The sequence below is a fragment of the Camelus bactrianus genome, chromosome 35 (assembly GCF_048773025.1).
Source record: "Camelus bactrianus isolate YW-2024 breed Bactrian camel chromosome 35, ASM4877302v1, whole genome shotgun sequence".
In the NCBI taxonomy this organism is placed as follows: Eukaryota; Metazoa; Chordata; class Mammalia; order Artiodactyla; family Camelidae; genus Camelus; species Camelus bactrianus.
In genome coordinates, this window is record NC_133573.1 from 140,800 (window position 1) to 212,888 (window position 72,089).

General features: G+C 37.2%; 1 protein-coding gene and 1 long non-coding RNA gene across 2 annotated transcripts; both read left to right on the forward strand.

The window, feature by feature from the left end:
* Window positions 1-36,272: 36,272 nt before the first annotated feature.
* On the forward strand, window positions 36,273-57,905 carry LOC141575972 (uncharacterized). The gene is made up of 13 exons (XM_074357986.1): window positions 36,273-36,288; window positions 36,631-37,451; window positions 38,933-39,008; window positions 39,290-39,409; window positions 39,515-39,643; window positions 40,891-40,956; window positions 41,754-41,817; window positions 43,158-43,225; window positions 45,182-45,313; window positions 46,675-46,782; window positions 48,647-48,761; window positions 49,148-49,210; window positions 51,428-57,905. Exons 1-3 carry the CDS (start codon window positions 36,273-36,275, stop codon window positions 38,939-38,941), a joined length of 846 nt encoding a protein of 281 aa, XP_074214087.1. The 3' UTR covers window positions 38,942-39,008; window positions 39,290-39,409; window positions 39,515-39,643; window positions 40,891-40,956; window positions 41,754-41,817; window positions 43,158-43,225; window positions 45,182-45,313; window positions 46,675-46,782; window positions 48,647-48,761; window positions 49,148-49,210; window positions 51,428-57,905.
* A 4,229-nt stretch (window positions 57,906-62,134) lies between these two features.
* On the forward strand, window positions 62,135-71,243 carry LOC141576064 (uncharacterized). Its single transcript, XR_012504301.1, has 3 exons — window positions 62,135-62,607; window positions 70,030-70,182; window positions 70,932-71,243. It is a non-coding gene; the product is annotated as an uncharacterized LOC141576064 (long non-coding RNA).
* Window positions 71,244-72,089: the final 846 nt, after the last annotated feature.

Here is a 72,089-nt window from a genome sequence, read left to right on the forward strand (position 1 = left end):
GTGATAGAAGGCTTGACTGTTACATTCATCTGGCCTTTTGTCTTGATCAACTACTTCAACATCTGACAGCTTATCTCTCTTTAGCTCAGCAGGCTCTGGGCAAGACACAGAGATGGTGCACAGCAACAAATGCAGCATGTAGTAATAGAGCCAGAGCTTAGGAAAATACTCTATGAAAATCATCATTTGGGGCCATGCAGCTGTCTTTCAGTTATACTCTTTTTGCGTTTACACATTTTGGAATACTCTAATTCTAAAATTTGAATATTCAAATTAGTTTCTCACCATTGTCCGTTTAAGTCCAGAATAGCCACAATTCCCAGGACACAATGCTTCTCTGACTTTGAGGAGGAGGGTTACCTTGGTCTCTCACTCTTTGCTGTGTAGGATACAGTTGTAAGAATAAAACAGGAATTAACATGTATTAAACAATCCTGTCAAGTCTGTGACAGGAAAATCTTCTTTCTGTGTTATCCTTCCAAGGCTTAATTTCTCCTGTATCTTAAGTCAATTGCTCTCTTTCTGGGTCACACCTGCTACATTGCTTCTGTTTCCTGTGTGTTAAATATTTATGCTAGTGGGTTTTTGACAGCATTCTCTCTTATGATCTTCCCCTCCCCTCTACTCCTCTTCTCTTTCCTTATTTTTTGGGGTTTGTGTTTTACAATTGTACTTTGTTTGTTTGTTTGTTTGTTTATGCATGTATGCTTTCTGATGGAAAGGATAGTTCACCAACTTCTGGCCACTCTGCACTGTTACATAGTGTGAGAACTTAATGACAATACAATGGGGAATTGGAGAATGTGCACACAATCAGAAAAGTGAATCTTGTATCACTCTTGTTGTCATGCTTTATTCCTCTTGACACTATATTTTTTTATTCTGGAATTTGCCATGCATCAGTGTTTCATGTAGATTTATTGGGTGGGAGCGGTGCAGGGAAAAAGACACCATTTGTACCCTTGACTCATACAACATGGTTCCTTGACTCTGTTGAGAAATTCCAGATCCTTTTTTAAAATATAAACATTTTTCCCTAAGGGAAAAACTAGATTTTGAAAGGAATAAAATCAGAAGAATATATGTCCTATGGAAAAACATGATTGGCAGCTTCAGGTTTAAAACAAGAAAGAAAAGAAAATAGTAGAACAAAATGTATGGTTATCCATATTTTTTTCTAAAACTGAGTTTTATACTTGTTTCTATTTATTTACAATCCCCAAGTTTGAAATGGAGAATATAACTAGTCTCTTAAAATATTAATTCTCAAACAGTATTTTAATATTTTAAAGAAGAAAATATTTTGAGTTTATTCCTTTAATAATCTTACAACAATTAATTTTTGAATGTCCTAAAAATAGCTTTAAATGCATCTGAAACTATATACATCAGATATGTTATTAGGATCTGATAGCATAATATCAATAGATGAGAAAGATCATCTGCAACCCTTCTTGTCTTCCTTTATGAGTATGGAAATGAGATACTGTCAAATATCTCTTTTCAATTATCTATTTTCAAATATCCATTGTCAATTGCTCAAAGTTTTGACATTGTCTGGGGTTTTTTTGACTTGTAATAAATCACAATTGTCACAGATCCAAATTTTTTAAAAAGCAACTTCCTTAGAAAAAAGTGTTCCCAAATTTGTATTATAACCAAATAAACTGACTTTTTTATTTTCTTTGATGTAGGGTAGCTCTCAGAGGGTATTATGCCCCTTTGGAGAATTACTGAGGAACAACACTGATAGAAAGTGAATACTATTTGGAAGAAATCTGTGAGAATCAGATTTGTAAGAGGACAATAAAACATGTTTTACTATTGCATTATTCAGTAACCATTTGGTTAAAAGTGACATTGATTCAAACTAGTTTAAGCCATAAAAAATTACTTATCAGTCCATACTTTGAGAAGGATAGATACTGTGATAAGGGAAATAAGAATTATCATGGTTCTTAGTGAACTGAAAAAAAATTAATGAGAGATAGAAAGTGTGATATAAGCAAGGTTTTTATTAGTAAAGTAAAAAGGTACTAAAAGAGAGAACACTCCTGAGAATCGGGAGCAGGCCAACCGAGGGGAAAAATGCTTATTTCAGGTGAGAATGGATTCCAGGCTTCAAATATGTAACTAGCAACCTGTATCATTTTCTGCATCTCATTTCTGACTTCTTTCTGAGACACCCTCTCTTCATCATTATGAATGCTGCTCAGAGTTCCTGTTTAACAAAGAACTTATTTTTCAGGACCTCACATGCAGAGATATCCTCCTTTCCAAATTCCACGTTGAAAACTCTACATATGTCTACTTCTACCACCCAGAAAAAAGAATCAATCAAGATAAATCAAGTTAATCAAGCAATCAGGCAAGCAAGCAATCCCAATTCTGTCTTGCTTAGCTTAAACCACATAATCATCCTTAAACCAATTGCAATCTGTGGAAGATACATTCGAACTGAAATGTTGGTCTCTGTGTTTTGCAGTGACTGCTTCTTGACAAATTATCAAAACTTTTGTTATGAAAATTCATTTTGCTGGTTGGTTCTCTGGGTCAGTGTTTCAGACAGGGAATGGAGGGGAAGCCTTGTCTGCTTCACTTGACATCTGCCAGGGCATCTCAGAGGCAGGGGTCTGAAGTAATCTGAAGTCTCTCTCACTCATATGTCTGCAGGTTGAAGTTAGAGGGAATTGGACAGCTTAGGGACAGAATAGACAGGAATCCTATGGCATCTCTTCCTTACTCCATGTGGTCTCATCACCTGACCTCAGTATGAAGCTTAGGGTAATCAGGCTTTTAATGTGTCAGCTCAAAAGTTCCAGAACAAGAGATCCAGGTGGAAGGAAGTTGCGTTTCCTTTTTCTTTGAGTCACAAGTTATACAATGTAACTTCTGACACATTATATTCATTAGAAATGAGTCAATAAACCAGTCCATATTCCAAAGACTCATATATCTTGTGAGAATTTGAGAACATGTTTGAAACAACCTCAATGTGCCTAATTTTGGGAATGGTAAATGACACATTTTTGTAGAAATTTCCACAAAGTAGAAGAATAGATAACCAAAAAAAGGGGGTGTATGTGTTTGTTACAACCATGTAAGAAATAAATACATAATAATCACAATCAGTTTTAGTTTTAATGGTCCAATATGCTATAGATATTATCTTATTAATTATAATTTGCTGTTACAGTTGTAATAAAGTTAACAATTATTTATATCATCTCTGAATTATCATTAAGCCTTGTTCATTGTTAGATATTTTAATCAATCTTTCTATTTAAGAGTATTAATTTTCCTTTTTCTATCAATTGGTTAAAATAGATCTTTATTTATTTATTTATTTTTAGGCAAAGTAAACAGGTTTAAATTATTCTTGAGTCCTGTTTAATTTAAGTGGATTTTATCTTGAAAAGGAATATCTGATCATGAGCTTTTATTTTCAATATTAAACTATGGATGATGCTGTGAGTTTATTTTTTCTTCTATCATTTTGTGTTTCAAAAGAAAATGTGAGGAATATGAGTTTGTTTATTTGCTATTTTTAGTATGAAGCTAACCTTTATCTTTGACTTTTCTGTTATATATTTTATGGGATGAATTTCCTTCCTCTCTCCTCTGTGTTTACATGTAGGTGTCTTAAGAATTATATTACATGTAACATAGGGAGCATTTCACTGCACATGCAATGATTTTTAAACATTTTTATTTGTCTAGAAAACATATCCACACTACAATTTTGGCTACCACTTCTTCCCTTTTTGTTCTGTTCTATCAGTAATCACCAGTAATCTGCATTTTAGAATCACCAGTTTACAGCTTCTATAGATACTTGCATATTTTTTCTGTTAATTTTCATCTTGTCCTGTGAATTCAGGGAAACCTTTTCAAATTGTTCCCCATGTCACTTAATCAATAACATTCTTCTGAGAATTCAAAACAATTTCCCAAACATTTTCCAAATTATGGAACAGATCATTTTCAGAATTAATACCCTCCTTTAAGTGTTTTGTATTTTGTTCAATATATTTGATTCTGCACTATACTTTCATGGCTCACAAGTTGTTAGTAACTATGTTTTTCTTTTAATATCATTTGAATTGTAATCCCTCCAACATTGTTTATCAAGAGGTGGGTTATGTTAACTTGATCTCTATCCTTCTGACAGTGCCACACCATCTTGAATAATGTAATTTATAGAAAGTTTTGAAATTGGGAAATGTGAGTATTCTACCTTTGTTTTTCTTTTCCATTTTTGTGGTATCCTGGACCCTTGAATTTCCATATAAATTTTACAGTCAGCTTATCAATTTCTGTGAAAAAGTTAGGTAGAATTTCAATAGGGAATTCACTGAATCTAAATCAGTCTGGGAACTCCTGATCCCCCCAAAATATTCTTTGCCAATGTATGAATACAAGATTCCTTTCCACTTATGTAAGTTTATCTTAATTTCTTTAAAAGAGGTTTTACAGTTTTCAGTGTACAAGTCTTATAGTTCTTTTGATAAATAGATTTTAAACATTTTATTCTTTTATATGCAAGATCATAAATGTATGAAATTTTTCCACTGCTATTGTATAGAATTACAACTAATATTTTATACTGATTTGATATCCAACAATCTTGCTAAACTCATTTGTTACTTGTAATTGTGTTTGAGTGTGTGTGAAATACTTTGTAATTTCTGTATCCAATCACATGTCATCTGTAAGTATATGGAAACATTTTTATATTTAGCAAGGCATAACTCTTATGTTTTCCTTTAGTTCATTAAACATGATTTAATTTGATTCTTGGGAGATATTTGTAGAAGTTGATATAAAGTCTTTGTAAAGTGTATCCCACATCTAAGTTTTCTCAGGGACAGTTTCTTTACTCTTTTTTCCCTATTGTGTAGCATAGTTTCGTGATTCTTTGCATGTCTCATAAATTTGTTTGTTTGTTTTTTTTTTTTGAAAACTGAAGATTTAAAGTAATATAATGTGGCAATTGTGGAAATAAGATTTTTGTTCTTATTGCTTTGGTTTTTTTTTTTGGTACATTTCCTGAACAAACCTGTAAAGTCTGTGTTCTATATCACTTGTCACCAGAACTACCTCTTTTATTAGCTTAGCGGTCACCTAATAAGTGCACATATTTTACTTAAATGCGATGTTCCAATAAGTCTCCTGGATATTGCTGAGGGGTTTTATGTGCATGTTAGACACATCTTTAATGCTCCTTCAGTTTACACTATGCTTCATCTCTCACTTTGAAATTTCAATATCAGCCAGAAGTGAGATATTAAGACCTTCTTAGTTCCTCCTGGGCTTAAAAACTGCCCTATACATGACCTTCCACATTCTCAGGAATATATCAGAGCTATTTAAAACCCCCTATGGATGTCCTATTTTCCAATTTTTCCCTTTAAGTCTTTTGGTCATCTTCCCATTTGCTCCAGGTGTTGTTATTGGCTCAAGCAGTTGTGGTACTAAACAATTATGGCTGATGGTTTTTAACACGTGTCCTGGGGTAAAAATTTCCACTCTACATGCTGACTCGTATCAAATAAAAAGCAGCTGTTGAATTTGGGTTTACAGGGGGCTGCCATGCCAAATAATAATAAAAGATATCTGTAGGAATAAGGCTCTATGGGGTAGTCCAAATCTATTCTACCCTATTGGGACACCAACTTCAGGAAGTACTTTATATTTGTTTATATTTAAATAGATACATAAAAGTACTTAAAGAATATTATCCTATTAATGCAATGAACAGAGGGTAGCTATTTTAAGATTGTAAATGATATATAATTTTCTGTAAAAGTTAAATGTACTAGAAAAATTTATATGGATTTTTTTGGTATTAGTTTCAGGTATGCAGCATAGTGATTCAGTATTTTTGCAGATTTTATTCCAGTATGTGTTATTATAAGATATTAGGTGTAATTCTCCATGTTATACAGTAAATCCTTATTGCTCATCTATTTTATATATTGTAATTTGCATTTGCTCATTCCATATTTTCTTCAGATTGACAATAAGACCAGGTCACCCACTATCACTACCCAAACCATCATAACTTCAGTGAAGTTTAAATTATAATTCCTGACAAATTATTTTTAGTAAATACTCAACATACATACACAAGAGCATCTATTTAATAATAGTTCAATCATTTCAAAAAAAAAAAAAAAAAAAAAAGAACCTGGAAGACTTTTCCTACCTGAGAAGATGTCATATTTTAAAGAAACAAAACAATGTAGTATAAACATCACAGTAAACAAATCAGCTTCTTGGAATAAATTGGAAATTTTTAAAATAGAAATAAAACACATATGAATGAATCTATTCTGTGGTAAAAGTATCACAAAAATTGGACAAAGTGCAGCTTGTTTAAAGGAAGGTATTGGAAAAACTGAATCATGGAGAAGATTATAACTTTGGATCTCTACATATCAATATACACAAAGAACTATATGGGAATAGTAAAATTGTAAAGGTAATAGAATAAAACCAAGGAAACTATATTCACCATTGTGTTCAGTAAGGGATTTTAATAAAGCATTTGAAAGCACATATACAAGGCCAAAAATTAAAAATTCTGGTTCAGTATTGGCAAATTTAATATTGTTGTTCAATCAAAGGCACAACTGAAAAATAAGCTGAGATAATAGAGATATGAAGGTATTTGCAAAATTAGTATCTGAAAAATATTTCACATCTACACTATACAAGTTTATATCAACATAATAAAAAACAGTAGAGACCAAATGCGAAGAGGACAAAGCTCACTAATAAGCAAAGGAAAGAGGGGCCTCTGTACATGATATGTCCTTTAGTGTATATTTTCAAGATGTTTATTACAGCATTCTATGTGGAAGCAATTGGAACCATCCTTGTTACTGATTACTAAAAATAACAATGTAAATGTAGGATATGTGTAATACATACGATGCCATAATAGGTAGCAAATGTAGGATATGTGTAATACATATGATGCCATAATAGGTAGCAAAACAAATATGTATAAACTAGAGGCCCTCAGAGCATTTTGATGGATCTTAAAACATGAAGTTGAGCACAAACAAGAAGAAAAATAAAATGTCATTGTATTATCATTTCTCAATCACATTTATGCATGTAAACAATGAAGATATGCAAGAAAAATACATTATACTTAAAAGGATACATATATATTCAACATATGTGTGTAGACACATATATTCAATTATTCATGCCCAAAGCATTAGAATATCTCTGTTGGGGGAACTGGGGATATTGAAAGCATGTAGAAAGTAGAATGTGGAAATATGTACTTAATTCTTGTACTACAAGTCTGCAATAGTGAGAGGAAAAACAAAAATAGAGCTATTCTAACCTAATGGGTGAAACTTAAATCTTAACCTGTGATACACTGGTTTTATACTTTACCTCCTACAATCTCTTTTCACAATCAACCTATTATTTATATAATAAATAAATGTTAAGTTCCTGGATGCTGATGCCCAATATCTTGGATGTGTTTTCCTATAATATCAAGATAATACAGAAACCTAATTCATGGTGTTGTTTTTAAAGATTACATGATTTAATATGTGAAAATATTTAGAACAATGTTTGAGACATATTAAATGCTCAGCAAAATTGCCTTCTTGAAATATTTGATTGTTTATATATATATAAAAAATTTTAAAATAAATAAAAATATGTGTATGCTATAATATGTCAATTTTTAGAATAAATGATATTGCAATGTTATTTCTTCATTATTAAGTGATTAGAAATCTGAATTCAGCATTGTTTCACTTACTTCTAAGGCTTATTGGTAGTCTCAATTTTGAACTTGGTCTTTGAAAAATTTAAGAGTTTTATAGTTAAATATAACTATATACATAATATATTTAATATATGAAATATTTGTAAATAAATGTATATATACTCATTTAAATAAAAAGGTAACTGTTTAGATCACAGAGCAGAAAACTCAAAAGAGCCCTGGATTCTTTTGAATGTTAATTTCCACATTCACACATCCTCAGAAATTTTGTTTATTTCTGTGTATTCTGTGATGTTTTGGGCATTTTTTTCCTCTGTGAGTCACTTTCAACATTAGGACAGCTCATCTGATGAGTAAAATACATATAGGAGTTCCTAAAATCCCTATGCTACTCCAACCAGTCCAATATTCTGTTGTTCTCAAGGAGTTAGACAAAGCTTCTTTCCTTACTGCCTTAGCTAAGTGTTCTCAATGTCACATGACATGGATTAGGTCTTGTGGTCATCTCAGAACTGAATTCTGTGGCTAGGAGAATAGGAGTCCTTCACAGAGCTTAAGATTAATCATTCCCATCGAACTCAAGGAGAGAGTGGAATGGGAATGCCATTTCACAAAAGAAAAACTGAGTGCTCTAGTTAGAATTCTAGGGAGTGAGTCTTAAGTAAAGAACCAACCAATAGAACCTTTAAAATGAATACACAGTAGTTCCATGCATTCCCTCTAGAGTCTTTTTTTTTCTTTTTTTTCTTATTATAAAGGATTATTCAAGATGTGTGTCTCCATTTAATCTGTTTTCCTCATGTTTTTAAAGACTTTCCCAATATATCTAAGTTCTTGGCTTCTCCTTATGACAACATTTCAGATATTGACAAATCCATTGGTTTCATTTGTTCATATTGTTTGTGGAGTATTTAAAGGCTCTGCTGTAAAAGGCAAAAAAAGAAGAAGCAGCACATATATTTTCCTGAAAAAAAAATTGTCCTACAAAGATATTCAATGTTGTATTTCTTTGTTATTCTTTAGCTTTAGATGAACAAAACCAAGTGCGTATAGTTTGATGAAGTCTAACTGAAATTATCATGGTCAAGCTAAAGGATATAGGTTGGTTGCATCATCTAACTACATATTCAGTTTTCCCTACAGTGCAAGCATAAAATCACAGATGCTGACAATCTGAAAAGGCCCATCAACATGATGCTGGAGATGTGCCTAGTGAGGGAGCCAGGAAAATTTCAGAGGATGTACTATGCTTTTCTTTAGAGACATGATATATATTTGAGAATGCTTTCAGAGAATGTGTATAAAGAAAGAAATGAGTGTAGGGCTTTTCTCTCTCACCTATAGGTGTCAGATTGCAGAAAAAACACAAGCAAAAAACCTCACATTTGGGGGATTGAAAGATTGTTTAGATAAAATAAAACATAACAACATAAATAACCATAATAAATTTATCTCTGACCACTGAATGGCAAGGATTATATTTTATCCAAGGAAACTTGGATTTTTTTTCATGATTAGTCTAAGCTGCAAGTGAATATTTTACTTGATGTTGCAACGTGTAACATGAAAATCACTAACTCAGCTTGTTTTGCTCCTTTCACTAAGTATTTAATAAATAAAGAAGGTACAAAAATTAGAGGAGCATTTCTCAGTACTGAAAATTTTGCTGTTTGAAAATAAAAGTTAGAATATATTAAGGTACAGATTTTAAGCCTTAGGCCATAGTTTATAAAATTCAAGTGTTAGATACAAACCTTCTACATCCCAGAAACAACATTGTAAGGCAATAAAGTACATCAGGAAATTTTCTAGAGAATCAAGCACAACAGGCTGATACATATTGTTAGATTTCAAATAACAGAAGACTCCAAAACAACTTGCATTTAACTGTATGTATATTATTTGTATACAAGACATTTAGAGACAGGACATTATGAAACTGTATTTGTTGACATGCAGTGACATCAACAAAGACCCAGTTCTTCTCATCTTTCTTCTCTGCCATTCTCAGAGTGTTTGATTTGTCCAGCCCTCAGATGAGGCTAATGGCTGATGAACAGGAAGGAAGTTGCTGCATACTGATGTAGCCAAGTGGGTAAATTCATCCTGCAGTAAGAATTTCTTTTTCTGAAGACAAAGTCAATGAATTTATCTAGAACAAAGTCCACAAGCTGGGATTAATAGCCCAGTGGCCTGCATTATCAAAAACTCATGAAAATGATCCCATAGTGCATTTCACAGCCAAATAAGCATATGAAAGACTGGGCTAGACTAAGAATTTCAATGAGATTTGTGTCCTGAATGGATGAATTTTTTTACCCCCAGCAGGGATTCCTACAGAATTGAGAATTTTCTTAACAAATCTGAATAAGAATAATAAGCTTTCTCATCTAGTGTGATACTGGAGGCCATGAATGTGGTCATTCTTTGATTCTTATGTGTTCAATTCTGCTTTACAGATTTTTTGGTTGGCAAATTTTTGAAGCTGGCTTTATTTGTTTTTGTCTGGGAGTAATTTTTCAAATGTCAAATCTGTGAGTAAATTTTAATCTATTTTGCTGATAGAAAATTTTACTTATTTTATATGTCTTGATGATTTCATTAGAAATGTTGGAGACTAATCTTGTGGGGGGGGAAACACATCTGATTTCAATATGTTTTAATCTTTACATGATACCATGTGAGCGTTTCTATTTTATGCATATGGACATTAATACATTAAAAATATTTTGCATCATTATGAACATTTTGATCAGCTGTTTTATCTTAAATTACTTTATAGAAAAAAATGAACTGTCATTGATGGCAGTACTATAGGATAGGTAATTATTGCTATTCATATAATTCATTAACAGGAAAAGATAACAAATTAGTTTAATGAGTCTCCCAGACATAAATTTGTTTCAATCTACAAACTCATTTATGGTTTTGTGGTATATCCAAATTAAATTGTCACTCTCTGATATTCTCAGAATTGTTCTTTCTTGTAAAGTAATAAACATAGAACATAGATCAAAACAATTTCTTTACTCAAGTGTTATAGCACTTCCAGGAAATTATTAACACTTCTGGCAAACATTCTACTTATGATTTTAAAAAACAATATCATTTTCCATTCAATATGGTAAACTCAGACATCACTATATGATTATGTGCAGTAGAACCATGAACAGCCACTTATCTAAAGAATCTTATTTAAAATATTTCTAAATTATTTTATCCAAACAATTGCAGCTATCACTACATAAACGTATAAATGTTTAAAATAGTAAACTCTAGAGTAAACTGCGTGGATTGGAATTCTGGCTCAGGCATGTTCTAGATATAATCAAGTAACTTAAAGCTTTTATGCTTTAGTTTCCTTATCTGTAAAACTAAGGATTAAAATAGTAGTTTCCAAATGAGTGATTATGGCAATTGATACTACAATATAAGTAAAATGCTCATTGAAGGCATATTATTTTAATTATTAAATATATTTTCTTATCTTGAATATATGAATATATGTGAAACATAGGATATATATTTGGTCTCTGCCACCAATTTCTGACACAGAGCTTCTAAATCTCTTGTAACTTCCTGGATGATGAGAATATCTTTTGTTCTAATGAGTAAATTCTTGGTGGGCTTTTGGATAGCTTCAGCATCACAGCTGGTCACCAGACCAAGCCATTATCAGAAGTTTGGAACTTTCAGCCTCATCCCCTGTTCTCCAGGGAGGAGAGATAGGCCAAAAATTGAGTTAATAATCAGTGATTTCTACCTGTACCTCAGCACCTCCCTGTGTCTCAGGGCTGACAGCTTTTCCTTTTCTATGTGAAAAGAAGTGTTTCATATGTTCTGTGCATTCTCTGAAAGGCAGAGAAGGGCTTCTTGTTTCCTTTTTTCTGGACCACTACTTATCATCTGCTTCTAAGCAAAGATAACTCATGCTATTTAAACTTGAAAAGATTCAGTTCTACTATCTTTAAGATGTTAATAAGAAAGAGAAAAAAAGAAAAAAGACAAAGATGGAGAGGACAAAAGAGAAATAAGCAAAGAGAAGAAAAGGAAGGAAAGGAAAGGAAAGGAAGGAAGGAAGAATGATATATGGAAAATGATAGGCAACAAAAATAACATTTAACATTGTTTTGTTAGCTAAACTATAGAATATAGGATGCAACAGAAACATCAGAATTCTTTGATATGACCCTTTAACATCAGATGAGAAAACTGAAGAACTGCTGTGCTTGGTATCCTTGAGTTCATTCATCAGTGTTTATTTAGTGCTAATGAAAGTCAGGCTTTGGTCTAGATGCTAGAACACCGCAGTAAATAAAAGAAATTCTGGGGATTTTCTTAGCAGAATTAAGGTTCCTGTTCTGATTTCCCAATTCCTAATTACTCTGCCTACCTCATTTCACCCATGCCCTAATGAAAGTGACCTCACTGATGCCATGAGCCTGGTGTGTATTTTTGGAAGAAGTGGCTACATTTAGCATTTTAACATGCTAAGAATTTCTGGTCCTAAAAGTAATTATTTAAAACACCAAATTATTAATTAGAAAATTATTTCCATAACATGTATTCTACTGAATGTGTGCTGGCCTCACTAAAAAAAGAATAAATGACTTGTGGTTGGTAGATAAAAACAGCAAAGGGATCATTCTTAGAAAGTTACTTTATTCTTTGTTTATGTTTCCAGGCTTTTAGTGTGCCAGTTATTCTGGCAAACAAACAAGCAGCCCTTAAATATTGTTACAACACAGAAAACATGCTTAGGAAAAGATAAAGGCTATATTAGAGAGGATTTAAAAATACTTGGAAATATTGCATGTGCAAAACAGATAGAGGAGTTGCAGAAAATGCTACATTTTTACTTGTCTTGATTGGCATAGGTAGGGGAATGTAAATTGCTTGGGGTCCATCAAAACATGGCAGGTGACTCAAAACGCCCCATGTGACATTGTACAAGCTAGACAATTTGTCACTAGAAACCTCTTTTCATTTTTGGGTGTTTCTTTGTTTGGAATCATATTGTTGAGTTATCACATTTTATAGTGCATTCAGTATGCATTTATGTAAAAAATAAACATTATTCTGCAAAAAATGTTTTCTGAGAAGAGATAAAAAAATGTTTAAGAGCTTTGTAGCAGGAAAGCATAAACTGAACAGTCCTATGTCAGGGAGGTCTACAACCTTCTCCTGGTTTTACCTTCTTTTCTTCTTTATCAAAGTCTCTGCCTTTTCTTTTCATTTTTTACCCCCATGGGGAAATGTCTGTCTCTTTATCAAGGTCAAATTTAAATGTCAGCACATTGTGAGGCTGGTCTCACCTCCAGTTCTGTCTTTCTTTTATCAATCTCTTCCTTTTCTGCCATTCTGAATCCTTCACATTTACTTCCTTTATAGTAGTTTAGAAAGATCAGTCCTGCAGTGTTGATAGGATTAGAGTAATGAGATGAGGAGCCAGGAACACTAGTTAAAAATCTGATTGCATAATCCAAGTAAGAATTGATGCTGACCTGATATAAAATAATGTGGTGGAGATGAACGGAAAACAATAAGACAGGTATTAGGAAATATAAAATAAAAATATGAAATTAAACAAAGTAAAGCACAAAACCAAAAAACAAAATAAAAGCAAAAACAGAAAACCAGATGAAATAAACTAATAAAAAAAAACCCTTGATTCATCAGACTAAAGAAAAACAGTAGAATAATTTGGGTGAATATATAATTTATCATCTGAATCAGGAAAGAGTTTAGGGTGAAAAGGAGCACTATTGATAATTAAATCAAACAAGAAACTTCTAACTAAAGCAGGCTGTGAAAACCTGGGCATCTGGTCACCCTGAGGATAATGGCATCATTGCTGAATTATACATTGAAATGTATTTAAATCCTAATCTTAATTAATCACTACTTTTCTGGGAAAATTTTTGAAAATTAGCTAAATGATTTGATGGTTAGTTTTATCTTGCCAAAATTGGTCTAGATGTACTGAAAATTGTGGGTGAAAAGGACTGAAATCTAAGCATCTAGCTATTTTTCTAAGATTGTATGAAAACAAAGAGGATAAAAGCTCTCCTTCCTCTCCCTTCCTTCCCCACCCATCCTCCAACTCCTGAACACAAATAAGCAAACCAGACCTCCTCTGAAGAAGCCAGGTGCTCACCATGGTCACATTGTCAACCCATAGGAAGATGTTACTCCTTGCTAACCAAACACACTCTTTAATCAAATCATTAATTTCCAAAGCTTCAACACCATGTTTTTACTGATGCTTTCAAAATGCATATCTCCAATCTCAATATCTCTAATGAATGGAAGACAATATATTTAATGGGGTACTCACCTCAAATCTTTGAAAACTAGCATGTATTTTACACTTAAAAGATATCCCAATTCAGATACTAGATTTTCATCAATTACTTGATCTGTATTTGGATTTTATAAAATTTGCAATTCAGAAAGTAGAGTCACAAGCTAAGTTGATCCAAATACAAGGAAAATTTTTCAGTGAGTTGAGTAGCAGCTTTAAGTTTAAGTTTAACTTCAGTAGATTAAATAAAATGTAAAATTTGGTCTCTGCTAAGTACCAGAGGCTACCACACAAAACAATGTAGGAAAAACAGGTGTCTCAAAGTTACAGATTCACAAATTGCATGTTTACCCTACCCTCAAATCTGCTTCTCTCCTAGACTTCCCGACTACAGTACCTGGCACTGTCATTTGCCTGTGGGCTAAGGTCAAAAATCTTGAAGTCAGACTTAACTCTAGGCTATTTCCACCCCTCATATCCAGTGTCCAGGAAATTGTGATACAAATGTAAAAAAAAAAAAAAAAAAAACTGACCACCATTCACCACCTCTGCTGTTAAAGCTCAAATATTTATTGATTCTTCTTCTTTCACTTTTAGTGCCTATATGGTATTTCCCAGGCTAACTAATCCTTTTCATCTGAATGTGCTACTTAGTTGCTCAGAGTTCCTCAAAATGTTTTCATTACTCATAAAAAACATACTGCAATCAAAAGTCTGACATGATCTGGTCATTTCTCGCTCTGTTGACTCATCCGCCATCTGCAGATCATCCAAGGTGTTTTCTTGATTATGCCCTGACCACAGGAAGCACATCCCACAGTAAGGCTTTACCTTTGCAGACCCCTTTGAAGTTCCTTCTCATCTAGTTACTTGGCTAACTCCCTTATCTTCTCATTGAGGCTCTCCTATTATTTTTTTATTTTATTTCATTTTTTTAATTGAAGTATAGTCAGTTACAATGTATCAGTTTCTGGTGTACAGCATCATGTCCCAGTCATGCATATATACATACCTATATTCATTTTCATATTCTTTTCCATTAAAGGTTATTGCAAAATATTGACTATAGTTCCTTGTGCTATATAGAAGAAATTTGTTTTTAATCTATCTTTATATATAATTGTTAACATTTGCAAGTCTCAAACTTCCAAATATATCCCTTCCTAACCCATTTCCCCCAGTAATCATAAGATTGTTTACTATGTCTGAGAATCTGTTTCTGTTTTGTAGATGAGTCCATTAGTGCCCTCTTTTTCTTTTCTTTTATTTTCTTTTTTTTTTTAGATTCCTCATATGAGTAATATCATATGGTATTTTTCTTTCTCTTTCTGGCTTACTTCACTTAGAATGACAACCTCCAGATCCATCCATGTTGCTGCAAATGTTATTATTTTATTCTTTTTTTTTTAATCACTGAGTAGCATTCCATTGTGTAAATATACCACAACTTCTTTATCTAGTCATCTATCAATGGACATTTAGGTTGCTTCCATGTCTTGGCTGTTGTATATATTGCTGCTATGTACATTGGGGTGCATGTATCTATTTCCTTAACTAAAAACTCTCTCATCTTTCACACGTTCATGCTATTTTCTCTTAACAAGTTACACTCTAATTTGTTTTCAGAACTCTTCTTACATGGAGAACTGTCATAGCATAGTGATTAAGAGTACAGATTTTGGAGCCATATTTCCTCAGTTTTACTTCTTAGTAGTTATGTGACCTTGAGCAATTTTACCTACCACTCTGTGCTCTGGTTTCCATAACCCTAAAAATGAGGCTAATAATAGTACCTTGATAGTGATAATGTTACTTTATCTAAGGGGCTAAAAACAGTGCCTGGCACATGGAAAATACCCAATGTTAGGTTATATATTTATTTGTTATTATTTATTTCTCACATTAGAGTGAAAGATACATGAGAAGGGGCAATTTGTCAGTTTATTTACACAATCTTCCTAGATCCTAGAAAAAATGCCTGGCCTATACATGAATAGAAAGACCAGAGTTAAAAAATATACATACAGATGCAAGAAGATATCAACAAATAATTATAATTAAATAAGATAATGCCCAGAAGAAATATTCAAACAGAGGAATTGGGAGAAGAGAGGATTAAAAAGAAAATCTATCTGTACTGTTTTGAATTAAATTAAATTGTTCTTTTAGCTTCACTCTTGTTAGCTCATTTCTGCATCCATCCTTCATTTAATATTTTACATAGGTAAGGCTAACTTGCCTTGGCTTATCAACAGGGCAAATCATGTGACATCCAAGATGCTCCATTTGAAAGCATGCCATGTAATGCAATTAAGAGAGGACCATGTCAGTAAATAGGAACCTGGATTCATTTCTTGACTATACCACCACAAGGGATTGATACTGCTTTGTGTCTCTCATCTTAGTTTTATCATGAATGGAACTGGATTAAGTAGTTACTATTAACCTTCTAGCTTTCTAATTTGTTGCATTTTTGTGGTATGCTCTGACTTTTTCCTGAATGTTTTCTATCTTTGCCCTCTCTCTGTCCTCAATTGGATATCATGGTAAACAGAGCATAATTGCAAAGATAAACATAAGGCACAAAATTATATGCTATACATGTGTACTCACTGATAGTTGAATGTTATGCTATTTGGATTAGCATGGGTAATAATTTCTTATCTTGCCCAACCAAATATGGTAATATGAATTGATGTCAATTGATAGGATAAAGCACATGAAAATGAAGCAGTAAAAGTAAGTGAAATAGAGAAAAGAAGGGTACCAGATAAAATTACAAGTGGACAAAATGAGGGCAAGCAGATTCTATAGCCATCATAATTTATATATTTCCTATGGCTTCAAATTCTTTCTGGTTTTACAAATTAACCAAAACTGCTTCCTAGTGGAATAAGAGAATGGAGAAAATCAACAAATATGTGTAATCCTGAATCTGATTTCCAAGTGGGCATCTGATTCAGTGAGGATGTGTTGTCTTCAAGTTGCAGAAAATCTGAATAATTTTGGCTTCTACTGTAGGCACTTGTGTGCTTTCCTTTAATAGAAATTCTAGAAAAAGAGAATATCAAAAATGGTGTTCCAGTGATGGAATGATGGAATCCTTTTCAAGCATTCTGCTGAGTATTCGGGCTACTCCCCCATTCATCAGATGGTGCTGGGGTTTCAGTATCACATCCTCAGTTAACAACATCTGAAAGCAGCAAGGAAGAAGTGTGTGGAGGAGATCTTTCTTACTACTCTCCCTTTTCATCAGGAAGAAATAATGTTCCCTGAAACACCAAGTATTTTCTCTTATGTTCTCTTTGAAGACAATCCCTGACAAACTAAGCCAATTGGGCTGAATATTGGTCATTTCCTGAGTTTAAGGTGTCATCTGAAAACACTGATAACCTTATTAAGTTTATTTGTGGTTTTTAACAGAGAAGTGGGAAGGAAAGACAGGCTTTTGGGATCAAAGGGTGTTTGTTTATCTGTAGTTGTTCTTGCTTTTCCCACGTCCTTTAATAGGTAATAGTTCTAAACAAGGTCTATATTATTTTTGGCCTTGTATAAGGTTGTGCTCCATTTCTTTACCTTTTATTTTAATATGATTGGCCCCTCAGGCTGAATATCCCCACCGCCTTCCCAGGAGCAGGAGGTGAAAAGATGGAGTCCTTCTTTGGAGTTTTGCTGTAGGCTTTTGTATAAGTAAAGCTGATAAACACACATGGGAACATTCCTGGACCTACTATGTGGTGGTGCACTTAATGCGTTTTAGATTTTTAAGTATCATAACTGCTGACTTCCATTGATCTTCACAAAATGAAAAATAGAAATAAGTTGTGAACAAATCACTCATAAACTCTTTAGCCACAGTTGAATCAGTCATTTCCTTGTGATGGCATTTTGGGAAAAGAGGGTTACCAATAAAGCAAAGTCCCTACTTGGAGAGTTTCAACCACCAAAACAACAAAACAAGTGTTAGATATGACACTGTCTTCTTAAGAAGGAGCCCTTAACATTGGCCAGTATAAGAATTTTTGTGTTAGTGTGTGAGTGTATGTGTGTCTGCATGTGTGTGTATGGAGTAAATTATTAAATATCAGGGCTGCTGTTAATTCTTAAAATTATTTGTATTATTAGGAATAAAGAAGTATTCCATAAGGGCAAAGCATTTGCCATAATTTTTTGTGTCCTTTATTATAGTATTTTAATAATTTGTCAGAAAACTATATACCTATATATTTTTATTAATTATATAATTTATTGTAACTTCATAAACAGTAACTATATAATTTATTACAATAATATTTATCATAACTTATTAGAACATTTTAAGGTGCTCAAATGTTTTATTATTTTGATATATAACAGAAATATGTGAGAAATTATTTAATATATTAAAAAATCAAATAAGGATAAAAATTAAAATAAATTCTTAAATGCTAAGTAGTACACAAATTTCATGTTGTCATGGTAACCTAAATATCAGCGATCAACTGGAGCATCAGACAGAGTGGCAGACAGCTTTAATGCATTTGTTTTAGAATTTTTGCCTCATGTAGTGATATTTTATGCATTTAACTACAATTTCATTCATGTATTATCATCTAATGAGTAGTATAAATGACTGTCAATGAACCAGATATGTTACTGTAGAAAATATATTTTTAAAAGACATGAAATCAAAGTGAATATTGTACAAGTACCATAAATGCAGACTTCCTTCTCATCACACATTAATTAAAATATTATTATTAAAATTCTCTCAGTACAATGATTTTCAAACAGAATAACATATATTCAGCTCTTAAAATCATCTTTATATGAGTGTCCTGTTTTCCTGTGGAGTTTCAAGTTAAGTGAACATTTCTTCCTCTTTTGCTGTCGTCAATCAGGCGCATATTCAAAACATAGAGCTTACACAGTCATTGTCAAATGAAGGGCCAATCCGAAGGAAAATAAAGAAAAATAATTATCACGGACATCCTTTGAAAGCAGAATCTAAATAGCCAAAACTAATGCCAAGTAAATGCAAGGGTTTTTTTTTTTTTTTTCTCTCTCTCATTACTGCTGTGTTTCCTCTGAGAGTAAAATTCTTTTTAAAACTGCTATATAATTTTAGTTTTATTGAAAAGTCTCCAATTGATTCTAAATACATGAGAATTTACATCAACCTATCTGAGACTGGCCTTTGGGGGCAGGAAAATGGATATTTCTGCCTCTTGAGGTCTTCAGGGTTTTTACGAGTGACAAGATGACAAATGCTAATGTCATTGTCCTGGATGAGCATATCAGTGATTTGATATATGACATTCTGTTTTGAACCACTTGTTTGGGATATTGAGATTGATTGCTATTGCGTCTATGTGATTGAAATTTTATTAAACTTTATTCTCCACCCCCCATATTCACAATCAAATAACAGGGGAAATATTAAATCCGTGGTTATAGACTATTTCATTATGTTTCATTGATGGATTTCAGACAGACACATAATCCTGATACTTATCACAATTAAGTCTCGATAAATGCTCTATCCTTGGTCACACTTTGGGGAAAAAATATCAAAGTATTGTGAGAGAAGTCCTTAGTGTTTATGAATACTAGCTTTACAATTGGTAGCCTCCACTCCAGTGTTTGTGTTTTAGTGCCAGTCTAGCAGTTGTACATTTTTAAATAATGTCCTAGGATTTAAATTTCCTAATGTCCAAAATTACTAATTTTTTGGCTTCAATCACCAAATATGTACTGATGCATCTCTCATCTTTATTTCCAGATTAAAGAATCTTTGCATTCATCTTAATTTAATGTTAAAATAAATAGCAAGGTGAGTTTTTAGATTTACCAAATTCTCTGTAACTTACAGGTTACTATTTTAGTGGGTCATTTTAGGATAAAGAATAAGAGACTTTGTTCCATTCTAAAGAATGTGTTACTAACCCTTTAAAATAATAGAAAAATTTCAGTCTTTTCTCTTTAGAGCTTGAACTGAATGTAGGCATTAAGAAATAAAGAAATTTTGGTAACAATAGAAGTTACATATAGAAAAGTAAAGAAAATGATCACTTTTAATTCCTAATTTTAATGACTTTGATAATGATAATAACATAAAACTATAGTATAAAAGTCTAGATGTTCTAATAATTTAATGTATTTTACCCTTTAAAGCCTCCCTGATAATTCCATGAGCTAGGTTTCATTATTAATCCAATTTTACAATCAAGAAAACAGATATTAAGAATTTAAGTTACTTGTCCAAGATCACACTACTTATGAATGACAAACTTAGTATTAGAGCCAAAGGAGACCCAGCTTTTTACACTAGGTTGATACTTCTTTCTCATAAATTTCAGACATCTTTGGTGTCCAAACATCACAAATTTCTCCCTGCTTCTTCTTAGTCTATACATTGCTTTTATCCTGCTACCTTTTGAATATATATGAACCAGAGTTTAGTTCTAAGATTTTATATTCTCACCTTGTACCTAGTTAACTTGTTAATGTAACTAGAGTAATTTACTTCACAAGGCAGCAATCTTTTGGAGATTAAGACATTTTTACTCCATATTATTCAGTGGCTGCTGGAGGCATCTTGCCAATGATATTAAATCTTAAATGCGATTGAGCTCTGCAGTCATCACTTAAGGTAATACAGGCAGACTTCCAAGTTTTCATGCTGTTGGGTGTAAGCCTCCTGGGAACCATGAGATATCTCTGCCCTGTTTGCCATCAGGTAGAATCTCATACAAATCAAACCCTTCTTGCATTTCATCCAAGAAAATTTGCAAAGACTTGTATACAAAAATTCTTCCCTTTAATGCATCAAGCTTGCAAATATCTTGTGAACATGTTTGATGGCAAGCTGTTTTCCAAGGCAGGGCAAACTTCTTCCATGAGGAAAATTCATTTTTCAAAAAAAAAAAAAGTATAAAGCAATAAAAAAGATCAACTTATATCACCTTTAACAAATGGAACTAGGGGACTTAAAGTTTTTCCTGAATGTTTTTCCTTTGATGAATGTGGTTAAATTGTATGTCACATATCTAAGGACAAAATGATGAGTTTTCATTCTTTGATTTACAAAGGCCTCTCATCTACTTCTGCTCTTCAACACACATGCCACTTTCCCCTTCATAGGACAGAATGGAAGAGAGTTCTGGATTTAGATATAAGAGATCATGGAGTAATAGTCCTATTTAAAAAAAAGATCAACAATCGCTTAGGCTCCTACATATGGATATGTGTAATGCAGTCTTTCTTATACACATAATGTGATTTAAAAATAAGATACCACGTGCATAGTTCACACATAAAAAAGGAAGTCCTCTATATAAGTTTACAAATATATATAATGGATATTTTGTATGTTTGCTTGTGGGTGTGTGGATGTGAAACTAAGTAAATGTATTCATATACACACATATATATATACACATACATATATATACACATATACATATATATATTTATATACACACATATACATATATATATTCAGTGCTGTTCCAGAAGGTAGATTATTACCTACATTTTTCAGACATACTGGAGATACAAATACACTAATAAACATTTTTCAGACATTAATCCATGCACAAAGTCTCTACCAGTTTAGCTATTTGCTTAGTTTCATCATTTATATTATAGTGGGCCTCATGATGTTAGATGTGAATGCAATATGGTCTATTATGTCAGGCCCCAGGTTGTTAAACACTCCCAGTGAGCTGGTAACCTTTTCAGAAAATTGCATTGTCATAATACTTGTCAACCACAAGCAAATATTAAGAACTTACTTCTTCATTGTGCATTGCTAATTGCAGGATAATTAGTTGAAGGGTTTTGTGACTTACAGAAGCAAAGTCCGTGATTTCTCTGGTATCATAGACACAGTTACATAACAACCTTAGGAAATAGAGATAGGAAATGTTAATTAAAAATGAATATTTGGATAAGTACTAGAACAATATAAAACAGACATCCAGGAAGCTTTTCATATAGAAACACCAGAGAATAATGCCATAGAGGTTTGAAAGATTTGGAAAAAATTTGTAAAGTGAGCTGGAAATTAGACATATATTTTTAAAGGAGGAAGGGATATTGATTTGGAATTGGATCAAACATCTACCTTCTTTATGTGATTTAAAGGACTTTTCAAACATTTCTTCTTCAATGATTTGATGAACTTAACAACCACAAGACAAGTTTTCAGTAATTCCTGTTAATCCACAGAAGAACTTCATTCTAACTCAACTATCCACATATATATGAGTTTTATGTTGTTATTAGCTTGTACTAGCAACCATCACCCATAGCTGAATAAATAATTGTACAACTATTTTGATGTCACAATTTACAATATTCTCACTCTTACATTTGAACCTCAATATAATGTGAGTTAAGGAGGACATGGTATATATTTTTTCAATTTTGCAGATGAGAAAAATGAGCATGGCATCTTGAATCAGATATACTTGATTTCAAATTCTGGCTTTATAACTTACCATCAATTTGCATTCCCATGCATTCTTCAGTATTTTTTAAATAAAATTGTTTTGAACAGTTAAATTAAATAGGGGAGGTAAAGCTGTTAGTACAGTCTAACAGATTAAGAAATGGTAGTTATTTTGTTTTAAATTTAAAGCGAACATTTTCTCACTCTGTCAAGTTGAATGCTAAATCTCAATCATTGAGGTATTTTAGAATTTTTGTATACTAGACAGTGTATTCATAAATATTCATGCAATTTAACTTTTAAACCCTGAGCTGTATGTTTTGGCACATATTCTATTCCCTATGTAATGACAAAGACATGCGAGTCCCAGTCATTAAGTGGAGTTAGGTGAGGCAGAAAGGAGAAATGACACTGATAAATAATTCCAGGCCATTTCTGTGAACCACAGATGTTTACATCAAGCTGATTAATATTTTCATAATTCACAATAGATTAATTTATTGTGGGTTGCCACCTCCAGCTCTTTTATAAATCAAATTATTAAAATTGTATTTAATAAATCATTTTCATTTTCTAAAAATATGTAAAAAATTTAGCTGTCATATTAACATATATTGTGAGTCCACAAAGGAAGATTTTTTGAACTCTAACTCTCATAATACAGAAAGAGATTTCATAAATTGAAATACAGACAGCCTTTGAAAACATTTGTACATCATTATTAGACAATAAGTTTAAGGCAGGTGTCATCTTTTCATCTTTATCAATCTGATCAAGTTTGTCCAAATATTGGTCAAAAGAAGAATCTGAGTCTATAATCTTATTCCTGTCTCCTGCCCTGACAAAGTTTTAGTTTAGTTTCTTTAGAGACCTCTGTTGGAGGTACATATTTCTTGTTAACAACCTTCTTTCATCTCTCTATATATTTTCTTCTCTCACATTTTATGATTATAGTTTTCATATTATCTTTAAAATTATAAGCAGATTATTCAGAATGATTTTGTAATCAAGTAAGTTAATTATTCATACTTGACCCTAACTAGAAGCAAATGTATAAACTAAAAATGCTATTAAATAATTGATTTCCTGTCTTGTTTTAAGCGACCTGTTCAAACTGTGATTGTTAATTTTGCTGGAAATTTCAATTTAATCTCCTCTAAGATAGCATGAAGTTATTTTACTAGTTTCTTCTCTCCCCATCATAAGTTTTTAAAACAATTTTCTAAATGTATTATTGATGAACTTTACCTACCTATCTATCCATCTATCCCTTCCCTTCCTCAGGATTTAACTCATTTCTCATCTCCAACCTTCTGCTTATCTGTTGTGGACTGAATTGTGTCTTTCTAAAATTCATATGATGTCATATGATGTCCTAACCCCCAATGTGATTGTGGCCATACATAGGACACTTATGAGGTAATTAGTTAAATTAAGTCATTAGGGTAGGACCCTAATCCCACAGGACTTCTGTCTTTATCAAAAGAGGAAAAGATACCGGTTCTCTCTCCATGTACATACAAAAAAGGGGACATATGAAGACACAGAGAGCAGATCATCATCTACAAGGCAGAAAGAGAGGTCTCCCAGAGACCAACCTGTTGGCAACTAGATATCAGACTGCCAGCCTCCAGAATGGTATGGAAATAAGTGTGCCTGTTGTTTAATCCACCCAGTCTGTGGTATCTTGTTATAGCAGCCTGAGCAGTCTCAACGTAAGCAACCAATTTCTACCACCCTTTCAGATTTCTGTGTAAATATTACCTTTTCCAAAGCCCTTTCTATCACATCCATTTTCATCAACACCACATTACTAGACTTGCTGCATTTTTATATGTTCTAGCTAATACTGTTTTGGATTTCCGTCACCTGTGACTGATATAGAAGCTTCTTCAGTTTAGAGACTGTTTCCCACCAATTAAACATCCTTAAGACCTATCACAGTGAGTGGTGAATGTTAGGCTACAAGAAATATTTGTTGAAGTGCATTTTTGGAGACATATCAGTACCTAGAAGGCTAGCTATCATAAAGTTGTCAAACAATTGCACATGTTCAATTTAACTTGAATTGAAATTCTAAAGACCTTTTTTATGTGATAAAATCATGGGGTTCTTCCCTCCAGTGAAGTAAAATAGCTACCAATGAGAGTATTAATTATATTATGCTATATCAACTCAATATACATTTAAGTGGCCTCTAAAAATAATGATTATGAACTCTGTGTAGCATTGTGGAAACATTATAATAAAATGTATGTGAATTGCATGTAACATAATAGAAACATTATAATAAAATGGAAAAGACAGGAGGTGAAATTGCTCATGAACTATGATTCCAAGTGTTAACAGATTGAAACATGAGAATATTTAGAGAATAATAGTTATAACATGGTGTCAATATGAATATTTTCTCCATTTTCCAAATTTCTGTGTTGTTTTCTATTTTCACCATTAAAATATTAAATTTACTTAAAAACGCAAGGAAACATGTGAGTAGCATAGATAATACGTATTAGAAGAATATGTGTTAAAAAGGTGAAATAGCATGGCAGCTGGACTCGTGGGCATGGGCAAACTGGATGGGGTTAAATCTCATATTTAATGCTTACTAGCTTGATGATCTTGAAGAAGTGATTTGCATGCTCTGAGACTTCATCTCCTTGTCCTTTGAATGAGAAATGATATTAACATAATGCCCACCAAAGAACTAAGACTGCTGGAGTATCAGGAGTGCTCTTAAACGCCAGGTAATAATTTCCAATACAGTGTAAACTCTGTGAGGCTAGGGACCTGTGAATTCACTACTATAGATTAGTGCCTGGCATTTGGTAATTTTATAATACAACTTTACTTATAGATAAATGAATAAAAGGGTGAATGTAATGAAGCTAATAGAAAAGACTTCATAGAAAGTCTAGGAATTTTGAAGAAAAGAAGAGCAGGACTTTATATACACATACGTGCATATATATCTATAATTTCATTATATGCCTGATGTCTAAGCAGATAACTAAACAAACACTTTTTGCTTCCTGAAGAGAATTAATCCAATTTTCCTTTAAGTTGTTTCCTGAGTAAGATAGTTTTTTTCATAAACTGCTTTAACCCATACCTTGTGATAATTTACTGTGTCTCTGTTCAGAATGATTTTCTTGTGATAGGTTAACTCAGGTTCTAGTAGAATCAGCCATGGTAAATATGTAAAATAAAATTACTGTAAGAAAGGTGAATAACATTGGTAAGATCATTTAATATTTTTGGAAGAGAAAAAAAGCAGAAACTGCCTAAAACTTAGAATGCCCCTAGGAACAAGCTGCATTCCCTGCTTTCAAAATCCTTCTTGCTACTTCTGCTCAGTGATGGCACTGAAATTCACTGATGCCTCTGCACACAGTTTTCTTTTTTCAACCTCAGGTCATATCACATTTACAGTTTACTGTCTTAAAAACACATCTGGAATGCACCCAGTGTATTGATTATCTCTCATATTTAAATTGAAAAATATAATGGACTTGGAAGGGAATAAACCAAGTGGTGGCCAGCTTTCTCTATCACTTTTTCTGTGTGTAGCAGAGCAGATATATCTAAACATTTTCAGGATAAAAGGAGGTTCAAGTGAGCCACTCAGTGATGTCATAATAAACTTCCTCCCCACGCACATATAGGAGTGTAACACTGACTTACATGTGTTCCAGGAGATAAACCACTCACCCATTCTTTAGGAAATAATTATGAATGGAGTAAGTCAAAGTGTGTCTCCCTGTCCCCTCTCCAGCCCTTATTAATATATTCATACATCTATTGATTCAAAAGGTTAGTCATTCAAATATATATACTATGTATTCATCACACATTTTCTCTATACTAAAGGCCTGTGGAATTTTTGCATTCCAAGAACTTACATTCTAACTGGGAGAGAGACACTGTAAATGAAAAAAAATAAGTAAAGTAATTTCAGAATGCAAAAAATAAAAATGTAAAGAAGAAATAAGGGGGCAGAGGTATAGAGTGAGGATGTTTTCATGGCTATTTTAGAGCTAGTGTTCTGAATGTCTTCTCTTAGGGAGTTACATTTCAAGCTGGTGTGTGACAAATAGACACTCAGCCACAACAGGATATTGGGAGAAGAGAATGTCAGGCTTAATTTCCAAGGAGGATAGTGGCTTGAGGTTTCCAAAGAATTGAAGAAGAAAGGGAAGGAAGGAAGAGGGAGAGAGAGAGAGAAAGAGAGAAAAAGATGAGAAAATGTTAGTGGGATTGAAGAAAACCATGACAAGTTTTATGGGGTGGATGTGAAGGAATAATATGGGCTCAATTTGGCCATGAAAAAGTCTTAGGTATTCTTCTAATTTCAATTGATCTTCAGTGGAGCATTTTCTCTAAGGCAGTGATATTATCTATTAGATAATTTCTTAAAAAATTTACACACACACACACACACACACACACACACACACACACACACACACACTACTCCAACATCTTTTGTCTTATGAAAAAGTTGTCTAGACACAGAGATAGGACACCATGTACTGAAAGATGTCCAAAGGAATCAATGTGAGAACTGAATTGTGAAAGCTTTGAGTTCCAGTCCAAATGAACAAGAGGAAAAAAGCACTTTTTAAGTATTTAAGTATTGGTGAATCAACTTTACACTAACATTTTTTAAACCCTTGATTTTGTCAAAAAACATAAATATCAGCAAGATGCAACTGAAATTTTTTGACATCCCTAAAATTTTAAACAGTCTAGACGTGTTTGCTTAAAGGTTGAGCAAAGGTTGAGAGGTTGACTTCTCAAGTATCTGCATATATTTTATTTACTACAAATATAAAAATTTCTTGTATAACAGAAACAGAATAGAAAGTGGTTCCTCAAAAATATGTTGGTGTATATTTGTAAAATATCTACCATTTATTGGACTATTACACTGTTCTGCACATATTTTAATTTTTCTAGAATTCAGATTTGAGGAGGAGGTTAGAGTTCAGTGGTAGAGTGCATGCCTAGCATGCACGAGGTCCTACGTTCAATCCCGGACCTCCATTATACAAACAAACAAACAGACCAAATTACCTTGGCCCCCACTCTCCTCAAAAAAAGATTGTGTTAAAAAAAATTCAAAATTTACATTGACACTAACAGGGAACTATTATCATGTTCAATTTCCTGTTGAAGAAAATGAGTTTCAGGGAGGCTTCCCCAGCTCATTTCAGATGGCAAATGTCAGGGTAGGACTAGATCTGAGCTCAGGTCCACCGAATTATTCTGCTGTCCCACACAGTTTAAACCATGGCTTCTTTCAAAGCATGCTTGAGTATTCAGCAGTAGAATGTGGGTTTCTTTTACTGTGTGGCTTACTCTGAAAACAGTAAAAGCACATAAAATTATGAAAAAGAGGAAAGAAAACATATACATTGCTTTTTTGTAATTTTTTTATACTACTCTATATCATTCTCCTCCTCATCCTCTTTTCTATTGTCCTTTCTTACTTAATGGCTTCAAACTTTCTTATGTCCCTTCTTCATGTCCTTTTTTGTACTGTGCTTTCTTTGTGGCATAAGCCTTTATTCTTAGATCTACAGTCTTATAGTACATTTGTGAATATATCTTATCTTTTTAAGAGAAAAATATGTAATATATATATGATCATAGAATAGCAAACTTTATAGGACTCCTAAATCTATAATTTTATACAAATATTTTTGTCATTTTTAAGCTTATAAGCAAAATCTCCATGTGAATAGTATGTTTGCAAATACACAGACACCAAATATAAAATGATATAATTTGGAATTTTTATATATTAAAAGCTATGGAAATAAGCCAGAAGCAAAGTGCTTATAATTGTTGTCATGGCAGAGAGAAAGTTATGTAGTTTACATAGCCTCAGAGCATCTGTTATCTGAATATGAACCAAAAACACTCTTTAAAAGATCCTGGGCACATTAATGGAATCATGATTTCCCCTAAAAGTAAATAAACCTATAGATTAATATTACAGGAAACTGTGTAAGAGGATATAGTAAAATATTTATTCAATGTTATTTAAAAAAATACTACTTCTGTTCTACCACGTGAGGACATCCATGTATCAAGAATTTGAGTGGAAAGAACAAAGGAAGAAAAAGAAATAAGTAGAAAAAAGGCTTGCAGTCAATTTTCCTAGAAGCAGTACCTTTTTCCTGGGCTTGGCACTTTATAAAATACAATTGTCTATGCCTGCTCTTCAAATAGAATCATTTATAAACATTGTGCAAATCTATATTATAAATTTCATAGCTCCTGCCAAAATTAAGGATATTTTCTTACTTTGAAAAACACCTCATTTAATTGTTTTAACTGCAAAATTAATGAAATTCAGAACATCTAAGAAAAATTACAAAACAAATGACTAACATATTTTATAGCACCTCCTATTCAAGAGATGGAATCTGCATCTCAGTTCTGTGAATCTGGGCTTGTCTATGACTTGCTTTGACCCAGAGAACCTGACAGAAGTAATGGTTATCTTTTTAAGTTGTTAAGTTTCCAGGTGTTTCTTTCATTCAACACAAAATAACTGATACAACACTGACCAACAGGAATTGGACAAAATTATTTCAATAAATTTTCCCTGACAAATTAAATATCAAGTGATATCTAGATATTAAGTTCACTATTCATGCCCCCTGACAGAATGTGGCTTTCTTCACCTGTCTAGAAATTCTAGAGACCCTGAGCTGTGGTTGCTTCTTTCTTAGAAAGGATGGATGAGAGTGGACTAGCCTGCTTATTGGCCTTGTCCTCTGTCAGCCACATCTGAAGGTAGCTGCTCATCTAAAGGTGGGATTCTGCACTGTTCCTATTTATTATTTTCTCCAGAGCAGAAACTGTGGACCTATGGTTACATGTGATCACAATCCATGGAAGGACACATCACCATGGTCTTTTAAATAGATATAAAATGTCAACAGGACTGGCTTATTAACACATACAGGTCCTTAATAAAGGCTTAGGTAAAGATTGATCTTTGAACTTCAAAATTGAAACAAAGAGCTATTGGAGATCATCAATGAGAGGATGTGACTTCAGCTGACTCATGAGCTGGACCCACCAATCAGAGGCTCCTCAACCCCTCCCCTGCCCTTGCCATGTACCTTCTGACCACCTTTCCCACAGCTGGAGCTGTTTTCAAGGACACAGCCTTGAGAGAGCAATGTATGATGCAGACCATCTGGAAAGTACATGTGACTGAATCCAGTAATGGCCTCCAAATAAACTTTTAAGATTCTGGTGGGCAGGTTCAGAAGTCTATTTGTCCCACAGCCACCCAAGACAAACCTCATATGTAACTTCCCATGCTTATTAAACCTGCCACCTACCAGTCTGGAGTGGTTTACCTCTTTCTTCAGGCTCTCTTTGCCCTCCATGCATGGGGTCAGTTTTTAAACCAACAAAAGCAGCTTCATTTCTCTAATGTGGCTATTGGCAGAAACCATAGATTGAATAAAGCACATCTGGTTACTACCTCCATCTACCTTAGAGGGTGGAGGAAGAGTGTAAAGAATAAAGGGCTCCTGAGTTGAGTCCATGATGTTTGTAGAGAGGAGATTGCTCACTGCTTGGTACTGAGTTCTTGAGTGCAGTATCTCAGCTTTACTACTTCAGACAAAGGCAGTGATTTTCGTAGGGAATGGGTGACAGCTGCGGCACTGATTCCACCAGGTATCCAAGGAAGAGAGGCTGAAGGATTATGCTTTTAAGTGGCCAGGTGGGTTGCTCAGAGTTTTTTATTTATTTATTTATTTTTTTAAGCAGTAGGTCTCCACCTGGAGTAATTCTTCCCTGGGACATTTGGTAAGATCTGCAAAGATTTTTGATTGTCATACTAGGAGTGCAATGCTATTGCGATCTCGTCTAAGATGCTGCTAAATGTCATAAAATGTACAAGTCAGCATCCCTCCTCACTCCCCCCTACCACAGACACACACACAAGCACAATCCCGTCCAAAATGGCAATAATGCCAAAGTCCAGAAACCCTGGTCTAGAGGAGCCAGGCCTTCCTTCCCAGATCAGGAGCACACAGGTAGTTTTTGCTCTCAGTCTTTCAAATTGTGTAGTTACATCCCAATGACACTTCTATAATTGAAACAGAATGGTTGTGCTTAAATTTAAACTACTCTATTATAACGAAATAATGTTATCCTATTTAAAATTTACAGGGAACAGATTTCAAATGATTTAGGGAAGAATCTGTTATTCAAAGGGAAACAATAGGCCCAGTTCCCCAGTGTGGGATTCCATGAAACAATTTACATAATACATTTACCATTTAATATAATAAACCCTCCCTTATTATACAATTTTAGTTTTATAAAGAAGCTTTCATGTACCTTGTTATTAACAATAGCCCCAAATCACTGCTTAAAAAACTCATCTGTTACAGAAGTTGTAAATGAATCATTTCTTTGTGATGTCAGGGATCTTGGGGCCCATAAAAGGAATTTTTTTAGTGTCTATCAGAGTACACTACAAAACAGATATCATTAAGCATATGAAAAGCAATATAATGCCCTTGCTTTTTGAGAAGACTTAGAAGAAAACACTTATTTAATGAGATCCTCACACTGAACATTATACAAAGAAATGTGCAGCTTAATTAGGATTAAATTTAAGCCTTGTTTAAGTTGTAATTTAAATTATGCTTTTATGTTACCTTTTTTAAAAATCTATTTATGTGTATTTCTGAAATTTATTTGGATGGATATTTAGTTATATCATATTTACTCCTCTCATTCTTTCTAAAATAGAATCTAAAATAGATTGAGGGTTGTTTATCATCTGAAAGTTAACACTCAAACTATAGATGATTTTTAGCATCTTATGCCGTTCATTTTTCCCTCCATTGTGAACTGGCCAAATGCTGTAGTTATTTAGAAGTCTTTTCCATTGTCTCCTGGAGAGAGTGAAAAGAAACAGAAATGGGATAGGAGAAATTAGCCTAATGCATTGACTTTAGAAGAAATAAATGTGAAATCTGTTACTGTACAGTTTTGCAGTTGGATAACTATTGTATAAAGTGACAGAAAACCAATTTTTATAGAAGTTTTATACCATTAAATGTATACTTAATTTTTTCTTGAATTTCTTGTTTTTCCCTTTGTTACTTACAGATCAAAATTTATAATGAGTGCTTTTTGTTATTTTTTCTTCTCCATGAAAGTCATTTTGATAATTAGTCAGTTTATTACTGTGTTCCTTGATTTTAAGTTATTTCTGCTTCTTCATTACCTTGATTACATTATCTTATACAGTGACCCAAAAAACTGCTCTTACCCCTTTTGTTTACTGATTGATAAGGCCGTGAATATAGTTAGCAGAAATTTTGTAAAAACTGAAGTGTGTCATGCATGTGGAAGAATTTAATTTTATTTTTCTTGAATCTATATCCTGACATTGATGTTGTCATTCAAAACTGCTTTAAGCATTGCTTTCTAAATTCTTACATTTATTCAACAAATATTGAATACATATAACACATCAGAATGTCCTTAGACAAAGGGATATAATGATTAAAACAAAATATGCCTGCCTCCACGAAACTTGCATTATAGCATCCTCTATCCTTCTGATTATGGTGTTTCTCTTGATTCATTCTCAATCTATGCATTCATCTTTTTAACAAATATTTATGGTGTTCTTATGTGCTTGGCTTTGTTCTACATGTTTGGTACATAATGGTGAGATGATTACTATCTTCGTGGTTTTTAAATTAGAATGGGGAAATGAATATTATATAATAAAGGCAGACATGAATACAAAATAATGATATTTTAAGTACTAAGAAAGAGACAAGTGCTTTGTAAGAAAACAATCTGGGTAGCAGATTCTTGTATAGAATATGCAGCCCAATATTGTCCTTAAAGAAGTAAATCAACCTGAGAGCTGAGTGAAGAGAAGGAAATAGCCATGCCCAAGAATTCAAATTCATGTTTTTCTGATAGAATATCATCACATTTAAGTACTGAGATGGGTAAAAGTCACAGTCTTCAGTACACCAGAGCCCAGTGCAACTGAAATTCAGTGAATAAAAGGAGAGAAAGATATTAGAAGATGCTGGGTGGTGGCCCTGATGCTGAAGATCAAGAAGGTGTTTTTTGGAAATATAATTATCAGGAATTGGTGATTTTTTGTATGTGAGGACTAAGGAATACAGAAGTATCAAGGATGGCCCCTAAAATCTGAGCTTAAGCAGCAAAATAGGGGACATAGTTTATGGAAGGAGTGAGATGAGTTTGCAAAATGTGTTAGAGACACCCTTTCTGGCACTAAAGCAGAGATGTCAGGTGGAAAGCTGAGTATAGGTCAAACTTCAGAGGAGGTGATCAGATTGAAGTTAGAGGTATAATGAGAGATATCTTGGGCTGCAATTATAAGTCATAAAAACAGGTTCCCCAAAGAGTGTCTAGAGAAGATACTTCCAGTATAGATTCAATAGTAAGGTTTGAGTAGAGGAATAAAATCTGGGAGCATGCACTAGGAAATGGAGATACAGAAAAAATAGAACAAAGCTTTGACTTCTACGGGATTAAGGTCAAGCTGAAGAGATATACAAGTATCTGAATAGTTATATGATAAAGGTATGTACTAGCTACTAATGGAGCACAATGGAGGAAACATTTAATTCTACTGAGGGTAGTTCAGAGGAGTTACAGAAGGATAATATGGAGCAATTCTGAAAAATCTTCAAAATAAATAACAAGCTAATAGGACACAGGGAAGAACATTCTGAGCAAAGGATTTGAGATTAAAAAATTCAAAGCATTTGAACAATTGTAAATAGTTCAGCTTAATTACACGGTTATAGCTTGTTTCACAATTCAAGATTTAGGTTAACCTTCACTGATGTACCTTTCCACCTGCATTTTACATTCCTGTAGTAATTAACAAATCATATTGCTTTTGCCCTCTCATTGTCTGCATTAATATTTTCTCTCCTGGCTTGTCTTTAATCTGCACACTAAAAAGAGGAGCGTAATTCCTTTTTAGAAGCAAATGCTCATGCAGTTCTATGCAAAGAGCAGATGGCCTACAAATGTATCATTTTCTAAACAACTGTATTCTTGTCCCTTTGTCCTTGGTGGAGATGGAGGTAAAACTTTTAATTAGTGTGAAAACCAAAATAACTGTATCCAAAATATTACAACATATCATTCTATCCTATCTGTGATGCCCTGATGTAAATAAAACAATTCAGTGATCTGAAATTAACCTGTAATTAAAGTGTTGAGAATCAATCAGTACAATTTAAGTTTCATTAAATTCAAACACACTCAAAATTGAATCAATTTATTAAGCTTACTTATTTCCCAGCCCCCAACAGACACAATAATACCAACATGTAACAAGTTCACATATAAACAGCTTCAGTATTCCACTTACAGAAGTGAGACTACAACTTCCCAACTAGAATAAGGTACACTCTAAATGCAAATTAAAAGCAAGACAAGACACTCTAAATTGGAGATCTGCTTGCTGTTGGTGAGAATGCTTTGAAGTATTGTTTTTGATCTATATGCAAAAGTATAGGGACACACACTTGTCAAAAGAGAATACAAAGTTCAATCTAACTGATCCATATTGTGCAGATTTTCCCTTCATTCAGTGCAAATTTAAAATGTATAAATTATTTTGATCAGAATTCAGCAATAAAATCTTAACTCAAAAACAAAAACAACAGAAGTGTCTTGTTCACACAATGCCTGTGTGTCTTTGAAAAAAGAAAACTACCTGGAAGCAATCGTCTCTGTACCTCTCTGCCAATTTTGATTAACAGATTCCCTCTTCTTGACTTGGAGCAACTCTCTTAGAATCATAAATTGTGAAAATGAATTGCACATTAAAGGTTCTGGCACCCGAGGACCTTGAGTTTTCCAAATTATGTTTTTCAAGACATTTAACTAAATGCAACTATTGTGTAAGGAGACGGTAGTTGTCAATATGAACACTTCAATAGAGTAGAAGTAGTCATGTTGAATTTTTTGCATTCAATTATTCATTCTATTTTATGTGATAACACATAATCTATGAATTATTTGTTAACTATCACAATTAAATTTGTCAGTTTTTTTTTTTTGGTAAAACCACTACCAAAAACAGCAATGACTAAACATGCTTTTATAAGGATCAATCAACCAATGCAGTTTAACACATGATCCATTAGAACCTCTCTTTTCAAAGCCTGGAGTTCTTTGACAGGTGGAAAAAATGTACATACTGTATACATTACAGAAGAGATCTTACAAAATTCTATCAATAAATATCCACAAAACTATTGCATGTCACAGCTAAAATTCAGTTTCACTATTCTGTTGAAAAAATTCCATTGGTTACATATCTCATTTAAGTGTTGGAAAGAATACTCCATGACTTCTAAGAAATGATGGACAATCTGAATTAAATAGCTAATTAACTTAAAATCAAAACTATAAGTTACATATTTGATAAAAGTTATCTATATGTGTGCTTATCACACTAATATAATGTAGAATAAGATGGCTATAATTGTGGAAGACTAGATCTACAGAGGTAGTAAAATGGTCCTGCTAGCAGTAAATCTGATTATTAAAATCAGGAAGGAATAAGAAGAAAGTAGGGAAGAGAGGGAGAGAGGAAGATGAGAGGGAGTGAAAGAGAAAAAGGAGGGAAGGAAGGAAGGAAGGATTTGTAGTCAAACTGTTACATGTCAGGCCCTAAAATAAATTCTTTCCTTAATTCCATGAATTCACTTATTACACAATATTAACAAATTACTTAAAGAATGAATCAAAACCATATAAGATATTATTTCTCATGTAATGGAAAAAATAATACGATGAAGCAAATTAAATCTAATAGTGTTAAAATATTCAAAGCCTTTCTAATGATAAAAACTTTAAATATAAAGTATTCTACTTCAAAAATGCTTTCAGAGATGTTATCAATGGTGAGAGGATGTATATATCATATATAGTTTTCTGTTTATGAATTTGATTATATTATAGCAATGGAACAGTGTAATATTAAATTTAAAAAATGCATATCAATTGAAGATATAAATTAACCTCAAATTTGGGTTGTAAACAATTTTATATTTAGCTTTCAGTTTTCTTTGTTTTTATATAATTTTAGGAAAATAATTATCATACATAAATGTACAGATCTGAGTCTTTATCTAATATGTCTCAATCTCAAGAGTTCTAAAACCCCTCAATTTCCTTCTTTCCTTTCTTCTTTTCTCCCTTCTTTCCTATTTCTTTATTGGTAATTTGGCGTATAAAAGTTAATTGTTGGCAATATTTTATCAGAACTTATAATGTGAATGAAGGATGAAAGATATATACATATATACACACACACATATAGTGATGATCCAACTTGGAATAAATATTTCCATATTTCTATGAAAAATTGTGAATGAATTTAACGATAGTATGTTATTCCTTAACATTTTTCATAATATACAGTATATGTACTTACAACTTTATACTGTGAACTTAATTGTTTAATATCTACCTTCATGCATGGAAGAGTTTTTATGTTATTATAAAGCATACTTTAATAATGTGATAAAGGAGAATTACATGGTGTTAAGAAATTATGTTAATGTAATGGGCTTTATGAATTCACAAATTAGCTGAGCACTGAGAGTGATTGGAATTAGATAGGCAAATCTCTTGAGGGGATTAGGGCATTGATGTGTAAAAGATTATTTCTGAGAGTGAGAATAGCATGTGTATGGCCCTGTAGCATGAGGGAACAAGTAAGTACGAGGATTGTAATACGTATATCTATGGTAATGATCATGAAGGTGAACAAGGAGTGATTTGAGGCAACTAACAAGGGTAAGGCCAAATATATAACAGTCAGCATATTACAGCAGGCTGTCCGGCGAGCCGGCCCTCAGCCCGCGCCGCGGGGTGGGCAAGCACCCCGCGGGGGTCTCGGGCTCCCAGCCCACTGCCCCGCCTCCCTGCCACCTGCTAGGCGTCGTCCGGGAACGCCCCTCGCCGAGAGAGACCCTCAATCACAAGTCACCCCGCCCTCCCCACCCTCCTCGCCGTGCCACGCAACCCCGCCCCTGAACCGCCCTCCCGATCTCCGTGCAGTACCCCTCGCCCCTCGCCGGGAAGAACGCAGTGACTCCAGCAGCCCTGGCGGCTCTTTGGGCCCAAGGGGCGGGCGCGGCAGCCATTGGCGGAGGCCGCTGCCTCCGGCTGTCAATCCCGCGGCCCGGCCCCGCCCCACCGGCGGAGCGTGGCAGGACGCAGGGCCGCGGGGGCTGTCGGGACGGCTCCAAGATGGCCGCGCGCTTGGGGTCCGCACCTGCTGGCGGCCCCGAGCCCCGTTCACTGCCACCGCTGCTGACCAGAGCCGCCGGTCGGCCCGGCGACTCCGGGGGCTGACCCCGCGGGGCGGGAGGCCGCCATGGCGACCCTGGAAAAGCTGGCGAAGGCCTTCGAGTCCCTCAAGTCCTTCCAGCGGCCGCCACCGCCGCCTCAGCCGGCACCGCAACCGCCGCCGCCTCAGCCCCCTCAGCCGGACCCGCGGCCTCAACCGCCACCGCCGCCCGCCCAGCCCCGTCAGCCGGCACCGCAGCCGCCGCCGCCTCAGCCGGTACCGCAGCCGCCGCCGCCTCAGCCGGTACCGCAGCCGCCGCCGCCTCAGCCGGTACCGCAGCCGCCGCCGCCTCAGCCGGTACCGCAGCCGCCGCAGCCTCAGCCCGTACCGCCGCCGCCTCAGCCCCCTCAGCCGGTACCGCAGCCACCGCCGCCTCAGCCGGTACGGCAGCCGCCGCAGCCTCAGCCGGTACCGCCGCCGCCTCAGCCCCCTCAGCCGGCACCGCAGCCGCCGCCGCCTCAGCCGGCACCGCAGCCTCAACCGCCACCGCTGCCTGCCCAGCCGTGGGTCAGGAGCTGCTGCACAGACGGTGAGTCCCTGCTGGCCCCTCCCCAGCCCTGCGCGGGTCTCCGTCCCTCCCTTGGCCTCCCCTGAAGGCCCCTGAAGGCCCCGAGGTGGTCCGGGCCCCAGGCCTCTGCTTTCCCAGCTGCGAAACTCGGGAAGGAACGGTGCTGTGTTGTGATCCGAGGCCGCGCGTCCCGTTCGGCTTCTTCTGGGCCACTCCCACCCCTCTCCTCCTCTGGGCGAGGTGTAACATTTTGTCTTCCCTTTTCAACTGACGGTTTAAAACAGTGTTTCAGATAACTGTCAAAACACTATGCATGCAAAACCCTAGGTTAACTTAAGGGAAGGAGTAGGAGAGAAGGGGGAAAGGAGAGAAGTTCACCGGTCACTTCTGTGCGGGTGGGTTAGATGGTCACAGTGGTGAACGCTTAACTGCTACACGGCCCCCTGCGCTTACCATCATAGTCGTTACTGTTACTAACCCCGGACAGCACTGGTGTTAAGGAGGCATGACCACGGAACAGGTGCTCATTGAGCTTAATTTTACACAAACAGTAAGATTTCCAGTAAACGCCAGCTGCAGAGGACAGCTTGTGCAGGGTTGGGAAACAGCATGGCATGATCAGAACTTTAGTTTGACTGGCTTGAAATGTACAGGGAAAGGGAAACTTCACACTGATGAATCAGAGAGGAGATAGCTGTTTTTATTAAACTAAAATGGTTAAATGAGCCTTGTTGGTTAATGATTTGCCTTAGCAATGTGAATTTGGATTCTGCAAGTATTTTATAAGTTCTGTAAGAAGCTTGTTTTAAAATTTCAGAACTCTTAACGTATTAGAAGTTCAGTTTTATTTTATAAGAATTTTTTTTTAAAAAGTCTTTATTTAACTCAACTAGAATGGAGTTCCTTTAACATAGGAGACTTTATTATCTCATGTATTAATACCTGCTAGAGGTAAACAATGACAAATGTGATTTATAAACAGACACATACAGACACAAGGAAAACAGAGCATGTAGCTTCAGTAACAGTTTAAGAGAAAAGTCAGAAACAGAAATTTTCCCTGGTCAAAATATCAAAAAAAGCACCTGGGGCTTATATCCCTTAATTGATTTGAGCTCTAAATGGACAAATACACATTTAAAAAAAAAAAAAAAAGCTAAGAACAAGATTCTTTTTCACGTTGAATAATAATTTTGAAGTTTAAATAAATACCAACAATAGAGCTATGAGGGAGGAAAAATATAAAATACTGATTTTTTTTTTAACTTCACCATAAGGTGCATTCTTAAATACATAGGAGAGAACTGTCATGATTTGCGCAACTCGCTTGCAAATAGTTCAACAGTATTAACGATGATTGAATTTCGGTGGTGGGCATATGGGAATTTATCATCCTATTAAACAGTTTTCTGTACTTCTGAGACTTATAACAAAACATTGAAAGGAACCTGTTAGACATAATGCTGTATGTGAAGTAATTTGTTCCCTTTGTGAAATTCTAGGAAGGTTAAAATAACATCAAGAAAATCACAAGCATTTATGATGTAATCAGAACTACCTGAGGATCTGTGAAACTTGGTGAGTTGGTGAATTTTTTAAAATGTCTTAAAACATTTTGTTTTTACAAAGATTACAGGAGTAAGAGAAGATAAATTTTAATAAACTCTTAATATTTTTTTCCTGGTTGATGTGATATAATTAAATGTGGGGAAAAAAAGGTAAATTGTAAAAGGAGACACTACCTTGATGGTTTTCTATGGAGGAAACTCAAGCAGGAGGAAGTTTAATTTAAAAACATAAATTACTGCTCTTTGTAATACATTCTAAGTTGTCATTCTTTTGAATGCCTTCCTTTCCAGACAGGTGTGTTATTCTGGGAGATCATCAGGACTTCTGGGTATTTGGAGGTATTGACCTAACCAGTGGAACTGCTGATTTATAAGAAGTTGTCCAGAATTTTGGAAAACTGATTAGTAGAGGTAAATAATGTTTCCTTGGCAAGTGATGACAGAAAGTGACTTGAGTGAATTTTCCTTTGTTTTTAGGCAGATGTACCTAACCATGTATGTTAACAATGATTACAGGCTGGAGACCAAGATGAACTACCATTTTTGCCGGCTGGGATGAAGAAAAAATTGGACTTCTGGGTTCCACAAATGGGCTGAGATAACTAAGACAGAAAACGTATCTTCTTGGTCAACATGTAACTCAGGGTAATCACAGATGTGTTCCATTACCTGATATTGTTTTAATTTGGATAAATACTCAAGAAATTTAAGAAATAGAGTTTGTTTTTGCTTTTACATCAGTTTGGCAAAACAGAACAACCTCTTAATTACTAAGTACAAAGCAATTTTTTCATTATTTTTAAAGTATTTTAGTTTCTGTTTATATTTGTTTTGTGATAAGTAAAATCTGTAAGCTCAGAAAATAGTCAAACCTAGGAAGCTGCTTCTGACAAGTGAATTAGCTTATTGAAAATCTGATATAGATCCTTGGCATTAATTTTCAAGTTTTTACAGTTTCCTTGGATTTCTTCTATCTAGGAAAACAACATGCTCTTTTAAGATGACTATACTCTGATTATAGTCTCTCCTTTATGGATTCCATACTAAATTGTAACCATAGGTATATTTTACCATTTACAAAAGTGCCTGATTGGGAAGTATAATACATTGATTTTGTAAATTGAATTACTCTAAAATTTCAAGGATTTATTTTTAATTCAATTATGATTAATTTTCATTTGTCACTGGCTCTTAATGCTTTATTTTAAAGTGTCTCTCATAGGCCCCCTTCTTTCATCTTCTTCCCTTAGGCTCTCTGTCCAGTAACTCTAAGTTCTTACATGTTCAAGGTAGGCTTGTGTATTTTTTTAAAGGCAGGTGCACCAAAAAGCACTTTCCTGTGACTATCCTCTGTTTTGTTCATCATTTATGAGTCCAAATTTTATAGAATTGGTTTAAAGAATATCATATCTTTCTTATCATTGTGTCTGGTTTTTAAAATGCTTTCCTTCTGACTCATTTCCGCATACTTTAAAATAATAATATGAATCAAATAAGTATGGGAATAAAATCACAGTTACTTGTATCATATTTGATTCCATGTATATTGCAAAGTCTTATTATTATGTTGGTGTTATGAACATGCATTTCATAATACACTTATTTACATGAATCAGATCTTATTCATTAAGGTCATTTACTTTTAGAAATATGTAATTTCTTGTGAATACATGTATATAGAAATACATGTGTCTTTCTATAATTTAAGCAGCTTAGAATACAGATAAAATAAATCCAAGATACAAGATAATATGCCTTGCATTAATTTAAATTCATTTGAATTAAAAGACAATTTGAATATTGTTTCCCATTTTCTACTAGCTTCTTGATCATATTCAGCAGCACATTTAACTTAACATATAGTTAAGGAATCTTTTTTATTTCTACTGTAGCTCTGTCATAATGGAAACTCTGCAGCAGAATCAGCTGTCATCTATCCCGTATGGCCAAGTGCAGAGGTGAGAATTCTCATTTGTGGGATGACCAGTCACAGCTTTAAATGTTTTTACTGTAACTGCTCTTATAAGGTAGCAAGCTAGAGAGAGAGAGAGAAACAGAGAGAAGAAAAGAGCTCTCTCCGCATATTCCCATGTGTATGATGGCATTAGTCTTCTTCTGCTGTATTTTTCTAGAATGTGTGTGCGTGTGTGCATGTATGTGTGAGAGAGAAATGTCTTGTCTTTGTCCTAATAGCCACTCTTCTCTCCCTCTAGTTTTTTCTCTATCCTCCCCTCCTTTTTCTTTTTCATCAATATCTTCTCTTTCAAAAAATTCTTGATAAATCAAATTTCCAACTTCCTCACTTTTAATATGGTAAAGTTACTTGGATCCCCAACGTCAAGGGGTCTCATACTTTAATGTCTGTAAGGATTGCCAGGGACACCTTTTAAAAATACAGATTTCCAGGCCTTACTTTGAGCAGTTCTCTTCCAGTAGATCCAGGGTGAGGCTGAGCATCTCCGAGCCTTACCCCTTCATATTATGGTGCAGGGGATCAGGGGCAGTTTTCCTCTGGGTCTCCCTGCTGTTGCTATGAACAGTGGCTACAGCATCACTAATATTTTTCTTTCTTGTTTTAATTGCATTAGTATTATCAACCAGTTAATGGCATTTTCTTAAAATTATGGTCAAAGGCATAGGCATTTGATTTATTATGGTATCTGCAAACCACTCTTTTACTGAATTAATTTGTTTTGCTTGTATTTCCACAATTGTAAATGCCGTGAGTTAAGTGACTGCTTTGCTTCAACTACAGGAGAATGTGAAAACACTCCAGGAGAGAGAGGTTGCATATATCAATGCAGACTCATACACAGAAGGTAAATTTTATTTCAGATTGTCATTAAATAGTATACCAGTATTTAAGTCTGTCAACTCCAACTCATAAACTAGGATTATCCTCTTTCTATGAGATGCCTCAATAATACCTCCATTTCTCCATTTTACCAGAGAGAACATTATTATGATTCAAATGAATCAATGTGATTCATAACTAAGCTATTGATCCTAATTTCTTTAGTATATTTACCATTGGCCTATCTTGGATTACTACTTAAAACTTTAGTACTTTTGACATTCTTCCTGTGGAGCTATTTTTAAAAGTTGGGCTAAAGTATTTCATACAGAAATAGTTCCTGTATGTATTGGAACAACTCTGAAATAAGCACCCACTACAGACTTCCTTTTGACCCTGACATGTGGCATGTGCATCTGTAGGCTTTCATCGTGTTATGGTCATTTCTAGGTAAGTGTCACAGGATACATGTTAGTTACTGACACACTCTAGTCTAACGTCTTGATATTGAATTGAATGAATGAATAAAAACGTGAACATTATGGCCTTACCACTTCCTTTGCCAAAGACCCCTAGGTACTGCTGCCCTAATGAGCAATGGCCCTTACTGTTACTGCAGGAGCTGCGGCCTTAGCAGCAGAGTCTGCCTCTGCAGTCTCCTATCCCGAGTGTGTGCTGCAGCCTCTCTGGCTCCTGAAGAGTTATTTCCACCTTGTGTTTTAGTTTTAGCCAGACTGTCTGTCTGTCTATTTATCTACCTACCTACCTATCTATTCTAAAATTTTATTTATTTGTTTTTACTGAAGTACATTTGATTTGTAATATTAGTTTCAGGTGTACAGCGAAGTTACACAGTTATATACATATACATATACATATACATATACATATACATTGTTTTTAGATTCTTTTCCATTATAGGTTATTATAAGATACTGAATATAATTCCCTGTGCTATACAGTAGGTCCTTGTTGTTTATCTGTTTCATATATAATAGTGTATATCTGTTAGTCCTGAACTTCTAACATCTCTCTTCCCTTCCCCCTTTCCCCTTGGGTAACCATAGTTTCTTTTCTATGTCATGAATGTATTTCTGGTTTGTAAATAAGTTCATTTGTATCATTTTTTTGTTTGTTTACATTCCACATATAAGTGATATAATTTGATATTTGCCTTTCTCTGTCTGACATACTTCACTGAATATGATAATCTGTAGGGTCCACCCTATTTTTAATTCTCCAGGAATGATGCCTTCAATTTGAAATCTGTTATATCTTGTTTATAATTAGAAAATAAAGTTAGAATTAAATACAGGTTTGAAGTCCATTTGGAGGTATTAAAATACTCTCTTATTTATTTTGCAGGCAATTATACTCTCAGAGTTGACTGTACACCCCTTCTTTTCCAGTTGGTATATAAACTGACAAAAGAGGTATGTAAGTAGATCTGTCATAATGTTTTTTGATGAGTGGATAAATCAATAACTTTTGTTTTCTAAATTACTAATATTTAAACTGGTGACAGACATAGCTGATTTGTATAAATAACAAATCAGAATGAGCTTTAATACACTACTTATGTGACATAACTATGAGAACAGTAGTGCTAGTCTCTGTTCTAATAATAGTTCCTAATAATTGTATACATTTGTTAAAATGTGCAGGGTCTATTGTTTCATGGGGCAGAGTCTCTTTGATATAACAGAAAGAATACTGAGCTGGGATGGGGAAGCCTTGGCTGTGAAGATTGCCTTGGCTATTCATTCATTCATTCAGCAAGTATTTATTGTGTGGTTACTATGTATCAGGTCCTATGAAATGAATTCTAGCAGCTACAGTGATAAAAACACAAGGTTTCTGAATCCAAATACTTTATAATCTAGAGAGGCCACAGACCTGTAAATGAGAACTCATACTTCACTTTAATATTGGATACTATATACAGTGGAGGACAGTTGTGGAAGAGAGAAGTTAAAACCCTGGGGTAGCTGGTGAGGTTGGAAAGCATTAGAAGGTGTTTACAGAAGGATTAGTGGTTAGGCTGTAAAATGGAAGGATGTGAAAGTGGGGAGAAGGTTTCTCCTCAGAGGACACAGGACCTAATAAAGACATGGATGTGTGAAAGAACATTTCCTGACCTCTGGGTAATGCAATATAACCTAAATGTAAGGTGTTGGTGAAAAAGCTGGCAAGAAATGGGGCCTGACACATAGGCCTAAGTGTTCATAAATCTGGTGATGGAGAAATTAAAGAATCTTTAACAAGGTTGTATATTATCATTTTTATTCATTAGAAAAATTACTCTGTATCAGTGCATTGAATAGGTTAAGCTGTAGTAAGTCTAAAAGCAAAATGGAAATAATTCCACATAATTATTTAGCGCACAGGAATTTATAAATACTAGTTATTGATGTAAAAAGTACTCTGAAAATGCTAATGCACTCTGAATCTCTAAAAATTATGTGATCTACTCATTGAGTATATGTGTGCTTCATTTAAATAACCCCCCATTATAGAATTTAACTGTAAAAATATTTCTTTCAAGTAGGTATCACTTAGATGACAGTGGGAAGTAGATGTCACATCTCTGTGGTCCTGTTTCCCAATCGCCCTTCATCTTGCCCTGTCCTTTTCACTGTTAGTGTCTTTAACATCTCATCCTCCCAAGTGAGCATCCTCCCATGCCCATCACAACTCCCACAATACTGGGAAGCTTAGGTCCTTGATCCTTTTATTGAAATGTCCCATAAAAACATCTTGTCTAAAAGCACGCTGTAAAGACAGCCCTTGTTGGGGAATCCTTCTCAGGAGATACATTTACACTCTGTCCTACAGAGGAGGCTCCTGCCTTTATAGGAGGGGTAGTAAGAATTTTAGGACCAAGAAGGAGAAGCTTAGGTCTATCCCCTTTGTACATTTATTTAATAAGTATTAAATGTGTAAGTGGTTACCATAATGACAGGATAAATCAAACAGAGATTCTGCTATTAGTGTGTTACCTGTGTAGCCAGGAGAGACTATGATCAAGAATTTTCAAATCCAAGATAGAGATTAAAATCACCAAAGTGAATACAGATAAAAGTGTGGGAAGCAAAAAATAAATATCTTAGTTTATTATTTTACATGTTGGAATTAAACAGCCTGCTTAATGGGAAATTGCAAGTTTTTTTCCCATTTTAAAGCCTCTTTTATGTTAATTTGAATTTAATTTTCATGCCACTTTATGTACAATATATTTGTCTTTCAGAGTTTTTGTTTTAGGTAGTTTTTTTAACAGTTTAACTGGGAAATTAAAATGTATCTTTAGAAGTTACATTATCAGGATGAACTAATTAATTGTCCAGAAGAGAAAAGTGAGATTTTATAATCTTTTTTGATTTGATTGTCAGTGGAGGAATCAGACATCATTCATCTGGAGAAATGCTGTTGGTTGCTGAGGGCTTAATCCCGAACTGGATGATTTGATTTAGAGACATTTGGCCCATTGGCTTCACCACCAATTTGTCCATCTCTGAGTGAAGGTGGGAATCCTTCTATTTTCTACAAATGTTCTTTGGTAAACACGTGAGCCTTGTTCCACCTTTGGAGCCTTGTGTAAGTCGGTTTACCTTTCTGCACCTGAATATTCTCATATATAAAATCAGTTTGACCAAGACAATCATTATGAAACTGTGCTCCAGTGCGGTGCCTCAGCATCTGGTGCAAGGTCAGGGTGGTGGACACTGAATAGGCAAAGCTCTAGCTTCCACACGTGACCTCACCTCTTCCTCAGCTGAGTAGTGTCTATTGTATTTCTTTTATATAGAAGAAGGTTCCACTGCTGTATCCTTCCCCCACCCTTAAAAAATTAAGAAACCACTGGACTAGACCATCTCTAAGGTCCCCACTTAGCTCTAAACTTTTCACTACTATATATATATATATAGTATATATATATATTAAATGAGGTTTACAAGGAGTAGTTGTGGGTGATAATCACAAAAACTGTATTTGAAATCTGAAAGCTTGGGTTCTGCTTCTGATTCAGACCTTTTTAAAAAAATTTCTTGCTTTTAGCAAGTCATTTAACTACTTCTTAGCTTCAATTTTCTGCTCTTTGAGGGCACAGAATTAGATTCTTGAAATAGTCTGTATTCTTCAGGTTTCTAGTGTGTTTTAGAAATATTTGTTAGGGGAGCTAGAACAGACAGGGCTTCCACTTCAGCAGTGCAGTTATGTTTTTACCTTTTTAGAATTAGAGATTGAGAAATCATTTCATTTGAAAACAAAATGATTCCATTTATTTTTTATGAAAAGTTTAAAATCCACAGGATTAGATTATAAATTGCCCTTTATTTCTGAAATTTAATATATTTATGTATACAGATTAAGTGGTACAATGAAGACTGCAGTACAGAATTTCTTTCTCTTATAATATAGTGTGTTATTTTTCTTTGCTTCATGAAGGAGCTGTATGAAGCTTGTTAATAACAACACAGTATATCTTTGATAGAGTTCAACTTTTGTTCTTCTTTTTTCCTTTTTCTTCTTAGTCTTTCCAAATTAGGATAATTGTGGTCTCTGACTTTTTTCCAGTTACATTTTTAAAATATACTTTTATTTTTTACATTCTACAATCACTTTAGACTTTTGGAATTAATATAAGATAGAGACAGGTAGGCAGACAAAACCAAACACTAAATGATAGTATTTTCTTCTAGGAAGTTAAATTTTGGTTATAATTATGCCAGGGGGGAAAAAAAAAACTTCCTAAGACAGTGGAAACTACTGATAACTTTTAAAAACTAAGTCAGTTTATGCGAGTCATGCCTCCTTTCATAAGCATGTCATTATTAACAGGAAGTTTGTTGGCTGTGATTTATTCTGTGTTCCTATTTTACAGGTTTGTTTAATGCTTTTGGTGAAAATCATGACAGCCACATAGATTTTAAGGAGATATCCTGTGGGTTATCAGCTTGTTGCAGAGGACCTCTGGCTGAAAGACAGAAATGTAAGTGTGTTAAACATCACAAAATTTGGAAGCTATACAGAGAAAAAAATTAGCATCCATTCATGTAAAAAATCATCTGATTAAAGCTTGAATTTTCATCCCTTTGGCAAATAGCAATCTCTTGCTGAGGTTTTACTGAGGTCAGTGTAAAGGTTCAATCATCTCTTCTTTTTTACTGTGGAGTAATTTAAGATCTTTGTTATTAATAATGGTTGATTTTCCAGATGAATGTACAATTCATGATAAATGAACTACATCATTCATGATGTGTTTGAAAATGTTAAGCATATAGAAAATATTTTCTGGTAGTCTATATAGAAAATTTGTCTTGCTTAACTTGAATTCCAACTTATTTTCTAGCACTGTGTATATTGATATTTTATTAGCAAAATTAAATTTATGATAAAACAATTTTATTAAATACTAAATTTTTTAAACCTAGCTAAAATATTATAGCATAATTTATAAGCATATTACATTAATAAATCTTAAACATATTTGGTTAGGAAAATGCAGCAGTTTACATTTAATTGGAACCTAATTCTTATATATTCACTAGGGTCATTATCTCTGCATCTTTGTAAAATACAGCTTCACAAATACTGCGTATTTTGGGTATGATACTTAATAGTTCAATATTCTTTAGTAATGTTGTACTGTGATGCACTCAGTTAATTTAATAGCATAATTGTTACACGGGTGTGTGAAGTAGATAATTATTTAATCTTAAAACTTTAGATTTCTTTTATCTTCCCTGATAGTTTACCATTACTCTAACCTGGCTTTGTGATAGATTATTTGTTCACATTAAAGTTCTGGTATTAAAGAGGCTGAAGTCTTTTTTTCTTAATTGAGGTTAATTATTGTCTTAAATTTTTTTTAATTTATTTTTTGCCAGTGGACTAGTGGAAGTTAACCAACTAGACTAACTAGCAATTTTGCTGATATTGATGTTAATTAGCAAAGTGCTGATATTTCGGATTTTTAGCTTGTTGTATATAAACTTCATTGAAGATTTGAAATTGTTCTTAGGCAAAAATATTGGGTGCACATTAATTACATTGGAGAGGCAAAATCTTTATACAGTCATCTCTCATTATCTGCTGAGGATTGGTTCTGAGACCCCCTCAGCTACCAAATCCATGGATGCTTAAGTCCTTATGTAAAATGGCATAGTATTTGCATATAACCTATGAACATCATCCTGTATACTTTAAATCATCTCTAGGTTACTTGTAATACCTAATATAATGTAATTATTTGTAAATACAATGTAAATGATATGTAAATAGTTGTCAGTGCATAGCAAATTCAAGTTTTGGTTTTGAGAACTTTCTGGGAAAGTTATATATATATATTTTATATATATATATATATATATATTTTTTGATCTATTGTTTATACCTGTGAATGCAGAACCAATGGATACAGGGGGCTTACTGTACCAGCTTTTTGTTGATTCTTAATGTAGATGGAATATTTTCAGCATTGTAAGAATCAACTCTGAAGTGATCAGTTTTAAATATTAGAAATTAATTTAAAAGCTTGAATTACCTTCTCAAAATCTGTGAGATATTGTATAGTAACTTGGCCCTTTTTCAGTTTGCAAGAAATTTAACTTTAGATTTAGGTGAAGGATAGAGTTCTCTAAGCTGGCTAATGATATAAGGAGAGAGACTTGTGAAGTGTACAGGAATTCCTACAAGTTCAAAGGACTTTAAGGACACAGTGTCCTCCAAATAAGAACTTAATCCAGAATGTAGTTGTTTGAGGAACTAAGTAATTTTACTAGGGCAGCTTGTAATAAAATGTATACTTCAGAATATGAAAGTAATTTCCCTCCATAAGAGTTTCTTTTCTTTAGTTTGCTTCAAGGTATTTGATGTTGACGGTGACGGAGTTCTTTCTAGGGTTGAACTGAGAGACACGTGGTTGCACATTTAGAGGTCTGGAAGGACAACTGCACCGATGATATCCTGGTAAAGTCTGATTGCATACATCTTCTTGCATGTAAACTTCCAACAGGAACATAGAGTGAAGAACTTTTTAAAAGAGTTTGAGAAAAAGATTTCTTACTACTTCTAGGTTCTATATTATGCTACTCAAAATATTCATAGCCAAAGATGCAAAATTGGGAAGAGAATTTGCCTTAGAAAATTTAATAAACTGAATGTATTATGTAAAAAAAAATGAAACCACTGGAAAATTGTCATAAATTTTTAAGGTAAACAAGCAATCTATTTCTGTAATTAAAAAAAAAAAAAAAGAAAAACCTTGACCGAAAATACTTTATACTTCAGCTACTGGCTAATAAAAATGATACCTTCTCCTTCCTAACTACTGATTTGGGTTTCTGGTTTTAAAGGAATTACACGTGGATGTATCCAACATTGTAGAAGACACATAGAATGCGCATGATACCACAAAGGTGAGTCTAGCAGAGACTAATTTATTCTTTTCTAAAAATACATTATATTCTGAATTGCTATACATACCTTACGTATACATACTTGAATCTCTTCTACATCATCCCTGCTAAATGCTTATTTGGACCTGTCGTTACAATACCTCCAAGTTGTCCCTAAGGAAAGCCCATTCCACCTTTAAACAACTCCATTAAGTGTTATTTACATAAAAACATATTTTATAAGCTAGGCACTTTATAAAAATTAAGTAGAGAAAACCCTTGCCATCTGTAGTTTATAATCTTTACTTCTCCCATTTTAATACATTATGGTAAGACAAAACTTATATTGAGCAAAAGAAGCCACAGAATAAAAGTACACATTGTAGAATTCAATTTATATGAAGTTCTAGAACAGAGACAGAACTAATGTTAATAAGTGTTACAATAGTGATTTTGGAGATGGGTGATTTAACTGGGAAGGACCATAGGATATCTGGGATGATGGAAATTATTTTTTATCTCAATCTGGGTGGTGTATATTGTTTAAAAAAATTTTTTTCAATAATATTGGTGAGGGTCTGTTCTAAGTTCTTTAATAGCAGCCAGAATAATTGTATAATAGCAGAAACGAGCATGTACTTTACAAAGAATAAAGCCTTGAATTTTTTGTTTCACAACATTTATTAAAGATATTATAATAGGTTTGCCTTAATGTCTATGTATCCCTGTGAAACTGAAGATAATCCATATATGTGAGACACATATGAGTTAATTTGACCCTTTCTAGTCAAATGTTGACATGTACCAAGTAGCAGATGGTAGGATGTAGACCATAGTGGTCTTATACAGGCTTAGAAAAATAAGTAACATTTTTTTTAATCACAAATCCAGAAGAAATCATCATAGTCTTATTAACTGACACTCAATAGAAATAAATAATAGAAATGAATTTTTCAGGGCTTGATCTTTGGCAATTCAGATAACCATCTTCATTTACTTTTCTGCCCAAAACTAAGGTAGCCATTTCTATTTGGTATATATGAAAACAGAAACATAGGAAAGTTTCTTTTAGGAAATACCTTATGTAGAGATACAATTTCCATCGCCTTTTTTCTGGGTGTTTGATAAGTATGGAGGTTATCATTGCTGTCTATTTTTGTGTAAGACCGAGTTTCTTCTTATGACTGTACTTTTGAACATTAAAAAAAAAGATCATTTAGCTGCTCCATCTCCGTGTAACCATAATAATGAAATGGTAAAAATTTAGAATAGAATTTGGACCTTTCAACCAAACCTATTACCCATATTCACTGGTGACTAGACTGTGACAATATTACCCATTACTTTGTACCATTACATTGGTATTAATATACTTTAATGGAAGTTGCATCATGAAAGCCAATAAGTACCATCAGGTGCTTTAAAATCTTTTCTTATAATAAATGGTATTATATATTGAATGAATACATGAATATCATTAATAATAAATAATATTAAGTATCATTAAATAATAAATCATTAAATAATAAAAATATAATTAAGTAATAAAAGCTAAGAACATTATTATTGACCTAGGATTGTTAAGGTGATTGTTCAAAACATGAAGTAAGAGGCATTTGGTTATATTTTTGCCTCCCAAGAAATATTGTCTACTGTATATAAATGTAATTTTTGGTACACTTTGACGCCAAAAAAAAAAAAATACTCCTTTACTCAACTTGTGAAAGTAATGTTAAATTTTATTTTGAGGAAATGTTAATATAGATACTCATTTATTATATATATTTAGTTCTTTTAAATCTCTTAAGAAGTCTAATAATGCCAGATGTTTTAAAGAAGATCTTAGAAAATTGTTAGGGTCAAAGGGCATAATCCAGAGAGTTTGGAAAAATGTTTCAAAGTTAGTAAATAATCCTTTTTCTCTACCCAGAACCTTTTGTGGGTTCTGTTAGTAAACTTCACCTTGAACCAGAAGATACTGTGAGTTATTTCCCAGGTCTTACTGGAGGAAGATTTTTGGTGATAAATTGCCCACGTTATGACTCACTACTTCAGAGTTTGGTTAACTTTTGAACTTATTTTTGCTGGCCTACTTTTAGATGAACACATAGCATCTACATTAAATCATTAGTTTTCTTTCAGGCAAATGACCATTGCAAGTTTAATAAAACAGATTTTATTCAAATAATATAAGAAAATGAAGATTTAAGATGTTCTTAAATATTGTTTCTCTTTCAGAATGGCCATCTTAACTCTAGAAGAATATCAGATCTGGAGTGTGAAAAATGCTCTTGCCAATGAGTTTTTGAATCTTCTTTTCCAGGTATGTTTAAGGTAAATGACAGAGACCGAGGGCAGTGGTACCAGTAGTTCTACATCTTTTCCATTATGTAGTAGTTAGACAACTAGACTACAAACCATATATTGTCAAAAGAACTGCATTAACCTGTACACCACCTGCAGATGGTAAGTTAGAGCGTGAGTGCTTCTCAGGGTCACAATGTGCATGATAGGAAAGTAGAGTATAGCTGATAATGTTTATCTTAATAACTCATGATAGAGCAGATTATAAACACATAGAAAAGAATTTAAAATGTAAAAGCCATTATAATTTGCTATTTTTCTTTACTTTTTTTTTTTTTTAAGACCCTTCCTAACAAGTAACTCAGTGTGGACAGAGACATAGATCATAAGTTGGCAGCTGTAAATTTTTCACAAAGTATACAATCTTTCCAGTTAGGAGGTTATTTTAGATGCAAAGCTGTTTCTTAATTTTCTTTTTTTTCTTTCTTTCTTTCTTTTTTTTCTTTTTTTTAATTTAATTCTTTAGAAGGCCCAAAAAAGATTGAAGGAGAAAGGAGGAAAGAAAAGCTGTCAGGGGTGAACATGAAATCATAAAACTTGCCAGATTTTAACTATTTTCCCAGTTAAAGTAGTTCTCTTTGCTCCAATTTAAAGAAACAACTTATAGTTTCCCATTTTTCATAGTTCTTCATAAATATATGTTGATTTAATAGTATTTTACAGGGTGTGAGTAGGGACAGACTGGAAGTTCAAGATTTGTAAATACTGACAGTATATATAGAATAGATAAACAAGTTTATACTGTATAGCACAGGGAAATATATTCAAGATTTTGTAGTAGCTCATGGTGAAAAAATATGAAAACAAATATACGTATATTCATAAAGGACTGAAAAATTGTGCTGTACACCGGAAATTGACACAACATTGTAAACGGACTATAACTCAGTAAAAAAATAAAAATAAAGATAAAACTGTTAGAACACTATAAAAAAAGTAGTATTTTAGATTTTTCTTATTTTATTCTCCTTTTCTTATAAAAGCACCCCTATGAAGATCAATAAGACTTGATATCTTTATATCTATCATGATCCTCCATTGTAAATACAGAGTAACCTGCCTGTGACACAGCTATGTTAGAATAAATGAAAATTGAACTCTTCCTGACAGCTAATAACTAATGTATATTTAAAGCATATGAAATCTGATAAGCCTATGATACCCATTTAAATCAATCAGTTGCTCTACTGTCAGTTATCAGCCAGGATCTAAGTTGATGTCTTTATAAAACATAAATACATATAAAAATAATATAAACCTACTGTAAACAGAAATGACTTGCTTAGTAATATGAAAATGGTGCAGCTATTTTAATCTCATTTAAAATGATGTCCTCAATTACTTTAAGTTATCATTAATTATATAAACATTTTGACCACTTAAGTTTGTGTCTGAGTCATCTTGCAGCTCTTACATAGCAAAGCATTTTGAACTTTTATATTGCCTTTCCTATTTTCTCATGCTTATCAGGGACTTGCATAGGCACTATTTTTTCTATGACTCTATAAACAGATGTATGCCTGAGATTTTCTTTTGTGTCTCAGTGTCTCTAGCATTATATTACTGACAGATTTTTTGTTGGTTATCAATCTAATTTTTTTCTTGGTATATATAGTCCTTTCAAATATATATATATATGTAGTCAGTTTACACTGTTGTGTCAATTTCTGGTGTACAGCACAATGCTTCATTCATACATGAACATACATATATTCATTTTCATACTCTTTTTCACCATAAGTTACTACAAAACAGTATTGGATATAGTTCCCTGTGCTATACAGTATGAACTTGTTTATAAATTGGGAGTTTGATTTGCAGGTACTAAATATTAACATTACATTTTATGATGCTCACTTTATCCCATATTCAGACATGCTTTTAAAACTTTATGTTCACTTAATATATAAGTAAGCAGACTTACTCTAAATTGTTTTATTTTCTGTCTGTTTCTAAAATAGAATTAGCTAGTAAATTCAGTGATAAAAGCTTGAATTATACTTTTATTTTATTTGCCAAGATTCCACTCCTGGCTGACCATTTTGGGTATTTAAGTATAAAGTAAGTAAATGTCAGAATTAGGAAACCATTCCTGTGGTAATATTATTTTCAGTCCTTTCAAATAAACTCAGTGCCCAATATTTTGCAGAGGAAGCATTCTAAACATGATCAGGGTCTTCTATCTTGTACGTTAGTCAGAAAGCGTCAAATGTTAAACAGTTTGATAAACAGAATAGTGCACCACACTGACCCCGACCTATATCCATGCTCTAATCCTGAAATCTGTGAATATGTTATTTTACATGGCAAAGGGGATTTTGCAGATGTATCAGGTTAAGGACTCTGAGACAGGGAGATTAGCCTGGATTATCTACATGGGCCTAGTCTAACAACAGGAGTCCTTAAAAATTGAAAATCTTTCCCAGCTGTGGTGAGAAAGATATGACTTTGGAAGAGGGATTAGAAAGCTGTAAAGCTGTTAGCTTTGAAGATAGAGGAAGGGCCATGGGTAAAGAAGTGTGGGTGAACTCTAGAAGCTGAAAAAGACAAGGAAATACATTCTTCCTTTGACCTACAGAAGGGCATAGTGCTGCTGACATTTTGATTTTTAGCCAAGTGATACCTGTTCCTGACGACCTACAGAACCATAAAACAATAAGTTTGTGTTGCTTTTAGCTGCAAAATTTGTGATAATTTGTTACAGCAGTGATAAAAATAAGTATAGGGGAGATAATCCAAATTTATGGATTGGAGGGCTCAACATTTTAAAGATGTCAGTTCCCCTTCAACTGATTCAAAGATTTATATGTGCACATCAAAATCCCCAAAAGTTAATTGTTGTTACTGTTTTTTTGTAGAACTTGACAAGCTGATTCTAAATACATAGAGAAGCGTGAAGGGCCAATAGCCAAGATGATATTAAAGAACAATGTTAAAGGACTTATTATAAAACAATATTGTCTATGTGATAACTACCTAAAGTTAGACATATAGACCAATGGAACAGTATTGAATTAAACCCTGTACCATACATGAACAGTAATTTTAGATAGATTATAAATCTAGTAAATTTGAAACATAAAGCAAAGCATCTGGGGGAGGGTAAAGCTCAGGTGGAATGTGTGCTTAGCATGCATAAGGTCTTGGGTTCAACTCCCAGTACCTCCATTAAAATAAATAACCTAATCCCCCACCAAAATAAAGCATCTAGAAAATAGTGTAGGAGATATTTTAATGACTTTGAAGTGGCAAAGAGTTCTTAAACAGGACACAGCACTAAACATAAAAGAAGAGTTTTAAGTTGGACTTCAGTAAAATTAAGAATTATTTTTATCAAGAGATACCATTAAGAAAGTGAAAAGCTAAGCCACACGGTGGGAAAATATATTTGCTATACCTATATCCAACAAAAGACTTGTATCTAGGGCATATAAAGAACAAAAACCAGTGGAGAAAAAGGCAGAACCTTAATATTAAAATGTGCAAAAAAATTGAACAGGTGCTTCTCACACACACAAAAAAATCCACATAAGCTATGAAAAGGGGCTGACCTCTTTAGTAATAATGGAAATACGTACTAAACCCACACTTGGAACACCATTAGACATCCACTAGAATAGTTAGTTGTTAAGTGATACGAAGCATTGGTGAGGGCAACAAGCAATGGGGACTCTTACACATGGCCAGTGGGAATATAAATTCTTACAAATACTTTGGAAATAGGCTTTTTGAATGAAAGTTATATATGTATATGTGTGTGTGTATATGTGTACACACACACACACACACACACCCTATTACCAAGGGTAACCCATGTGTGTACCCTTCAGAAACTTATACATCTGAGCACCAAAGGACATCCAGAAAATTCTCATAATCACTATTTGTTATACCCCCAAATAGAAAATGACCCAAACACTTTTCAACAATACATGACCATAAGTGGTGGCACATGCATACAAGTTGTATACTTTAAAGCAATAAAAATAAATATACTAGTTTACAGAAAACACTAGTGGGTGAATCTTACATAATTTTGAGTGGAAAGTATGGGACCAAAAATTTCAAAAGCAAAAAAGCCAATCCATGGTGGCTGAATTTAGGATGGTGAGTCCATCAAAGGGGTGCTGTAGTATCTGGGAAGAAACCCAAAGTGGAATAGCAATGTTCTGTTTCTTGACTGGATGAAGGTTACATAGATGTGTTTACTTTGTGAAAAATCACTGAGCTGCATACTTAAGATGTGTTCACATTTAAGCATGTATATTATATTTGCATTTTTTTAAAAAATGTTTGCTTGCAAAAAAAGATATCCAAAGCCTAAGTATTTATTAGTAGGAGGATGGATAAAACAAATGATAGTATATTCAAATAATGGAATACTATTCAACAATAAAAAAGAATCAACTACTGATACAAGGATGAACCTCAAAAGCCTAATTTATACATCTCATTGTCAGGTAAATTTTAACTCAGAAGGTAAACAAAACTGTAAACAGGCATGTGCCCTGGGGGGAGGGCTGCTTTAGCCTTTGTCTCCTCAGACCTGTGCCATTACTGGCACATCCCGCAAGAAGAGAGGCAGGGCTCAGCCACAGCTACCATCTCCTCCTGTGCATAGTGCCCGGGTGGGGGCGGGGCTGAGGCCTGAATCTGCACGTGGGGGCTCCACAACCTCCTAGGCAGGACTGAGACTTGTTTATAGCCTGAGGCAGGGAGGATCTTTCTACCCTGACACCTCAGAGAACTTGTGCTGCCAAGAGAAACAAGGAGCTAAGATTTGGCACAGAGCGTAGGCGGGGCTGTTCCGCGGTCTTCCCCGAGCCCACCTACAGACCGCCTACCCGAGGCAGAGCAGGCAGCTGCACAGAGCAGCGGAGTGACCAGCACCAGGAGAGGGCACAGCACCTGACCACGGTGCTGGGATGGGGTGTGATCTGCCCACCTGCCTCCCCCTGGGCACAGCATCTGACTGTGGCATCAGGAGGGGGAGTGACCTGCCCGCCCACTGGGTAAGAGCTCAGCTCCTGACCTAGTGTTAGGAGGGGGCACAATCTGCTAGCCAACAGCCACTGAGAGCAGCACAGATGAGGGCGCCAACAGAAGGCCTATGAAACAGCAAGCTGAGTTCGCGAAGCAGGGCAAAGACACAAAGACCTCTCGATCAAATCATTAAGGGCACACCATCTCCAGGTTAAGTAGGTAACTGATACTCCTTAAGCCACGGTGCCAGAGAGATATGAGCAATGTGAAGAAGCAGAGAAACCACTCCCAATTAAAAGATCAAGAGAAATCCCCTGAAAGCATGATCAAGGAAGTAGACATTGATGGCCTACTAGATCAAGATTTCAAGAAAAGAGTGATCAAAGTACTGAAGGAAGTAAAAGAAATAGGGTTTAGGGATATAAAATATGTCAAAAATGAAATAGAAACTATAGAGAAGAACCAAGTAGAATTAGTAAACTCATTGGCTGAGATGAGAGCTGACCTAAAGGCTGTGCAAAGCAGACTAGAAAATACAGAAGAACAAATATGTGATCTAGAAGACAGGACAACAGGAAGCACCCAATCAGAACAGCTGAGAGAAAAACAAATAAAAAACAATGAAAACAATATATGGGACCTATGGGGTAATATAAAGTGTGCCAATCTATGCATAATAGGAGTTCCAGAAGGGGAAAAAGAACAAAGGGGATTGAAAAGGTATGGGAAGGACTCATGACTGAAAACTTCCCAGACCTAAAGAAGGAATCATATCCAAGCACAGGGGGCTCAGAGGGTCCCAAACAGGAAGAACCCAAACAGACCCACACCAAGGCATATCCTAATCAAGATAGCCAGAGTCAAGGATAAAGAAATGATCCTAAAGGAAGCAAGAGAAAAACAGAGTGAGTTACAAGGGAACCCCCATAAGGTTTTCAGCTGATTTCTCTACACTGTTTACAACAGCTAAGACATGGAAACAGCCTAAAATGTCCATCAACAGATGACTGGATAAAGATGTGGGATATTTATATGATGGGATACTATTCAGCCACAAAAACTGACAACATAACGCCATTTGCAGAGACATGGATGCTCCTGGAGAATGTTATTCTAGGTGGAGCAGAACAGAAAGAGAAAGAGGAATACCATATGAGATCACTCATGTGTGGAATCTTAAATATATGCAAGATCTTGTGGTAACTCACAGCAAAAAAAAAAAGTGACAATGAATATATGTACGTTCATGTATAACTGAAAAATTGTGCTCTACACTGGAATTTGTCATAACATTGTAAAATGACTATTACTCAATAAAAAATGTTTAAAAATAAGTAAAATAAAATATAACCTTTAAAATACTGTATAATGAGAGGTGTGATGTTCTAGTATCTGTTCTAAGAAGTATGTTCTTAGACACACATAAGAATAGCCAATGGTCAGAAAGATCACATGTTACCAGCTACCACCCCATGCAAATTAATGGCATTTAGTAGATATTCATATATGTGTGTACATATATAAAATGTGTATTAGTATATATGTAAATCAAATAAAATAATTATATTATAATCTAATGTAAAATATCAGCAAAAGCACTGTGCTGACATAAGTATCTTGGTGTAAATAGATTACAATTTTTTATTGAGTTGTCATAATGGGAATATTGTGAACCAAGTGGAAGTTGTAAAAAAAAGTCATCAAAAAAAAAAAAAAATCCTGACTACATGAAAAGATGCACAGTTACTATAAGGCCTCTCCCCTTATTTACTGTCAGTGTGAGAAAGTCTCTTGGAATAAGTTAGGAGAATTAAAAACTCTTAACAAGACACAAGAATGCACTCTCTGTTAAAGAAAATAAACCAAAAGAAAAAACAAATGAATGGACAATTAAGATCCTACAGATAAAAATACCAATTTTTATGGGAAATCGCCTTAATATAAAAAAGGAGATTATATTCTAATTTCACTTTTTGAATAAAGATATACAAAATTTAGCTGAATACTTTCGTATTTTGCACTTATGAAGAAAAAATGTATTTGCAATGAAAAAGCAGCCATTATCCTGCCTTTTGAGTATTCTAAAGTTTTAGGTTTGAATATATTTCATCTTAAATGGTCTTAAGCACTATGCACTGGTTGGTGTTTTAAAAATACCAGTGTGTGTGGAACTTCTAAAAGTGATTCAAAAAAATTTATATTTTTGTAATAATTTAGTAATGGCCCGGATATTATTTTTAACAAGACTACTCACCATGGAATGCTGCAAGATTTTTTCGATGAGTTTATATTCACACATGTTGAAGATTGTCACTATATTATGAGAAAATGTCAACCATGGCAGTATTTTGACTTGAAAACGAGATAAGATGAGAAGCATATTTTAAGTATAAAATAAATGATTGCATGCCTTTAAAGACAAGAAAGTAAAAGCATGATAAACTCTGACTTTGACACACTTAAAATATAAAAATTAACATAATGTGATTTTACACACTTCTCTTTAACTCTTTCAGTACTTTCTCAGCCCCTTTCCCATTACACCTGCGTCCCCGCTCCTGACCCGCGCCGTGTACACACCTCCAATCACACGGGGGAAGGGAGACCCGGGCGGTGAGGACCAGGGGCGCGGACACTCACACCCGCATCCCGGCTCCTGACCCTTAGTGTACACACCCCCGATCACACGGGGGAGCGGGGACCTGGGCAGTGAGGACCAGGGGCACGGACACTCCAGCGGCCCGGATGGACGCGGACACTCACCCGCTCCGGCGGGCAAGGAGAATAGTCGAAGCGGGCCCGCCAGCGCACCCGTCCCCTCCTGCCCAGCCGGCCGGGGCCCCAGCTCGGTCAGGTCCACACACACCCCGGCAGAAAGCGGGCTCAGGCCGTGGGAAACCGGCGTAACTTCAGACAGCGGGCGGGGAGCGTCCTCCTCCCGCGGACATGCAGGCAGCGCTGTCCCGGTGCTTCCATGGCGCCGCCCGCTCAGTCCTGAGGAAAACAAACTCCGCCCCCAGGGAAGACGCTGGCTGCTGACGCGAACTGCGCATGCGCACCGCCACCTAAGACACGCTGGCTTCGCGCGCCCCCTGCAGGTCCTCGAGGGCGGTGCAGTATACTCAGAACTCACTGTAGAACACATGACCCCTCCCAGCCAGGATGCTAAATCACTGGAAATCTCAGTGCCCTGGCCTCTTTGTTGATGGCACTGGCGATGCTCTCATCCAGCCATGCCTGCTCTCTTGCCTGACACATGCCTCAGTCCTTGGAATCCTGCCTGAATCAGATTCTGTTCTGGAGGAAGGACAGGTGCAGAAGAATCTCAAAATTCCAAACTTAGAAGATGATCAGGAACCCAAACTCAACTCTGTCAACTCCCTGGGGTCCCCTGAGGAGTGTGGTTTTCTCAGACCATCTGCCCTGTGTCAGGAGCAGACCAAGCCTCAGGTAGCTTAGAGAGACTATCATGCAGCACATGCTTTGGACGGTTCTCAGTTCTGACCTGCATGATCTTGAGACCCTTTTGTAACTCCTAACACTGTTTTCTCATACCTATAGTGATGGTTATTGATGACTGAGTTAATCCTCTTACAATGCTGAGGTGCTGTTGTTCCTTGGATAACCGAATATTTTGAAGGGATCAACTGTTTATCACTTCCCCCTAATTAAGTATGTTTTTAAAACTAGAAATGTTTCAGGGGGCACTCAGGTCCTCTTGCACCAGTTCCTGGTGTTGGCAGTTTCTGCTCTGAGCTCCAGATCCTGATCCTGCCGGTGGTCTATGGTGATGCCAGTGTGTGCATGCTCTTCCTTGTGCACCGGTGTGGAAAGGAGACAGCCCTTCCCCTACATGAGGCTGCAACATGCTGACACTCAAAGCAGGCACAATGAAGAATCAGCTAGAGTTCCCGGTACCAGCTGTCCCAGGTAGAAACATCACCTTCACCACAGTGTTCCTGTGCTCCTATCAGGCCTTCACTACTCCCAGCAGGCCATGCATGAGCAGTGTGACAGGTGACTGCCTGTCCCAGCACAGCATGGTGGTGATGATCCCACCTTATCTGTTTGTCTTTGGAGTGTCCCCACACCTCTCTGAGCTTCACTTTGCTCTTCTCACAGGCAGGGTTGTACAGGCATGAACCTCACAGGATTATGGTAGGTAGTCATGGTAGCTGCTCACCCAGTGGCAGGCTCTGCCGAGAAGGCTGCTGGGAGTGCTGTGTGTCTTCACACTTGTCCTTCACTCTCCCCAATGAAAACACTCTTGGCCTTATCCTTCCCTGGCCTGTGGCCTTTCTGTGTTTGCAAAAGAACATGGAAACAATCTGTTTGCAAAGAAGTTTTGAGGTTGTCCATCTGGTCTAGGAAATGCTGACTCTGCTAGATGTGCTGTTGGGTGGGCTCTCACGAGAGAGGCTTGGGCAGGACTTCCCTTGGCAATAAGCTGCCCCACCCAGGCCTTTCCATGATCCAGACTCCTGGGACCAGGGTGCAAATCCCCAGCTCCCCACTTGTCAACAATGTGACCTGGGCAACTTTCTCAAACCCAAGCTTTGTCCACCCAAGGTCATCAGAGATGGGGGATAACAGGATGTCCTGCACAGAGTGTCTGTGCAGATTAAGTGAGGTAGAACAGACAGAACAGTGGTGGGGCCTGGCCCATTGGTTGGCAGAAGGGAGCTCACCATGTGCAGCAATTTCCGTGGGTCACCCAGCAATCTGCCCAGAGGCTTAGCCACTCCATCACTATCATGTATCTGAAGTCCACTTAACCACATGGGAGAGAAACAAACACATATTCTGAGTGTAGCTGCCACAGGAAAAAGTGCATCTGAGCGGGGAGTAATACCAGAGGGTGATCAGGATGGTGGAAGATGCCCCCTTGGGTTGAGCAGAGTGGAGCTGCCCTCTGGAGCCTGGGGTTAGTGAGGATGGGCTTGTAGAAATGCCCCTCTCCTTTACCCATCAATGCTGGATCCTGCGGGTACTGAGTCCCACAATCGGTGTGCTGCTAGTGCCCTCAGCACAGAGAAAAACCCAGGGGTTCCCACAAGGCTTCGGCCACGTCCTCTGCTTCCTGAACTCCCATTCTGGTGACCCCACCTGGGATGCAGAGATGAGGTGAGGCAGGGGCTTGTGCTGTCAACACCACTGCTCTACCCTGGGAATCTGACACACAGTAGGTGCTCGGTAAGTCATTGTTGAATGAACAGCAATACTGGGTCAAGTTTCTGTGGGTGTCTGTGCCCCCAGATCAGGGACCCCTCAGGGCCTACCTCACAAGTGACATGAAAATAATAATGCCACCAGGAGCAATAACAGTTCCTCAGAATAAGTGGGCTTTTCCAAGCACTCTCCACCTGTTGCAAAGGCCTCCCAGCAGGGAAAGGGGCTGTCAGGGGCAACACTGCACTTTCCACTGTAACAAGGAGAAAGCCAAGGGCCACAGAGAGGAGTGCCTTTCCAGTGTCACTGCTCACTTTCCCACCTTTTGGGAGACTGGGAGGCTTTTCTACTACATTCTGGCTCTGAAGCCCCAATATTGTTTGGACATGCTTCCCTCCCTGGAGCAGGGAACCACTAAATGACCTGTAACTTGTCACCAAGCAGACAGGCTCATTTCAGCTCATTGTGCCACCTGCAGTTTGTGCTAGTAGCAGGATCCTCTGGGAGACATCACACTCTCCCAACCTGAAAACAGGTGAACAGCTCACAGGTTTCCTGGAGAGGATGGTCACATGGCCTTGATCTGGCCAATCAGCATTTTCCATCCTCCCTGGCCACTGTGATTGGCTCAGGGCTGGGCACCAGCCCAATCAGGCTCCACGGAGGTCAGGCCTAGTTGCTGGAATCCTGGGAGCAGAGAAGTTCTATTTCAGTTGGGAGTTGAGGGGTGGTGATGTCAGCCTGTGGCAGTTGGTGACTATCTTGCTCTCGTAAAGGCAGAGCCATGTGAAGATGACACCAGTGGCAGAGCCCAGAGGTGGGGAAGGATGACTTCTGCTGATGTCACTGAGCACCAGGTACAGCCCTGCCTGAAGCTATCTCCCTATGGATGTCTCAGTTAGGTAAGTCATTCTCTCCTGCCCTGTTTGCTTCTTTAAGCCACTTTGGTTTTCTGTCACTGGTTTTAAGAAAAAGTTTGACTATTCCTTCAAGCTGGCTAAATGGAGACCCTGGAACTGCAACAGTGTGGTGACAGGCAACAATGTGGCTAATAGACTCCAGAGGCCTCTGTTCAAACAGGGGATTGTAAATGACAAGGGAGAGTACACATGGCCTCAGTGAACAGATTTGCTAGTGGTAGCTCGCAGTTCCTGGATATTAGAGTGCATGCACTCAGCCAAGTCTCAGCCCTGCTCTCACACCTGCTAACCCATACATCTCCTCTCCCACCTGCCTGGCCTAGGGGCCTGGACACCCCCAGGCACCTGAAACAGCCCAGGGCTTTGTGTTGTAATTTACACAGGCTGCCCCCACTTCTGAGGGTGAGGGTGACTGGGTTCCAGTTTACAGAGAAAACAGACTAGACGGTCTCACTGGTGAGCTGTGGGGGTGGGACCCCAATCTACCATCTGACCTATGACTTCAGAGTGGACAGCCTCCCCACCCTCAGCCAGGATGCTTGCTAAGCCTAGGGGCTCAGGAGTCCTGCTCCCTCTAGCACCCCTCCTGGAGGTGAGAGTGGGGGGGTCTCTGCCCTATACAACATTCACCCCTGCAGGGGCACACGTGTGACCTCAGTCTGTCATCCCTTCCTTATGACCTGGACCTCCTTGGCAGGGCATGAGAGGTGCCTTGATGTGTGAGAACTGCAGTTCATGGGTGCACATGTGAGCAGGTGCACCATGACTGAGAGGACAGCACCCCAATTTAAGCCCCCTCCATGCTCAGATGATTACATCCTGGAATTGAGGGGTTCCCAGGGGTCAGGTGGCCAATTCTGGCCTTAGGGGCAAATTCTTATCACCCAGGAGGCTAATTTTTAAATTAAATTACACATTTACAATTCAATAGTCAAGCCCCTTTCTCAGCAGCCTTGTAGCCTCTCAGCTTTTACCCCTCGCTGTGACCATGTTCTTAGCTTCAAATTGAGTGCCATTATGGACATGAACTTGTCCCTGTCATGTGTCACCTTCAGAGTAAGGGGCCACCCAAAACTCCCCTCCCTTCCCCTTGTCGATACCTCCACACAGGGAGTAGGGCCCTTTCGATGCAGTTGTGCAAATGTGTGAGCTAAGGGTTTAGAATGACCAGGCTAGGAGTGGTCTGCCCCACATGGCAGGGCAGGTGGGCTGGCAGGGGGTGATGGTTCACTTGTAAAACTCAGCTGGTGTCAGGCAGCGACAACAGACTGGCAGCCAAGGGCTCAGCTGTTGCAGAGTAAGCGGATTAAATGTGTTCACCCAGACGCCTCGGGGATGGCAGCCCTGGAGTAAGACTACAAGTGAGGAAGGTGGAGGGTCCCCAGTGCCTGGACCTCCACCTTCTAAAAATCAGGACTGAGATGTGGCTTTGAAATCAGAACACTGGAGTTCAAAGCTTCCCCCACCACTTGGTCAATAATTCAAAGCAAATGAGCCTCAGTTTTCTCATGTGTAAAATCGGAACATTGAAGCCTCTCCCTCTGAGGGTGTGGAGGGAAGTAAATGCGGTGACAGCAGAGCACAGGAGCTGTCTGGGCTGAGCCTGAACACAGGCAGGCCGTTGTTGCTGCCATGACCACCGTCTTCCAGGGCAGGGTCTGCACACTTTCCCTGTGAAGGTCCAGACAGTAAACATTCTAGGCTTTGAGGGACCTACAGTCCCTGTCACAACTACCACCCTCTGCTGTTGGAGGGCAAAGGCAGCTCCTGCAGTAGGTAGTCCAGGCTCGCACCCCCGCTTCCTGGGATAAGTATTCCTGAGATACAATTGTCACATAACTTTGTTGGCTTTAGGTGTGCAGCATAATGACTTGTTACATGTGCATATTGTGAAATGATCACTGCATTAAGTTTACTTGACGTCTGTCATCACCCATAGTCACACACTATTTTCCTTGTGATCAGAAATTTTAAGAGGTACTCTCTTAACAACTATCAAATGCACAGTGCAGTGTTGTTAACTACAGTCACCTTGCAGTACATTATGTCCCCAGGACTTGTTTATCTTCTAACTGGAAGTTTGTACATTTTGATTATCTTCCCGTATTTCAATCACCCCCTGACTCACCTCTGGCAACCACCAACCTGATCTCTGTTTCTATGGGTTTCGGTTTGTTTTATAGATTCCACATATAAATGAGATCATAGGTATTTGTCTTTCTCTGTCTTATTTATTTCACTTAGCATAATACCCTGAAGGTCCTTCCAAGTTGTCACAAATGGCAGGATTTCACTTTTTTAATGTCTGAATAAGATTCCATTATATATACATATATATGCGTCACGTTTTCTGTATCCATTCATCTGTTGATGGACACTTAGGTTGTTTACATATCTTGGTTATTGTAAATAATGATACAGTGAACGTGAGGGTGCAGTTGTCTCATTGACATAGTGATTTCATTTCCTTTGGATATATTCCCAGCAGTGGACTTGCTGGATCATATGGAAGTTCTAATTTTAAATTTTGGGGGAGTCTTCTTACTCTTTTCCAGAGTGATGGCACCAATTTACATTCCCACCAACATTGCAGAAGTTTCCCTTTTCTTCACACCACCACCATCACTTGTTATCTCTTGTATTTTGATGACACCCACCCTGACAGGTGGGAGGGGATATCTCATTGTGGTTTTGATTTGCATTTCCCTGATGGTGAGTGATGTTGAGCACCTTTTCATGTACCTGTTAGACATCTGTGTGCCTTCTTTGGAAAAATGTCTATTCAGTTCCTCTGCCCACTTTTTAAATCAGATTGCTTGATTTTTTGCTGTTGAATTGTAAGAGTTATTTATATGTTTTGGGTGTTAACCCCTTATCAGATACATAGTATGAAAGTACTTTCTCCCCTTCTGTCTGTTACCCTAACCTCTGCTTTCTGGATGACAGGGGTCCAGGCACTTGGGAATCTCTGCTTCTCACATGTTTCCAATGGTGGGTGGGTGAGGGCTGTGTTCTGATAAAACTGTGCACAACCGTGGGTCACTACCCCTTCTTTTAGAAGGTGGGCTCTGAAGAGTGCAGTGTGGGCAGGGATGTTTCCCTGAAGTCATCATTTGGATGGTCATGTGCCCTGGAACTCACATCTTCTAGCCCGGATGTGATGGGGGAATTTGCAAAGGGAGGACCTTGCAGCTAAGAGACTGACCAGGTGTTCTTGTGTCTTGTTGGAAGCACCTGGAAAAAAAGTTGTGTGGAACAGGGACTCCTCCAGGTCACAAGGCTCAGTTCAGGCTTCTGGGATGCAGAGACCTGCTCTGAGCCACTGTCACTGAGGAGGGAAGGGCCTCAGGCAGGAGGGAGGGGTTGCTGGATTTCACTTGCCCTGTTTGTCAAGTATCAGCTCTGGTGATGTGTGGCAAATGGGCTTAGCTTTGGGCATGTAAGAGGAGAGGTTCCTGGGGAAGGGCTGGCTTTTTCCTCTGATTGAGGTCCTACTGTGTGCCAAGCACAGCAGTCCTCTGAGTCAGAGCTGGAAAGCCAGGCACAGAGAGGTCAGGGAGTTTCCAGGTCACACAACATTAGGGGCATCATTAGGGTCTGATGCAGACCTGACGCCCAGCCTACATTCTCTCTCCTTTCCCAGGACCATCATGATCCCACATGTCAGCATCACCCAGAGAGGCCTAGGTATGGGCACTGGGACCTTTCCTGCCTAACATGCCAGGAGCCTTAAGAGGGAGGACAAGACACTTCCTGAGTCCATGATGCCCAGAGGCTGCTCTCAGCGAGAGGCCCAGCACACACTCTTGGATGAATCCTAGTTCTGTCCTGAGTCACTCTGTCCTCCCTGCCTCAGTTCTTCTGCCCACATGGGGCTGGAAACAGCAGCCACTTCACAAAGGTCTAAGGAACCTCCAGGATCCTGGAAGCAGCACCCTCACACAGGGAGCACGGTGGGGTCAGCCTCCATTGTCTCCTTAACTTTTCCTCACCTCTTTGCTGGATGAGGAGCCCTAGCGGGGCCCTGGCTTGTCCCAATTCTCACCCCAGATCAGGGTCCAGCAGGGGGTGGTGTCCAGGCTGGACTCTGTCCTCTGCCCCTTCTGGGCACCCTCATTCCCCACACCTTGGCTGCCTGGACACTGTCTTCCAGGGGCCACTCTGTGCCTCCCACACCTACCTAGCATCCACCCACCCTGGGTTACTCCATCGCCCTCTGGCCCTTGGACACACACCTCCGTGTTGAGTGGAAATGAGGTGACGGACATGCTGGGCCTCCTGGACAGTGTGGGGGAGCCCGATATCCCCATCCTGCCCACCGCCCCAAGAGCCCAAGTTGGGGAGAGGGTGTGCCTCTATTCATACTCTGATTTGCTCAGATTCTCAGCACCTACTTTGCTGGGTGGATATGGGGGCAGAGGGATGATGTAAAAGCAGGAGACCTGGACAGCAGAGCATGAGAAGGGGGCTAGCCCAGGCTGGTCTCATAACCCCCTTAGCCTTGGCTTTCTCATCTTTAAAGTGGGACAGACTATTGTGAGGTGAGCAGGATCCTGACCCATAGCCAGGCACTGTCCTACACGCATAAGAGATCACTGACTCCTCATGAAAATCTGTGGGGCAGGGACAGGCGTTATCACCCATTTCTGCAGAAGTAACTGAGGCACAGAGAGAACAGGTGAGGTGACCACTCCAGATTACAGAGCCCAGGCCATCTGGTTCCAGTGTCCAGGCTCATGGTCAGTTCCCACTCTGGGTTTCCTTCCTCCCTTCACCCTCCACTGGGACCCATGGCTGCAGCCTCATCTCAGCGTGATTGTTCATGGGGAGCAGGATGGGGGCTCTGAGGGCCCGTTTCTCCGAGCACTGCTTTCCCAGAAGGCTCAAGGGGTTGACTGTATTCACTACTGGACACCCAGGCCTGGGCCCAGGCCAGCCACACTGCAAGGCCTGAATCAATGATTGTTGAGTGAATACCTGAACCTCTGCATGTACCTGCATGTTGCTCCCATTTCCTCATCTCCACAGCTGGCTACCCGGCCAACACCTTATGTCATCAGGCCTCTGCCAGGGACAGTCAAGGGGACCAGAGCTGCTCATCTGGGGACAGGGAGCCTCAGGGGCCCTGTGTCTGTCCCAAGCATCTCCTGGGCCAATTCACATGGAAGCCCAGCCAGCTTCCAGGAACAGCAATCAGGTCCCAATCCCAGGGGTGTAGAGTAGGTCTTGAGGGGTGTTTCCTGAGACTGACTTTGTGTATGAAGGGGTCCTGGGGGTCAGGCTGCTTTCAACCTCCATTCCAGGCCCACACCCCTGCTGGCAGCATTGAGTTAGTAATAAAGGACACAGGCCGTGGGGCCAAGGCTATAGCAGGGCTCTGCTCCCTCTCTGTGGCTCAGTGTCCTCATCTGTAACAGAGAACTAGTAACAGGGCCAAGGGAGGGCTCACTGAGACCCTCCTCTGTAGCTTTGGTTGGACACAGCCCTCTCTCTGCTCAGTGCCCTTCTCTGTAATAGAGGACTACTAACATTTTTCTTAGCCCCTTTTGGCCCCATTTTTCTGAGTCTCTTTCCACATTGGGCCCAGGGCTTTCACAGAGATCACAGACTTGGGAGGTAATCAGAGTGTGGTCTCAGCCCTAGTGGTCCCAACTGAGGCCAGAGGAACTTCAGGAGGGGTGGGAATCCAGAAGTGCTTCATGGAGGAGGTGAGATCTGAGCTGTGTCCCCAAGGATGAGCTGTCATCCAGCTGAGGCCTGGCACTGAGCAGGACCCATGTACATGGTGAATGAGGGTGTGAATGAATGAATGGGCACCCCTCTAACAGAGAGTGAGGGAGGAAGTCCCCCAGGCCAAAGCAGGAAACACAGGGCACCCTGGGGGAGCAGAGGGCGGGGCTGCAGTGTGATGCCTGCCTCACCCTTTATGGGTGTCTTGCCCCCACTTTAGCCTGTGTTCTGGTGGATTGGGAGCCCTTGCCTCTCCTCTGCTCCAGGATCCTGCTCTTCATTCCCAGCAACACCCGCCTGTGTCACCTCAGTGTCCCCAAGTGGACCTGGACCTCTCTTGTGGGAGATTGTGAAGAGGGATTTGGTGTGCAGCCCAAGACTGAAGTGGGAGGGAGAGGATAATAGGGACCTCCAGAGGGGATCATGGGCTGGGGGAAATCGGAGGGGTGGGGAAGGCAGAGACTCAGGGCTGAAGGATCCTGCTAGTGGTGGCTCCTTCACAAGGGGCTTCACAGGGAGGAAGCATTCATGGGGTAAAGGCAGAGCTCAGTTTGGGGCTCGCTGACATGGAACAGCTCATCACAGAGACGTCCAGAGGAGCTGGATATAGGGAACAAAGGTGCCACTGATATCAGGGTCAGAGCCTGAGACCCAGATGAGGTGGGGTGGTGGTGCAGGGGAAGGGGCTTGAGGATGTCAAGATGTTCATTCATTGGGGTCCTCAGGGTGGGGACCTTCATGTTCATTTCACAGCCACCTGGTGCCTGACAGAGCTAGGCTTAGGGAGGTCACTGAGTAGACACGTGCTGACAACCTAGATTCTCCTGTTTTCACATAAAGTCCCTGGTGTGAAGCCAGGTGGCACTCTTTAGAGTCATACACCCTCACCCCTGGGCTCTCTGTGTGCCTAGAGCCCAGTGGCACTTTACCTCCCACTCCCCACTGCAGGACCCTTTGCACACCTGCATTTCCACAAGCTATAAAACATCTTCTCTTGCTGTGTGTTTACCCTATGAAAACTCATTGCCCCACGAAGAGAGGCCTCACATCCTGCCCTTATTAAAGTGGTAAAGCCTGCTGTTCAGAGAAGCCCCTGTCAGATCTCACAACCAACCAGGTACCTGTGCAAGAATTGATCATGCAGCCCCCTCCTCCTTGTGTGCACAGCACCCCCCCAATAACAGACCCCACAAACTCAACCTTGGCGCTCGTGTAGGCACCTCTTGCCTGTGTGGCCTGATGTTGCCTATAGCAGTGTCCCTATTAAACTTTCCTAGACCCTTCTCAGACGCTGGTAATTCTTTACCAACCCAAGTAACTAGCCCGCCATTGTGCCCACAACACCTGAAACAGAATTGGCTAAATTATGCAGATTGATGATGCAGTTTAATTTGCTTTAAAGGTGAAATCAAGGTTTACAAATAAAAGCAACATACGTACTCAAGGCAGGACTAAGAACTCACACGGATAACTAAGACCCTCCACGCGCATCCCACTGTGGCCTCAGGGCCTTTGCGCTGGCTGCTCTTTCAGCCAGGATCTCTCTCCGCCTGCTTCTTGAACACCTCCAGGAATCTGCTCAAATGTCCTCCCTGACCTTATTTTTCTCCATGGAACATATCACCTCCGGACATTGTGTATATTATACTTAATTTTCTCTGTGTCCCCCACCAGGCTGTCTGCTGCATGAGAATGGAGACCTGCCTGCTTCACTCCCTGCTGTGCCCGGTATATGGAACCCGCCCAACACACAGTAGGACCTCAGCGAATGTGTGACGGGTGTGTGATCACTGTAGGCCACAGACAAAGGTCTTCCCAGCAGTGATGGTAAGAGTCATTCATTCTCTACTTACTGAGCCCTACTGTGCACTGGATACTGACCTGGGTGGGAGGCATGCAGTGGATGAGACACAGTGAGCACACACAGCATGTTAGGAGGGACACGTGCTCTGGAGAGCACACAGGGCTGGGGGAGTGCAGGAGTGGAGGAGAAGAGGGTCAGGTGGAGACAGTGGTGGCAGAAGAGACAGAGAGGTGGGGCCCAGGTCGTGCAGGGCTTGATGGCTCCTGTGAGCGCTTTTCCTCAGGGCAGCGGAACCATGGCTGGGCGTGGAGCAGGGGCCCGGTTCCTGAATGCTATGCAGGAGATGGAGCAGGTGTCTGCTTTGGAGATGTGCGTGGAGGAGGCTGTCCCTGTAGACTGTGCAGGCAAGGAAGGCTCCTCTGAGGGGGTGACATCTGAGCTGAGCCCTTGTATGGACCATGTTTCCACCTTCTGTAGACTGGATGCTTTCGTCTGCCCTGCAGGCCTATGCAGGACACACCCTGTTCTCAGTCACCTGGGCTTGGCCTCCTGCCTCCATTATGGGCCTTCCCACCCCAGAAGGAGTCCTTCTAGATCTAACACACTACCCCCTCCACTGGACTTGGACTCACACTGAGCCACTGTCCACCTGCCCAACTCACCCAGAGTCAAGTCCAGACACTTGGGGGAGCCCCTCCACCCCAGAGCCCATGAACTTACTCAAATGGCCAGTCCTCAGCCTGCTCACATGCCTCACCCTCCCCTCCTGCAGAAACCCTGTGACAGATCCTGTCCACAGCACCCTGCTCCTCCGATCCTGACCCCAGGCTTTCCCATGGGGTGTGACCCCGCATGGGGTGCAGTCCCCTCCTCCAGTCTGGTGAGTAGAAACTACCTTTTCTTTTTTCTTTTGTTAATATATTTATTTTTTAATTTTTATTTTATTGAGTTATAGTCAGTTTGGATTGTTGTGTCAATTTCCAGCATAGAGCATAATTTTGTCAATTGTGTTTACTCTTTCAAGAAACCATGTCTTGGCTTGATTTTTTCAAATGTTTCTAATATCTCTATTTTATTTATTTCCTCCCTGATCTTTATTATTTCCTTCCTTCTGCTTACTTTTGTTATTTTTTGCTCTTCTTTTTCTAATTCTTTTAGGTGGTAAGTTTGATTGTTTATTGCAGTTTTTCCTCTTTTTTGAGGTAGACCTGATTCTCTCGCTATAAACTTCCCTCTAAGCACTGCCTTTTCTGGATCCCATAGGTTCTGTGTGGTTGTGTTTTCATCATCATTTGTCTCACTGTGTTTTTTTATTTCTTCTTTGATTTCATCATCCACCCATTTTTTTAAAAGTAGTATGTTGTTTAATCTCCATGCTGTCATTTATTTCTCCTTTATTTTTCTGTAGTTAATTTCTAGTTTTATGGTATTGTGTTCAGAAAAAGTTGCTTCAAATATTTTCTATCTTCTTCAAATTGTTAATGCTTCTTTTGTGCCAAAGTATATGATCTATCCTAGAAAATGTGGTACGTGCGCTTGGGAAGAATGTATATTCTATTTTAGGGAAATATAATGTTCTGAAAATATTAACCAAGACAAATTGTTCTATTTTATCATTTAATTTTTATGTTGTCTTATTAATTTTATGTATGGAAGATCTGTCCAGTGATGTTAATGGATAGTTAAAGTCTTCTACCATGACTGTATTCCGATCAAATTTTCCCTTTTTATCTGTTATGTATTTAGGTGCTCCTATGTTGGGTTCATATATGTTAATGAGTGTAATATCTTCATCTATGACTCCTTTAATCATTATAAAATGTCCTTCTTAATCTTTCTTTATAATCTTTGTTTTAAAGTCTATTTTATTTGAAATCACTGTTGATATTCCTGCTTTCTTGTCATTTCCATTTTTGTGGAATATCTTTTT